At 49.9% G+C, this 72,089-nt stretch overlaps 1 protein-coding gene across 1 annotated transcript; it reads right to left on the bottom strand.

Annotated features, from left to right (window-relative positions):
- Positions 1 to 22,247: 22,247 nt before the first annotated feature.
- On the bottom strand, positions 22,248 to 27,521 carry LOC143219527 (uncharacterized). Its single transcript, XM_076445464.1, has one exon. It carries the CDS (start codon positions 27,519 to 27,521, stop codon positions 22,248 to 22,250), a length of 5,274 nt encoding a protein of 1,757 aa, XP_076301579.1.
- Between the last annotated feature and the right edge of the window lie 44,568 nt (positions 27,522 to 72,089).

Consider the following 72,089-nt stretch of genomic DNA (forward strand, 5'->3'; position numbering starts at 1 on the left):
TTATCTTTTATTCCCCTCTATTTTGCCCCCCTTCTTATGTTTGTTGTGTTTTGTCCATTGTATTTATTTACTTATTATTATTTATTTATTTATTGACTTTTATTTTATCTATTTTATCTATACACGTTTTCATTTATCGATTTTACCTTTTATTATATCGTGTTTTTAAGTTTTATGCGGGTCAACCAGGGGGGCGGGACGGGGGTAGGGGACAGCCGCGAGCCGGAACTCGCCTCTGTCCCCTCCTGGTCGCGTGCGGAAAAAAATACAATGCAGCGTGTACGAGTATTTGCACATGTATAAAAATCGGATGGCGCGGTAACAAAAATTCTAAATTATACAGCACAAGTTGCAGCAATGCATGCGCATAAGTTAAATTACCTGCATACCGCCGTTTCCTCATACTGTGTGTTCATAACTGGCACTGGGAGGATCGCAGTGCACCACTGCGAGGAGGCCCAGGACTCTGCGCGGCAGACGCTGGAAGAATGTCCAGTGTGGTCGGCGCCGCGCAGAGACCTAAGGGGCGTTATTGGGATGGACCTCTCGTTGCCGGTCGTGGTCGACCACATGATCGGCAGCGAGAGGTCAAGAGCAGCGTTTGCCTCCTTCAGCGAGATTGTGATAACGCAGAAGGAGGCAGCGGAGAGGGAGAGGGAAGCCGACCCCCCCTACGCCAGGAGGCTAACATCGGCGGGGCAACCCCGACGAGGCCGAAGGCCCCCTGTAAGGGGCCGCAGACGTAATGGCGGCGGTGGGACTACTTAGTACTCCCACCGCCGCCAAGGGGGGCTGGCCGTTAAGGCGCCCCCGGGGTGGGCAGGTCGCGGGGACGAGGTGGAGCAATAATCCCCTCCCCCCCTCTACAAAGATGCGACCTGCCGGTCGACCCCCCTCCTTTTATTTTATAATATTTCATTTTATTCTATATATATTTTATATTCTATATTATAAATTTTATCTTTATCTTTTATTCCCCTTTATTTTGCCCCCCTTCTTATGTTTGTTGTGTTTTGTCCATTGTATTTATTTACTTATTATTATTTATTTATTTATTGACTTTTATTTTATCTATTTTATCTATACACGTTTTCATTTATTGATTTTACCTTTTATTTTATCGTATTTTTAAGTTTTATGCGGGTCAACCAGGGGGGCGGGACGGGGGTAGGGGACAGACGCGAGCCGGAACTCGCGTCTGTCCCCTCCTGGTCGCGTGCGGAAAAAAATACAATGCAGCGTGTACGAGTATTTGCACATGTATAAAAATCGGATGGCGCGGTAACAAAAATTCTAAATTATACAGCACAAGTTGCAGCAATGCATGCGCATAAGTTAAATTACCTGCATACCGCCGTTTCCTCATACTGTGTGTTCATAACTGGCACTGGGAGGATCGCAGTGCCACCACTGCGAGGAGGCCCAGGACTCTGCGCGGCAGACGCTGGAAGAATGTCCAGTGTGGTCGGCGCCGCGCAGAGACCTAAGGGGCGTTATTGGGATGGACGTCTCGTTGCCGGTCGTGGTCGACCACATGATCGGCAGCGAGAGGTCAAGAGCAGCGTTTGCCTCCTTCAGCGAGATTGTGATAACGCAGAAGGAGGCAGCGGAGAGGGAGAGGGAAGCCGACCCCCCCTACGCCAGGAGGCTAACATCGGCGGGGCAACCCCGACGAGGCCGAAGGCCCCCTGTAAGGGGCCGCAGACGTAATGGCGGCGGTGGGACTACTTAGTACTCCCACCGCCGCCAAGGGGGGCTGGCCGTTAAGGCGCCCCCGGGGTGGGCAGGTCGCGGGGGGCGAGGTGGAGCAATAATCCCCTCCCCCTCTCTACAAAGATGCGACCTGCCGGTCGAACCCCCTCCTTTTATTTTATAATATTTCATTTTATTCTATATGGTATGGACATGATATTTGGTCCCCTCAGGGTTTCAAATTCATTTACCAATCCTCTCCTTTTTCCACTCTCACCATCGCCTTTTCAGCGGGACCTACTGTTTATGGTGGGTTCCGAACCACCTTTTGCCAACAACACGTGAAAAACACCCCGGGTGGGTCACTTTCCGGTTTTTGACCAGACGGTCACCCATCCTAGTGCCGGTCACGTTCCACGTTGTTTAACTTCGGTGATCTAACGAGAACCGGTGCTTTCAACGGGACTACGGTTGTTGGCTTCATTTTATTCTATATATATTTTATATTCTATATTATAAATTTTATCTTTATCTTTTATTCCCCTTTATTTTGCCCCCCTTCTTATGTTTGTTGTGTTTTGTCCATTGTATTTATTTACTTATTATTATTTATTTATTTATTGACTTTTATTTTATCGATTTTATCTATACACGTTTTCATTTATTGATTTTACCTTTTATTTTATCGTATTTTTAAGTTTTATGCGGGTCAACCATGGGGGCGGGATGGGGGGAGGGGACAGACGCGAGCCGGAACTCGCCTCTGTCCCCTCCTTGTCGCGTGCGGAAAAAAATACAATGCAGCGTGTACGAGTATTTGCACATGTATACAAATCGGATGGCGTGGTAACAAAAATTCTAAATTATACAGCACTAGTTGCAGCAATGCATGCGCATAAGTTAAATTACCTGCATACCGCCGTTTCCTCATACTGTGTGTTCATAACTGGCACTGGGAGGATCGCAGTGCCACCACTGCGAGGAGGCCCAGGACTCTGCGCGGCAGACGCTGGAAGAATGTCCAGTGTGGTCGGCGCCGCGCAGAGACCTAAGGGGCGTTATTGGGATGGACGTCTCGTTGCCGGTCGTGGTCGACCACATGATCGGCAGCGAGAGGTCAAGAGCAGCGTTTGCCTCCTTCAGCGAGATTGTGATAACGCAGAAGGAGGCAGCGGAGAGGGAGAGGGAAGCCGACCCCCCCTACGCCAGGAGGCTAACATCGGCGGGGCAACCCCGACGAGGCCGACGACCCCCTGTAAGGGGCCGCAGACGTAATGGCGGCGGTGGGACTACTTAGTACTTCCACCGCCGCCAAGGGGGGCTGGCCGTTAAGGCGCCCCCGGGGTGGGCAGCTCGCGGGGGGCGAGGTGGAGCAATAATCCCCTCCCCCCTCTACAAAGATGCGACCTGCCGGTCGACCCCCCTCCTTTTATTTTATAATATTTCATTTTATTCTATATATATTTTATATTCTATATTATAAATTTTATCTTTATCTTTTATTCCCCTTTATTTTGCCCCCCTTCTTATGTTTGTTGTGTTTTGTCCATTGTATTTATTTACTTATTATTATTTATTTATTTATTGACTTTTATTTTATCTATTTTATCTATACACGTTTTCATTTATTGATTTTACCTTTTATTTTATCGTATTTTTAAGTTTTATGCGGGTCAACCATGGGGGCGGGACGGGGGGAGGGGACAGACGCGAGCCGGAACTCGCCTCTGTCCTCTCCTTGTCGCGTGCGGAAAAAAATACAATGCAGCGTGTACGAGTATTTGCACATGTATAAAAATCGGATGGCGCGGTAACAAAAATTCTAAATCATACAGCACAAGTTGCAGCAATGCATGCGCATAAGTTAAATTACCTGCATACCGCCGTTTCCTCAAACTGTGTGTTCATAACTGGCACTGGGAGGATCGCAGTGCCACCACTGCGAGGAGGCCCAGGTCTCTGCGCGGCATACGCTGGAAGAATGTCCAGCGTGGTCGGCGCCGCGCAGAGACCTAAGGGGCGTTATTGGGATGGACCTCTCGTTGCCGGTCGTGGTCGAACACATGATCGGCAGCGAGAGGTCAAGAGCAGCGTTTGCCTCCTTCTGCGAGATTGTGATTACGCAGAAGGAGGCAGCGGAGAGGGAGAGGAAAGCCGACCCCTTCTCCGCCAGGAGGCTTGCATCGGCGGGGCAACCCCGACGAGTCCGACGGCCCCCTGTAAGGGGCCGCAGACGTAATGGCGGCGGTGGGACTACTTAGTACTCCCACCGCCGCCAAGCGGGGCTGGCCGTTAAGGCGCCCCCGGGGTGGGCAGGTCGCGGGGGGCGAGGTGGAGCAATAATCCCCTCCCCCTCTCTACAAAGATGCGACCTGCCGGTCGACCCCCCTCCTTTTATTTTATAATATTTCATTTTATTCTATATATATTTTATATTCTATATTATAAATTTTATCTTTATCTTTTATTCCCCTTTATTTTGCCCCCCTTCTTATGTTTGTTGTGTTTTGTCCATTGTATTTATTTACTTATTATTATTTATTTATTTATTGACTTTTATTTTATCTATTTTATCTATACACGTTTTCATTTATTGATTTTACCTTTTATTTTATCGTATTTTTAAGTTTTATGCGGGTCAACCATGGGGGCGGGACGGGGGGAGGGGACAGACGCGAGCCGGAACTCGCCTCTGTCCTCTCCTTGTCGCGTGCGGAAAAAAATACAATGCAGCGTGTACGAGTATTTGCACATGTATACAAATCGGATGGCGTGGTAACAAAAATTCTAAATTATACAGCACTAGTTGCAGCAATGCATGCGCATAAGTTAAATTACCTGCATACCGCCGTTTCCTCAAACTGTGTGTTCATAACTGGCACTGGGAGGATCGCAGTGCCACCACTGCGAGGAGGCCCAGGACTCTGCGCGGCATACGCTGGACGAATGTCCAGCGTGGTCGGCACCGCGCAGAGACCTAAGGGACGTTATTGGGATGGACCTCTCGTTGCCGGTCGTGGTCGACCACATGATCGGCAGCGAGAGGTCAAGAGCAGCGTTTGCCTCCTTCAGCGAGATTGTGATAACGCAGAAGGAGGCAGCGGAGAGGGAGAGGGAAGCCGACCCCCCTACGCCAGGAGGCTAACATCGGCGGGGCAACCCCGACGAGGCCGACGGCCCCCTGTAAGGGGCCGCAGATGTAATGGCGGCGGTGGGACTACTTAGTACTTCCACCGCCGCCAAGGGGGGCTGGCCGTTAAGGCGCCCCCGGGGTGGGCAGGTCGCGGGGGGCGAGGTGGAGCAATAATCCCCTCCCCCCTCTACAAAGATGCGACCTTGCCGGTCGACCCCCCTCCTTTTATTTTATAATATTTCATTTTATTCTATATATATTTTATATTCTATATTATAAATTTTATCTTTATCTTTTATTCCCCTTTATTTTGCCCCCCTTCTTATGTTTGTTGTGTTTTGTCCATTGTATTTATTTACTTATTATTATTTATTTATTTATTGACTTTTATTTTATCTACTTTATCTATGCACGTTTTCATTTATTGATTTTACCTTTTATTTTATCGTATTTTTAAGTTTTATGCGGGTCAACCATGGGGGCGGGACGGGGGGAGGGGACAGACGCGAGCCGGAACTCGCCTCTGTCCTCTCCTTGTCGCGTGCGGAAAAAAATACAATGCAGCGTGTACGAGTATTTGCACATGTATAAAAATCGGATGGCGCGGTAACAAAAATTCTAAATCATACAGCACAAGTTGCAGCAATGCATGCGCATAAGTTAAATTACCTGCATACCGCCGTTTCCTCAAACTGTGTGTTCATAACTGGCACTGGGAGGATCGCAGTGCCACCACTGCGAGGAGGCCCAGGTCTCTGCACGGCATACGCTGGAAGAATGTCCAGCGTGGTCGGCGCCGCGCAGAGACCTAAGGGGCGTTATTGGGATGGACCTCTCGTTGCCGGTCGTGGTCGAACACATGATCGGCAGCGAGAGGTCAAGAGCAGCGTTTGCCTCCTTCTGCGAGATTGTGATTACGCAGAAGGAGGCAGCGGAGAGGGTGAGGAAATCCGACCCCCTCTCCGCCAGGAGGCTTGCATCGGCGGGGCAACCCCGACGAGTCCGACGGCCCCCTGTAAGGGGCCGCAGACGTAATGGCGGCGGTGGGACTACTTAGTACATCCACCGCCGCCAAGGGGGGCTGGCCGTTAAGGCGCCCCCGGGGTGGGCAGCTCGCGGGGGGCGAGGTGGAGCAATAATCCCCTCCCCCCTCTACAAAGATGCGACCTGCCGGTCGACCCCCCTCCTTTTATTTTATAATATTTCATTTTATTCTATATATATTTTATATTCTATATTATAAATTTTATCTTTATCTTTTATTCCCCTTTATTTTGCCCCCCTTCTTATGTTTGTTGTGTTTTGTCCATTGTATTTATTTACTTATTATTATTTATTTATTTATTGACTTTTATTTTATCTATTTTATCTATACACGTTTTCATTTATTGATTTTACCTTTTATTTTATCGTATTTTTAAGTTTTATGCGGGTCAACCATGGGGGCGGGATGGGGGGAGGGGACAGACGCGAGCCGGAACTCGCCTCTGTCCCCTCCTTGTCGCGTGCGGAAAAAAAACAATGCAGCGTGTACGAGTATTTGCACATGTATAAAAATCGGATGGCGCGGTAACAAAAATTCTAAATTATACAGCACAAGTTGCAGCAATGCATGCGCATAAGTTAAATTACCTGCATACAGCCGTTTCCTCATACTGTGTGTTCATAACTGGCACTGGGAGGATCGCAGTGCCACCACTGCAAGGAGGCCCAGGACTCTGCGCGGCAGACGCTGGAAGAATGTCCAGTGTGTTCGGCGCCGCGCAGAGTCCTAAGGGGCGTTATTGGGATGGACGTCTCGTTGCCGGTCGTGGTCGACCACATGATCGGCAGCGAGAGGTCAAGAGCAGCGTTTGCCTCCTTCTGCGAGATTGTGATAACGCAGAAGGAGGCAGCGGAGAGGGAGAGGGAAGCCGACCCCCCCTACGCCAGGAGGCTAACATCGGCGGGGCAACCCCGACGAGGCCGACGGCCCCCTGTAAGGGGCCGCAGACGTAATGGCGGCGGTGGGACTACTTAGTACTTCCACCGCCGCCAAGGGGGGCTGGCCGTTAAGGCGCCCCCGGGGTGGGCAGGTCGCGGGGGGCGAGGTGGAGCAATAATCCCCTCCCCCCTCTACAAAGATGCGACCTTGCCGGTCGACCCCCCTCCTTTTATTTTATAATATTTCATTTTATTCTATATATATTTTATATTCTATATTATAAATTTTATCTTTATCTTTTATTCCCCTTTATTTTGCCCCCCTTCTTATGTTTGTTGTGTTTTGTCCATTGTATTTATTTACTTATTATTATTTATTTATTTATTGACTTTTATTTTATCTACTTTATCTATGCACGTTTTCATTTATTGATTTTACCTTTTATTTTATCGTATTTTTAAGTTTTATGCGGGTCAACCATGGGGGCGGGACGGGGGGAGGGGACAGACGCGAGCCGGAACTCGCCTCTGTCCTCTCCTTGTCGCGTGCGGAAAAAAATACAATGCAGCGTGTACGAGTATTTGCACATGTATAAAAATCGGATGGCGCGGTAACAAAAATTCTAAATCATACAGCACAAGTTGCAGCAATGCATGCGCATAAGTTAAATTACCTGCATACCGCCGTTTCCTCAAACTGTGTGTTCATAACTGGCACTGGGAGGATCGCAGTGCCACCACTGCGAGGAGGCCCAGGTCTCTGCACGGCATACGCTGGAAGAATGTCCAGCGTGGTCGGCGCCGCGCAGAGACCTAAGGGGCGTTATTGGGATGGACCTCTCGTTGCCGGTCGTGGTCGAACACATGATCGGCAGCGAGAGGTCAAGAGCAGCGTTTGCCTCCTTCTGCGAGATTGTGATTACGCAGAAGGAGGCAGCGGAGAGGGTGAGGAAATCCGACCCCCTCTCCGCCAGGAGGCTTGCATCGGCGGGGCAACCCCGACGAGTCCGACGGCCCCCTGTAAGGGGCCGCAGACGTAATGGCGGTGGTGGGACTACTTAGTACATCCACCGCCGCCAAGGGGGGCTGGCCGTTAAGGCGCCCCCGGGGTGGGCAGCTCGCGGGGGGCGAGGTGGAGCAATAATCCCCTCCCCCCTCTACAAAGATGCGACCTGCCGGTCGACCCCCCTCCTTTTATTTTATAATATTTCATTTTATTCTATATATATTTTATATTCTATATTATAAATTTTATCTTTATCTTTTATTCCCCTTTATTTTGCCCCCCTTCTTATGTTTGTTGTGTTTTGTCCATTGTATTTATTTACTTATTATTATTTATTTATTTATTGACTTTTATTTTATCTATTTTATCTATACACGTTTTCATTTATTGATTTTACCTTTTATTTTATCGTATTTTTAAGTTTTATGCGGGTCAACCATAGGGGCGGGATGGGGGGAGGGGACAGACGCGAGCCGGAACTCGCCTCTGTCCCCTCCTTGTCGCGTGCGGAAAAAAAAACAATGCAGCGTGTACGAGTATTTGCACATGTATAAAAATCGGATGGCGCGGTAACAAAAATTCTAAATTATACAGCACAAGTTGCAGCAATGCATGCGCATAAGTTAAATTACCTGCATACAGCCGTTTCCTCATACTGTGTGTTCATAACTGGCACTGGGAGGATCGCAGTGCCACCACTGCAAGGAGGCCCAGGACTCTGCGCGGCAGACGCTGGAAGAATGTCCAGTGTGTTCGGCGCCGCGCAAAGTCCTAAGGGGCGTTATTGGGATGGACGTCTCGTTGCCGGTCGTGGTCGACCACATGATCGGCAGCGAGAGGTCAAGAGCAGCGTTTGCCTCCTTCTGCGAGATTGTGATAACGCAGAAGGAGGCAGCGGAGAGGGAGAGGGAAGCCGACCCCCCCTACGCCAGGAGGCTAACATCGGCGGGGCAACCCCGACGAGGCCGACGGCCCCCTGTAAGGGGCCGCAGACGTAATGGCGGCGGTGGGACTACTTAGTACTTCCACCGCCGCCAAGGGGGGCTGGCCGTTAAGGCGCCCCCGGGGTGGGCAGCTCGCGGGGGGCGAGGTGGAGCAATAATCCCCTCCCCCCTCTACAAAGATGCGACCTTGCCGGTCGACCCCCCTCCTTTTATTTTATAATATTTCATTTTATTCTATATATATTTTATATTCTATATTATAAATTTTATCTTTATCTTTTATTCCCCTTTATTTTGCCCCCCTTCTTATGTTTGTTGTGTTTTGTCCATTGTATTTATTTACTTATTATTATTTATTTATTTATTGACTTTTATTTTATCTACTTTATCTATGCACGTTTTCATTTATTGATTTTACCTTTTATTTTATCGTATTTTTAAGTTTTATGCGGGTCAACCATGGGGGCGGGACGGGGGGAGGGGACAGACGCGAGCCGGAACTCGCCTCTGTCCTCTCCTTGTCGCGTGCGGAAAAAAATACAATGCAGCGTGTACGAGTATTTGCACATGTATAAAAATCGGATGGCGCGGTAACAAAAATTCTAAATCATACAGCACAAGTTGCAGCAATGCATGCGCATAAGTTAAATTACCTGCATACCGCCGTTTCCTCAAACTGTGTGTTCATAACTGGCACTGGGAGGATCGCAGTGCCACCACTGCGAGGAGGCCCAGGTCTCTGCACGGCATACGCTGGAAGAATGTCCAGCGTGGTCGGCGCCGCGCAGAGACCTAAGGGGCGTTATTGGGATGGACCTCTCGTTGCCGGTCGTGGTCGAACACATGATCGGCAGCGAGAGGTCAAGAGCAGCGTTTGCCTCCTTCTGCGAGATTGTGATTACGCAGAAGGAGGCAGCGGAGAGGGTGAGGAAATCCGACCCCCTCTCCGCCAGGAGGCTTGCATCGGCGGGGCAACCCCGACGAGTCCGACGGCCCCCTGTAAGGGGCCGCAGACGTAATGGCGGCGGTGGGACTACTTAGTACATCCACCGCCGCCAAGGGGGGCTGGCCGTTAAGGCGCCCCCGGGGTGGGCAGCTCGCGGGGGGCGAGGTGGAGCAATAATCCCCTCCCCCTCTCTACAAAGATGCGACCTACCGGTCGACCCCCCTCCTTTTATTTTATAATATTTCATTTTATTCTATATATATTTTATATTCTATATTATAAATTTTATCTTTATCTTTTATTCCCCTTTATTTTGCCCCCCTTCTTATGTTTGTTGTGTTTTGTCCATTGTATTTATTTACTTATTATTATTTATTTATTTATTGACTTTTATTTTATCTATTTTATCTATACACGTTTTCATTTATTGATTTTACCTTTTATTTTATCGTATTTTTAAGTTTTATGCGGGTCAACCATGGGGGCGGGACGGGGGGAGGGGACAGACGCGAGCCGGAACTCGCCTCTGTCCTCTCCTTGTCGCGTGCGGAAAAAAATACAATGCAGCGTGTACGAGTATTTGCACATGTATACAAATCGGATGGCGTGGTAACAAAAATTCTAAATTATACAGCACCAGTTGCAGCAATGCATGCGCATAAGTTAAATTACCTGCATACCGCCGTTTCCTCAAACTGTGTGTTCATAACTGGCACTGGGAGGATCGCAGTGCCACCACTGCGAGGAGGCCCAGGACTCTGCGCGGCATACGCTGGACGAACGTCCAGCGTGGTCGGCACCGCGCAGAGACCTAAGGGACGTTATTGGGATGGACCTCTCGTTGCCGGTCGTGGTCGACCACATGATCGGCAGCGAGAGGTCAAGAGCAGCGTTTGCCTCCTTCAGCGAGATTGTGATAACGCAGAAGGAGGCAGCGGAGAGGGAGAGGGAAGCCGACCCCCCTACGCCAGGAGGCTAACATCGGCGGGGCAACCCCGACGAGGCCGACGGCCCCCTGTAAGGGGCCGCAGATGTAATGGCGGCGGTGGGACTACTTAGTACTTCCACCGCCGCCAAGGGGGGCTGGCCGTTAAGGCGCCCCCGGGGTGGGCAGGTCGCGGGGGGCGAGGTGGAGCAATAATCCCCTCCCCCCTCTACAAAGATGCGACCTTGCCGGTCGACCCCCCTCCTTTTATTTTATAATATTTCATTTTATTCTATATATATTTTATATTCTATATTATAAATTTTATCTTTATCTTTTATTCCCCTTTATTTTGCCCCCCTTCTTATGTTTGTTGTGTTTTGTCCATTGTATTTATTTACTTATTATTATTTATTTATTTATTGACTTTTATTTTATCTACTTTATCTATGCACGTTTTCATTTATTGATTTTACCTTTTATTTTATCGTATTTTTAAGTTTTATGCGGGTCAACCATGGGGGCGGGACGGGGGGAGGGGACAGACTCGAGCCGGAACTCGCCTCTGTCCTCTCCTTGTCGCGTGCGGAAAAAAATACAATGCAGCGTGTACGAGTATTTGCACATGTATAAAAATCGGATGGCGCGGTAACAAAAATTCTAAATCATACAGCACAAGTTGCAGCAATGCATGCGCATAAGTTAAATTACCTGCATACCGCCGTTTCCTCAAACTGTGTGTTCATAACTGGCACTGGGAGGATCGCAGTGCCACCACTGCGAGGAGGCCCAGGTCTCTGCACGGCATACGCTGGAAGAATGTCCAGCGTGGTCGGCGCCGCGCAGAGACCTAAGGGGCGTTATTGGGATGGACCTCTCGTTGCCGGTCGTGGTCGAACACATGATCGGCAGCGAGAGGTCAAGAGCAGCGTTTGCCTCCTTCTGCGAGATTGTGATTACGCAGAAGGAGGCAGCGGAGAGGGTGAGGAAATCCGACCCCCTCTCCGCCAGGAGGCTTGCATCGGCGGGGCAACCCCGACGAGTCCGACGGCCCCCTGTAAGGGGCCGCAGACGTAATGGCGGCGGTGGGACTACTTAGTACATCCACCGCCGCCAAGGGGGGCTGGCCGTTAAGGCGCCCCCGGGGTGGGCAGCTCGCGGGGGGCGAGGTGGAGCAATAATCCCCTCCCCCCTCTACAAAGATGCGACCTGCCGGTCGACCCCCCTCCTTTTATTTTATAATATTTCATTTTATTCTATATATATTTTATATTCTATATTATAAATTTTATCTTTATCTTTTATTCCCCTTTATTTTGCCCCCCTTCTTATGTTTGTTGTGTTTTGTCCATTGTATTTATTTACTTATTATTATTTATTTATTTATTGACTTTTATTTTATCTATTTTATCTATACACGTTTTCATTTATTGATTTTACCTTTTATTTTATCGTATTTTTAAGTTTTATGCGGGTCAACCATAGGGGCGGGATGGGGGGAGGGGACAGACGCGAGCCGGAACTCGCCTCTGTCCCCTCCTTGTCGCGTGCGGAAAAAAAAACAATGCAGCGTGTACGAGTATTTGCACATGTATAAAAATCGGATGGCGCGGTAACAAAAATTCTAAATTATACAGCACAAGTTGCAGCAATGCATGCGCATAAGTTAAATTACCTGCATACAGCCGTTTCCTCATACTGTGTGTTCATAACTGGCACTGGGAGGATCGCAGTGCCACCACTGCAAGGAGGCCCAGGACTCTGCGCGGCAGACGCTGGAAGAATGTCCAGTGTGTTCGGCGCCGCGCAAAGTCCTAAGGGGCGTTATTGGGATGGACGTCTCGTTGCCGGTCGTGGTCGACCACATGATCGGCAGCGAGAGGTCAAGAGCAGCGTTTGCCTCCTTCTGCGAGATTGTGATAACGCAGAAGGAGGCAGCGGAGAGGGAGAGGGAAGCCGACCCCCCCTACGCCAGGAGGCTAACATCGGCGGGGCAACCCCGACGAGGCCGACGGCCCCCTGTAAGGGGCCGCAGACGTAATGGCGGCGGTGGGACTACTTAGTACTTCCACCGCCGCCAAGGGGGGCTGGCCGTTAAGGCGCCCCCGGGGTGGGCAGCTCGCGGGGGGCGAGGTGGAGCAATAATCCCCTCCCCCCTCTACAAAGATGCGACCTTGCCGGTCGACCCCCCTCCTTTTATTTTATAATATTTCATTTTATTCTATATATATTTTATATTCTATATTATAAATTTTATCTTTATCTTTTATTCCCCTTTATTTTGCCCCCCTTCTTATGTTTGTTGTGTTTTGTCCATTGTATTTATTTACTTATTATTATTTATTTATTTATTGACTTTTATTTTATCTACTTTATCTATGCACGTTTTCATTTATTGATTTTACCTTTTATTTTATCGTATTTTTAAGTTTTATGCGGGTCAACCATGGGGGCGGGACGGGGGGAGGGGACAGACGCGAGCCGGAACTCGCCTCTGTCCTCTCCTTGTCGCGTGCGGAAAAAAATACAATGCAGCGTGTACGAGTATTTGCACATGTATAAAAATCGGATGGCGCGGTAACAAAAATTCTAAATCATACAGCACAAGTTGCAGCAATGCATGCGCATAAGTTAAATTACCTGCATACCGCCGTTTCCTCAAACTGTGTGTTCATAACTGGCACTGGGAGGATCGCAGTGCCACCACTGCGAGGAGGCCCAGGTCTCTGCACGGCATACGCTGGAAGAATGTCCAGCGTGGTCGGCGCCGCGCAGAGACCTAAGGGGCGTTATTGGGATGGACCTCTCGTTGCCGGTCGTGGTCGAACACATGATCGGCAGCGAGAGGTCAAGAGCAGCGTTTGCCTCCTTCTGCGAGATTGTGATTACGCAGAAGGAGGCAGCGGAGAGGGTGAGGAAATCCGACCCCCTCTCCGCCAGGAGGCTTGCATCGGCGGGGCAACCCCGACGAGTCCGACGGCCCCCTGTAAGGGGCCGCAGACGTAATGGCGGCGGTGGGACTACTTAGTACATCCACCGCCGCCAAGGGGGGCTGGCCGTTAAGGCGCCCCCGGGGTGGGCAGCTCGCGGGGGGCGAGGTGGAGCAATAATCCCCTCCCCCTCTCTACAAAGATGCGACCTACCGGTCGACCCCCCTCCTTTTATTTTATAATATTTCATTTTATTCTATATATATTTTATATTCTATATTATAAATTTTATCTTTATCTTTTATTCCCCTTTATTTTGCCCCCCTTCTTATGTTTGTTGTGTTTTGTCCATTGTATTTATTTACTTATTATTATTTATTTATTTATTGACTTTTATTTTATCTATTTTATCTATACACGTTTTCATTTATTGATTTTACCTTTTATTTTATCGTATTTTTAAGTTTTATGCGGGTCAACCATGGGGGCGGGACGGGGGGAGGGGACAGACGCGAGCCGGAACTCGCCTCTGTCCTCTCCTTGTCGCGTGCGGAAAAAAATACAATGCAGCGTGTACGAGTATTTGCACATGTATACAAATCGGATGGCGTGGTAACAAAAATTCTAAATTATACAGCACCAGTTGCAGCAATGCATGCGCATAAGTTAAATTACCTGCATACCGCCGTTTCCTCAAACTGTGTGTTCATAACTGGCACTGGGAGGATCGCAGTGCCACCACTGCGAGGAGGCCCAGGACTCTGCGCGGCATACGCTGGACGAACGTCCAGCGTGGTCGGCACCGCGCAGAGACCTAAGGGACGTTATTGGGATGGACCTCTCGTTGCCGGTCGTGGTCGACCACATGATCGGCAGCGAGAGGTCAAGAGCAGCGTTTGCCTCCTTCAGCGAGATTGTGATAACGCAGAAGGAGGCAGCGGAGAGGGAGAGGGAAGCCGACCCCCCTACGCCAGGAGGCTAACATCGGCGGGGCAACCCCGACGAGGCCGACGGCCCCCTGTAAGGGGCCGCAGATGTAATGGCGGCGGTGGGACTACTTAGTACTTCCACCGCCGCCAAGGGGGGCTGGCCGTTAAGGCGCCCCCGGGGTGGGCAGGTCGCGGGGGGCGAGGTGGAGCAATAATCCCCTCCCCCCTCTACAAAGATGCGACCTTGCCGGTCGACCCCCCTCCTTTTATTTTATAATATTTCATTTTATTCTATATATATTTTATATTCTATATTATAAATTTTATCTTTATCTTTTATTCCCCTTTATTTTGCCCCCCTTCTTATGTTTGTTGTGTTTTGTCCATTGTATTTATTTACTTATTATTATTTATTTATTTATTGACTTTTATTTTATCTACTTTATCTATGCACGTTTTCATTTATTGATTTTACCTTTTATTTTATCGTATTTTTAAGTTTTATGCGGGTCAACCATGGGGGCGGGACGGGGGGAGGGGACAGACTCGAGCCGGAACTCGCCTCTGTCCTCTCCTTGTCGCGTGCGGAAAAAAATACAATGCAGCGTGTACGAGTATTTGCACATGTATAAAAATCGGATGGCGCGGTAACAAAAATTCTAAATCATACAGCACAAGTTGCAGCAATGCATGCGCATAAGTTAAATTACCTGCATACCGCCGTTTCCTCAAACTGTGTGTTCATAACTGGCACTGGGAGGATCGCAGTGCCACCACTGCGAGGAGGCCCAGGTCTCTGCACGGCATACGCTGGAAGAATGTCCAGCGTGGTCGGCGCCGCGCAGAGACCTAAGGGGCGTTATTGGGATGGACCTCTCGTTGCCGGTCGTGGTCGAACACATGATCGGCAGCGAGAGGTCAAGAGCAGCGTTTGCCTCCTTCTGCGAGATTGTGATTACGCAGAAGGAGGCAGCGGAGAGGGTGAGGAAATCCGACCCCCTCTCCGCCAGGAGGCTTGCATCGGCGGGGCAACCCCGACGAGTCCGACGGCCCCCTGTAAGGGGCCGCAGACGTAATGGCGGCGGTGGGACTACTTAGTACATCCACCGCCGCCAAGGGGGGCTGGCCGTTAAGGCGCCCCCGGGGTGGGCAGCTCGCGGGGGGCGAGGTGGAGCAATAATCCCCTCCCCCCTCTACAAAGATGCGACCTGCCGGTCGACCCCCCTCCTTTTATTTTATAATATTTCATTTTATTCTATATATATTTTATATTCTATATTATAAATTTTATCTTTATCTTTTATTCCCCTTTATTTTGCCCCCCTTCTTATGTTTGTTGTGTTTTGTCCATTGTATTTATTTACTTATTATTATTTATTTATTTATTGACTTTTATTTTATCTATACACGTTTTCATTTATTGATTTTACCTTTTATTTTATCGTATTTTTAAGTTTTATGCGGGTCAACCATGGGGGCGGGATGGGGGGAGGGGACAGACGCGAGCCGGAACTCGCCTCTGTCCCCTCCTTGTCGCGTGCGGAAAAAAAACAATGCAGCGTGTACGAGTATTTGCACATGTATAAAAATCGGATGGCGCGGTAACAAAAATTCTAAATTATACAGCACAAGTTGCAGCAATGCATGCGCATAAGTTAAATTACCTGCATACAGCCGTTTCCTCATACTGTGTGTTCATAACTGGCACTGGGAGGATCGCAGTGCCACCACTGCAAGGAGGCCCAGGACTCTGCGCGGCAGACGCTGGAAGAATGTCCAGTGTGTTCGGCGCCGCGCAGAGTCCTAAGGGGCGTTATTGGGATGGACGTCTCGTTGCCGGTCGTGGTCGACCACATGATCGGCAGCGAGAGGTCAAGAGCAGCGTTTGCCTCCTTCTGCGAGATTGTGATAACGCAGAAGGAGGCAGCGGAGAGGGAGAGGGAAGCCGACCCCCCCTACGCCAGGAGGCTAACATCGGCGGGGCAACCCCGACGAGGCCGACGGCCCCCTGTAAGGGGCCGCAGACGTAATGGCGGCGGTGGGACTACTTAGTACTTCCACCGCCGCCAAGGGGGGCTGGCCGTTAAGGCGCCCCCGGGGTGGGCAGCTCGCGGGGGGCGAGGTGGAGCAATAATCCCCTCCCCTTCTCGTCGACCCCCCTCCTTTTATTTTATAATATTTCATTTTATTCTATATATATTTTATATTCTATATTATAAATTTTATCTTTATCTTTTATTCCCCTTTATTTTGCCCCCCTTCTTATGTTTGTTGTGTTTTGTCCATTGTATTTATTTACTTATTATTATTTATTTATTTATTGACTTTTATTTTATCTACTTTATCTATGCACGTTTTCATTTATTGATTTTACCTTTTATTTTATCGTATTTTTAAGTTTTATGCGGGTCAACCATGGGGGCGGGACGGGGGGAGGGGACAGACGCGAGCCGGAACTCGCCTCTGTCCTCTCCTTGTCGCGTGCGGAAAAAAATACAATGCAGCGTGTACGAGTATTTGCACATGTATAAAAATCGGATGGCGCGGTAACAAAAATTCTAAATCATACAGCACAAGTTGCAGCAATGCATGCGCATAAGTTAAATTACCTGCATACCGCCGTTTCCTCAAACTGTGTGTTCATAACTGGCACTGGGAGGATCGCAGTGCCACCACTGCGAGGAGGCCCAGGTCTCTGCACGGCATACGCTGGAAGAATGTCCAGCGTGGTCGGCGCCGCGCAGAGACCTAAGGGGCGTTATTGGGATGGACCTCTCGTTGCCGGTCGTGGTCGAACACATGATCGACAGCGAGAGGTCAAGAGCAGCGTTTGCCTCCTTCTGCGAGATTGTGATTACGCAGAAGGAGGCAGCGGAGAGGGTGAGGAAATCCGACCCCCTCTCCGCCAGGAGGCTTGCATCGGCGGGGCAACCCCGACGAGTCCGACGGCCCCCTGTAAGGGGCCGCAGACGTAATGGCGGCGGTGGGACTACTTAGTACATCCACCGCCGCCAAGGGGGGCTGGCCGTTAAGGCGCCCCCGGGGTGGGCAGCTCGCGGGGGGCGAGGTGGAGCAATAATCCCCTCCCCCTCTCTACAAAGATGCGACCTGCCGGTCGACCCCCCTCCTTTTATTTTATAATATTTCATTTTATTCTATATATATTTTATATTCTATATTATAAATTTTATCTTTATCTTTTATTCCCCTTTATTTTGCCCCCCTTCTTATGTTTGTTGTGTTTTGTCCATTGTATTTATTTACTTATTATTATTTATTTATTTATTGACTTTTATTTTATCTATTTTATCTATACACGTTTTCATTTATTGATTTTACCTTTTATTTTATCGTATTTTTAAGTTTTATGCGGGTCAACCAGGGGGGCGGGACGGGGGTAGGGGACAGACGCGAGCCGGAACTCGCGTCTGTCCCCTCCTGGTCGCGTGCGGAAAAAAATACAATGCAGCGTGTACGAGTATTTGCACATGTATAAAAATCGGATGGCGCGGTAACAAAAATTCTAAATTATACAGCACAAGTTGCAGCAATGCATGCGCATAAGTTAAATGACCTGCATACCGCCGTTTCCTCATACAGTGTGTTCATAACTGGCACTGGGAGGATCGCAGTGCCACCACTGCGAGGAGGCCCAGGACTCTGCGCGGCAGACGCTGGAAGAATGTCCAGTGTGGTCGGCGCCGCGCAGAGACCTAAGGGGCGTTATTGGGATGGACGTCTCGTTGCCGGTCGTGGTCGACCACATGATCGGCAGCGAGAGGTCAAGAGCAGCGTTTGCTTCCTTCAGCGAGATTGTGATAACGCAGAAGGAGGCAGCGGAGAGGGAGAGGGAAGCCGACCCCCCCTACGCCAGGAGGCTAACATCGGCGGGGCAACCCCGACGAGGCCGAAGGCCCCCTGTAAGGGGCCGCAGACGTAATGGCGGCGGTGGGACTACTTAGTACTCCCACCGCCGCCAAGGGGGGCTGGCCGTTAAGGCGCCCCCGGGGTGGGCAGGTCGCGGGGGGCGAGGTGGAGCAATAATCCCCTCCCCCTCTCTACAAAGATGCGACCTGCCGGTCGACCCCCCTCCTTTTATTTTATAATATTTCATTTTATTCTATATATATTTTATATTCTATATTATAAATTTTATCTTTATCTTTTATTCCCCTTTATTTTGCCCCCCTTCTTATGTTTGTTGTGTTTTGTCCATTGTATTTATTTACTTATTATTATTTATTTATTTATTGACTTTTATTTTATCTATTTTATCTATACACGTTTTCATTTATTGATTTTACCTTTTATTTTATCGTATTTTTAAGTTTTATGCGGGTCAACCATGGGGGCGGGACGGGGGGAGGGGACAGACGCGAGCCGGAACTCGCCTCTGTCCTCTCCTTGTCGCGTGCGGAAAAAAATACAATGCAGCGTGTACGAGTATTTGCACATGTATACAAATCGGATGGCGTGGTAACAAAAATTCTAAATTATACAGCACTAGTTGCAGCAATGCATGCGCATAAGTTAAATTACCTGCATACCGCCGTTTCCTCAAACTGTGTGTTCATAACTGGCACTGGGAGGATCGCAGTGCCACCACTGCGAGGAGGCCCAGGACTCTGCGCGGCATACGCTGGACGAATGTCCAGCGTGGTCGGCACCGCGCAGAGACCTAAGGGACGTTATTGGGATGGACCTCTCGTTGCCGGTCGTGGTCGACCACATGATCGGCAGCGAGAGGTCAAGAGCAGCGTTTGCCTCCTTCAGCGAGATTGTGATAACGCAGAAGGAGGCAGCGGAGAGGGAGAGGGAAGCCGACCCCCCTACGCCAGGAGGCTAACATCGGCGGGGCAACCCCGACGAGGCCGACGGCCCCCTGTAAGGGGCCGCAGATGTAATGGCGGCGGTGGGACTACTTAGTACTTCCACCGCCGCCAAGGGGGGCTGGCCGTTAAGGCGCCCCCGGGGTGGGCAGGTCGCGGGGGGCGAGGTGGAGCAATAATCCCCTGCCCCCTCTACAAAGATGCGACCTTGCCGGTCGACCCCCCTCCTTTTATTTTATAATATTTCATTTTATTCTATATATATTTTATATTCTATATTATAAATTTTATCTTTATCTTTTATTCCCCTTTATTTTGCCCCCCTTCTTATGTTTGTTGTGTTTTGTCCATTGTATTTATTTACTTATTATTATTTATTTATTTATTGACTTTTATTTTATCTACTTTATCTATGCACGTTTTCATTTATTGATTTTACCTTTTATTTTATCGTATTTTTAAGTTTTATGCGGGTCAACCATGGGGGCGGGACGGGGGGAGGGGACAGACTCGAGCCGGAACTCGCCTCTGTCCTCTCCTTGTCGCGTGCGGAAAAAAATACAATGCAGCGTGTACGAGTATTTGCACATGTATAAAAATCGGATGGCGCGGTAACAAAAATTCTAAATCATACAGCACAAGTTGCAGCACTGCATGCGCATAAGTTAAATTACCTGCATACCGCCGTTTCCTCAAACTGTGTGTTCATAACTGGCACTGGGAGGATCGCAGTGCCACCACTGCGAGGAGGCCCAGGTCTCTGCACGGCATACGCTGGAAGAATGTCCAGCGTGGTCGGCGCCGCGCAGAGACCTAAGGGGCGTTATTGGGATGGACCTCTCGTTGCCGGTCGTGGTCGAACACATGATCGGCAGCGAGAGGTCAAGAGCAGCGTTTGCCTCCTTCTGCGAGATTGTGATTACGCAGAAGGAGGCAGCGGAGAGGGTGAGGAAATCCGACCCCCTCTCCGCCAGGAGGCTTGCATCGGCGGGGCAACCCCGACGAGTCCGACGGCCCCCTGTAAGGGGCCGCAGACGTAATGGCGGCGGTGGGACTACTTAGTACATCCACCGCCGCCAAGGGGGGCTGGCCGTTAAGGCGCCCCCGGGGTGGGCAGGTCGCGGGGGGCGAGGTGGAGCAATAATCCCCTCCCCCCCTCTACAAAGATGCGACCTGCCGGTCGACCCCCCTCCTTTTATTTTATAATATTTCATTTTATTCTATATATATTTTATATTCTATATTATAAATTTTATCTTTATCTTTTATTCCCCTTTATTTTGCCCCCCTTCTTATGTTTGTTGTGTTTTGTCCATTGTATTTATTTACTTATTATTATTTATTTATTTATTGACTTTTATTTTATCTATTTTATCTATACACGTTTTCATTTATTGATTTTACCTTTTATTTTATCGTATTTTTAAGTTTTATGCGGGTCAACCAGGGGGGCGGGACGGTGGGAGGGGACAGACGCGAGCCGGAACTCGCCTCTGTCCCCTCCTTGTCGCGTGCGGAAAAAAATACAATGCAGCGTGTACGAGTATTTGCACATGTATACAAATCGGATGGCGTGGTAACAAAAATTCTAAATTATACAGCACTAGTTGCAGCAATGCATGCGCATAAGTTAAATTACCTGCATACCGCCGTTTCCTCAAACTGTGTGTTCATAACTGGCACTGGGAGGATCGCAGTGCCACCACTGCGAGGAGGCCCAGGACTCTGCGCGGCATACGCTGGACGAATGTCCAGCGTGGTCGGCACCGCGCAGAGACCTAAGGGACGTTATTGGGATGGACCTCTCGTTGCCGGTCGTGGTCAGACCACATGATCGGCAGCGAGAGGTCAAGAGCAGCGTTTGCCTCCTTCTGCGAGATTGTGATTACGCAGAAGGAGGCAGCGGAGAGGGTGAGGAAATCCGACCCCCTCTCCGCCAGGAGGCTTGCATCGGCGGGGCAACCCCGACGAGTCCGACGGCCCCCTGTAAGGGGCCGCAGACGTAATGGCGGCGGTGGGACTACTTAGTACATCCACCGCCGCCAAGGGGGGTTGGCCGTTAAGGCGCCCCCGGGGTGGGCAGCTCGCGGGGGGCGAGGTGGAGCAATAATCCCCTCCCCCTCTCTACAAAGATGCGACCTGCCGGTCGACCCCCCTCCTTTTATTTTATAATATTTCATTTTATTCTATATATATTTTATATTCTATATTATAAATTTTATCTTTATCTTTTATTCCCCTTTATTTTGCCCCCCTTCTTATGTTTGTTGTGTTTTGTCCATGTTACACGAACCCTTTAGGGAACTGAGGATCCGTGAACGATAAATGCGTTGGACTCGCGTGAAGAAGGACAGGAGAAAATTCGGTCGGAGATTGGATATTCGTGAGAGGTTTCAGTCAATCGTTCCACCCGCGTGTTACGGTTCACAAAACAAGCACTTTATTGTTGCTGAGGCTACGGACGCACTTTAACCCGAAAGAACAGAGCTCGCAGGGGAGATTATTCTACGTGTTTCTCGCAGAGGAGATTATCGGTCGTTTTTGAAACTTGCTCGTAGCTATTATATAACTCGCGTGTGTACTCGCAGAGGAGGTTACAACGGAACGCGCCTTCAAACTGGCTGGGGGTCCTATTTACCGGTAATCGGTGGATTCCCCCACCGTACACACATACGGGAGCTCGCTTCGAGGTGAAGACTCGCCGCGGTGCTGTAGGGACGACGAGGGGGGTGGTCGCGGCGCTGAATCATACGAAACTGTATCGTTCGCGTTTAACAAACCGCCCGCCTTGCGCGGTCGCGCAACAGAAACGGATAATCTATATATCTCGAAGAGCTCCCCATACATACGTACACATACACACACATACTAACTATTTACAATATTTACAATGTTTCGGATGACGACACCTGGGCCGACGGCCGGCCGCGACTATTATGTCACGTAGGTCGTGACGTCGCACGCTCGACAACATTATTCGGGGGGTGCCTTCAGTTGTTTACTGGTAACTGGCAGACACGAGTGATGGGTCGTTTATATGTTGAGGACGCGGTCTTAACCTCCACCACTCGTACGTGGCCGTCTTTACCTGGGAACGTTTTTACGACCCTCCCTAATTCCCATTTGTTAGGAGGTAGTAGGGGGTTGTCCAAGAGGACTACCGCTCCTACAGTCAGATCCTTTTGTTCAGTTTGCCATTTGTACCGCGACTGCAGTTCCTGCAAGTACTCGCGGGACCATACGCGCCACAGCAGTTCGTGGAATTTTTGCACTTGTTGCCATCGTGATAAGTGCGTTGTCGGCTCGTCAATCACGGGAGGAACCGGACGTGAAATCAGCGGACTACCGGTTAAAAAGTGCCCTGGCGTAAGGATTTCAAGACACTCTGGGTCGTCGCGCACCCGAGTAATCGGACGCGAGTTTAACGTGGCTTCCACCTTGCAAAGCAGTGTGGACATCTCTTCGGAGGTTGACGCGAACGACCCCATGATACGACGAAGATGATGCTTGGTTGACCGGACTGCGGCTTCCTGCATTCCTCCGTGATGAGGAGCGCCCGGGGGATAGAACTTCCACTGAATAAGAAGAGTGGAGCATCGATTTTTCAATTCCGGCGAATTTGTGACTTCGACGAAGTGTCGAGCGAGTTCGTTGGACGCGCCTACGAAATTCGTGCCATTGTCGCTAGTGATCGTCTGAGGAACACCACGTCTGGACGTGAAGCGGTCGAAGGCTGCGAGGAAGGCAGCCGTGGAGCAATCATCAACCAACTCTAAATGGACCGCGTGAGTAGCAAAACAGATAAATACTGCAATGTATTTTTTATAAGTTCGCTTTCCGCGCCCGGGTGCGTCTCGTACTTGGTAGGGACCGGCGTAATCGACTCCAATGTGAGAGAATGGAGGGGACGGACGGCAACGTGACGTCACGAGGTCTTGCATTACCTGCGTTGCAGTTTCCGCCCGCCAACGCGCGCATTTGACGCACTTATGAATCACGCGACGGACCGAATTACGCAACCCTAGGATCCAATATTTTTGTCTTGTTGTGTACGTCGTGATTTGATTTCCGCCATGCAAGGAGAGAAGATGCGATTCCCGAATAATGAGGTCGGAAACGTGATGTTTCGGCAATATCGCGGGGTGCTTCGTTTCCCAAGGCAGAAAGGAGTTTCTGAGCCTCCCGCCTACGCGTACGACTCCGCATTGGTCGATGAAAGGGCTGAGCGGCAAAAGCGACGAGCCACTGGTCAACGGTTTGTTCCGCGCGAACGCGGCGATTTCGGTTGCGAACGAGCTGCGTTGGATTATTCGCAGTATTGTTATTTCCGAATCGCGTAGCTCCGAGACGGTGAGGAACGAGGGGGGCGCGGTGCTTGTTTGCTTTCGCACCGTGTTTATAAATCGCCGCACGTGACAGAATACGCGGATTAGGCGTTGCCAGCTAGAGAAGCGAGACAGAGCATCCCAATCTTTGATTGTGACCGTATTATGTACGGCGGTTTTACATTTTTCCTCCTCCGTTTCGTAGGTCTGCTGAACGGGCCAGTCTTCTTCGTCCCTCTTCAACCACGATGGACCCTCGATCCACAGCGTCGATGACAGCAGTGCTTCTGCACTTACACCACGCGAATTCAGGTCTGCAGGATTGTAGTGCGTCGGCACGTGTCTCCAGACGGCATTCGGCAGTGTGGAGTGGATCTTGGACGTCCTGTTGGCCACCATGGTCTTCCATTCTGCTGGGTGTTTCCGCAACCATGCGAGGACAATCGTGGAGTCCGTCCAGCAAACTGTCTTCGTTACCGGTATCCCGATCGAGTGGGTCACGTGAGCGGCCAATTCAGTTAGCATGACGGCTCCGTTTAACTCGAGGATAGGGATAGAGACAGTTTTTATTGGAGCTACTCGCGATTTAGCTGTGAGCAGCGTGGTATGCGTTTCGCCGGTGAGCGACGTTACGCGGGCGTAAATCGCGCATGAAAAGGCGGCACGAGATGCGTCGCTGAATCCATGTAGTTGGATTTCGAGTGAGTCAGGGGCGTACTGGATCCACCGCGGGACCCTCATTGCGGTTAAAGCACGCCAGTCCATACAGAAGAGGTTCCAGGTTTCGCGGGTGTCGTCCGATACGCAGTCATCCCAGCTGATTCGTTCGAGCCATTGTTGCTGCATCAAGATTTTGGCTCGAACAACAATTGGAGACAACCATCCTAGAGGGTCGAACAACGTCGCAATCTCCGAGAGCAATTCGCGCTTGCTCATCTTCTCCTTTCTGACCGCCAGTTTTTGTAAGTCAAAATAGAACGTGTCGTCCGAGGGGATCCACCTGATTCCGAGGACTTTGAGTTCCGAAGCATTGAATATTCGCAGATCCACCGCGTGTGAATGTGTGGCTGCGGGAATATTTCGCAGGGATTCGGCATCGTTGCCCGCCCATTTTCGCAGATTGAATCCGCCTCGAGACAACAGCTGACAGACTTGTATTCTAGTCTGTTCGAGCAGCTGTTTGTCCGGCGCGCCCATGAATACGTCGTCGACATAAACACTGTTGCGAAGAATCGGGGACGCGAGGGGGTATTCCGAACCTTCCAACTTGTTTACTTCTTGTATAACGCGCATCGAGAGGTACGGGGCGCAGGCGGTTCCGTAGGTTACCGTATTCAATTCGAACGTCTCGAGATTACCGGTAGATTCGCTTCTCCACAAGATGCATTGATATTTGCGATCTTGTGGGTGGATGAGAATTTGACGGAACATTTTCTCAATGTCCGCCACTAGAACATATTTGTGGATTCGCCACGCTAATAAGATGTGAGTGATATCTAACTGTAACTTCGGACCAGTAAGTAGGATGTCGTTTAAGGAGTATCCGCTAGACGTTTGGCTCGACGCATTAAAAACGACTCGGAGCTTTGTAGTCAAGCTTTCCTCTCGGAGAACGGCGCGATGTGGAATGTAATTCCTGGAACGGTCGACGCCATCGAGACGGTTCATGTGGCCGAGCGACTCATACTCGCGGATGAACGCATTATATTCGCATTTTACCGCCTCGTTTTCGCGTAGTTTCCGGGTCAGACGTGCCAGTGACGCGGTGGCTCCTCGGAGTGAATCTCCGAGGAAGTCCTCGGGGACCGACTTGAGAAACGGTAACCGCACCACGAATCTGCCGGTAGCGTCGCGCGAGTAGGTTTTTTCGAAGTGCCGCTCGCATTCTATTTCCAAGGGAGTGAGGATACGCGTTTCAGGGACCGCTTCCGTTTCCCAAAAACGAGTTAACGCACGTTCGAGTGGATCCGTGATTGTCCCGTGATGCGTGGTAACCGCGACGCGATGGTTTTCCGGGGTGTTGATGCATCCGGACAAGATCCAACCGAATACCGTATTTTGCGCAATCGGTCCTTGGTTACTGGGGAGTCGAACGCCAGGTCGTAGAATTTGCGCGAAGATATCCGCGCCTAGGAGCAATTCGATACGTTGCTTTGATGCGGGCTCGGGGTCCGCGAGCGCGAGATCGAACAGGGCGCTGTAATTTTCCATCTGGATCGCCGGCGGCGCGTACTGCGTTATACCGCGCACTATGAACGCACGGGTTAACAGTGCTGGTGACTCCTGTTTGGACGAACCTATCTGCAGTTGCACACTATAATCAATGGTGCTTGTTCGTTCGCCGCCGAGACCAGTCACGGAAATCGGTGCTCGGACTTTTTGTAAACGTAGCTGCTGTACAAGATTGGTGGACACGAACGAGGATTGAGACCCCTGGTCTAATAGCGCGCGGGCTAATCGCGACTGACCGTTGGGCGCGAAAACTTTGACCATTGCGGTAGCCAGTAGGACAGTCTGAATGCCATTCGGACTGGCTTCGGCGAAATGTGTCGCAACGTTACTACCGATTTCTTCTGAATTCACGGGCCGCGCAGGGGCTTGAGCCGATAACGGTGTCTGAAGAGTGGTAGACGCGTCTAATCTCGAGGGCTGGACCGAAGATGCATGGTTTCGGTAACCACTCGTTTTGGGTCTGCTGAGGGCCCTGGATTCTCCGCGGTGCAGCAATGTGTGGTGCTTTTCACCACACTGTCTACACACGTTTGTGCTCGGGCAATTCGACACGGTGTGATTCGCGCCGAGGCAATTTATGCACGCGTGTTGACTTTTCAGCGTCTCGAAGCGCGCTAGTGGCGAGAGGCTACGGAACATGCTACAGTCGCGGGGTACGTGCGCTTCTTTGCAAAGAAAGCAAGTAGGAGACGGCCTACTTTCTTCAATCACGTGCGCGTTCGTTTTTTGTCGTAACGGTTTCGCAGGACCCGCGGAGGATTGTAGTTGTTGCGTCGGTTGATTGGACATCTTAACCGCCGCGGTTTGTTCTAAAACAAACTTTTCCATCGCCGCGTATGTTGGGTAGGTTCGTGCATCTCCGAGGGTTTTGTTCCACTCCGTTTCTAATTCGCGGTCGAACTTGCTCGAAACGAAATAAACGAGATGATCCTCTTTCGTGCCTCTACCTAACTTGTACAACGCCTCGAGGGTGTTACGATAATGAATCGTGAACTGATTCAGCGAGTCGAGCTGCGACAATTTGATCGATTTCAAGGAATAAAGTTTTTGCATCAGCGTATGTACAATGACTCGTTCGTTATCGTAAATTTCCTTGAGACGTGTCCAGCCGATCTGGAAGTTCGCGTCCGTTACATCGAGGTGCTGTATCGATTCTAGTGCTTCGCCCGACAATGCGCTAAGCAAGTACTGCAATCGTTCTGAGCCCGTCAAGGTTTCGTTTACAATTACCGCGGAATTGAATCGCGATTCGAACGATTTCCAACGCGTGTAATCGCCGTCAAATTTCGGGAGTTCGATCCGGGGTAATTTAACATGCGCGGGACGAGTTACCATGCTAGCTGGAAACGCCATAGATGAATTCGCCGCAGGGGGTGTGATGGGGGGGCGTAGATGGGCCAGCTGCTCCCGTAGGTAGGACCAGCCATCAAGGTACGCGTCCTCCATCCGATCCATTGTTCCGGCCTTGAAGTAAGGTAGGTCTTCTTTCGTCCGGTCCGCTTTCCGGTACGCTTGGAGGTACCCGTTGAAAGAAGTAATCTGGGTCCAGGTCTCCTGATACATGGTCAGCCTGGTGTCCAGATACTCCACGGTGTAGTTGTCGACCCCTTTTTTCTTCGTATTCGCCAATATTTTCGTGAGTTGAGCAAACGCCTGTGTTTGCCGCTCCAGCACCGCTTCGAAGGTCTCCGTGACACTTGTATTCATGTTCACAGCGTGTTTTTACTTTGAAAGTCACGAGACCCGACACGAACGTTTGAAATGGACGGTTGGTTTCGCCTCTAACGTTTTCCGAACGATCCAGGTTTCTTCACTAATCCGGCTCGAAGGACCAAAAACTGTTACACGAACCCTTTAGGGAACTGAGGATCCGTGAACGATAAATGCGTTGGACTCGCGTGAAGAAGGACAGGAGAAAATTCGGTCGGAGATTGGATATTCGTGAGAGGTTTCAGTCAATCGTTCCACCCGCGTGTTACGGTTCACAAAACAAGCACTTTATTGTTGCTGAGGCTACGGACGCACTTTAACCCGAAAGAACAGAGCTCGCAGGGGAGATTATTCTACGTGTTTCTCGCAGAGGAGATTATCGGTCGTTTTTGAAACTTGCTCGTAGCTATTATATAACTCGCGTGTGTACTCGCAGAGGAGGTTACAACGGAACGCGCCTTCAAACTGGCTGGGGGTCCTATTTACCGGTAATCGGTGGATTCCCCCACCGTACACACATACGGGAGCTCGCTTCGAGGTGAAGACTCGCCGCGGTGCTGTAGGGACGACGAGGGGGGTGGTCGCGGCGCTGAATCATACGAAACTGTATCGTTCGCGTTTAACAGTATTTATTTACTTATTATTATTTATTTATTTATTGACTTTTATTTTATCTATTTTATCTATACACGTTTTCATTTATTGATTTTACCTTTTATTTTATCGTATTTTTAAGTTTTATGCGGGTCAACCATGGGGGCGGGACGGGGGGAGGGGACAGACGCGAGCCGGAACTCGCCTCTGTCCTCTCCTTGTCGCGTGCGGAAAAAAATACAATGCAGCGTGTACGAGTATTTGCACATGTATACAAATCGGATGGCGTGGTAACAAAAATTCTAAATTATACAGCACTAGTTGCAGCAATGCATGCGCATAAGTTAAATTACCTGCATACCGCCGTTTCCTCAAACTGTGTGTTCATAACTGGCACTGGGAGGATCGCAGTGCCACCACTGCGAGGAGGCCCAGGACTCTGCGCGGCATACGCTGGACGAATGTCCAGCGTGGTCGGCACCGCGCAGAGACCTAAGGGACGTTATTGGGATGGACCTCTCGTTGCCGGTCGTGGTCGACCACATGATCGGCAGCGAGAGGTCAAGAGCAGCGTTTGCCTCCTTCAGCGAGATTGTGATAACGCAGAAGGAGGCAGCGGAGAGGGAGAGGGAAGCCGACCCCCCTACGCCAGGAGGCTAACATCGGCGGGGCAACCCCGACGAGGCCGACGGCCCCCTGTAAGGGGCCGCAGATGTAATGGCGGCGGTGGGACTACTTAGTACTTCCACCGCCGCCAAGGGGGGCTGGCCGTTAAGGCGCCCCCGGGGTGGGCAGGTCGCGGGGGGCGAGGTGGAGCAATAATCCCCTCCCCCCCTCTACAAAGATGCGACCTGCCGGTCGACCCCCCTCCTTTTATTTTATAATATTTCATTTTATTCTATATATATTTTATATTCTATATTATAAATTTTATCTTTATCTTTTATTCCCCTTTATTTTGCCCCCCTTCTTATGTTTGTTGTGTTTTGTCCATTGTATTTATTTACTTATTATTATTTATTTATTTATTGACTTTTATTTTATCTATTTTATCTATACACGTTTTCATTTATTGATTTTACCTTTTATTTTATCGTATTTTTAAGTTTTATGCGGGTCAACCAGGGGGGCGGGACGGTGGGAGGGGACAGACGCGAGCCGGAACTCGCCTCTGTCCCCTCCTTGTCGCGTGCGGAAAAAAATACAATGCAGCGTGTACGAGTATTTGCACATGTATACAAATCGGATGGCGTGGTAACAAAAATTCTAAATTATACAGCACTAGTTGCAGCAATGCATGCGCATAAGTTAAATTACCTGCATACCGCCGTTTCCTCAAACTGTGTGTTCATAACTGGCACTGGGAGGATCGCAGTGCCACCACTGCGAGGAGGCCCAGGACTCTGCGCGGCATACGCTGGACGAATGTCCAGCGTGGTCGGCACCGCGCAGAGACCTAAGGGACGTTATTGGGATGGACCTCTCGTTGCCGGTCGTGGTCAGACCACATGATCGGCAGCGAGAGGTCAAGAGCAGCGTTTGCCTCCTTCTGCGAGATTGTGATAACGCAGAAGGAGGCAGCGGAGAGGGAGAGGAAAGCTGACCCCCTCTACGCCAGGAGGCTAACATCGGCGGGGCAACCCCGACGAGTCCGACGGCCCCCTGTAAGGGGCCGCAGACGTAATGGCGGCGGTGGGACTACTTAGTACTTCCACCGCCGCCAAGGGGGGCTGGCCGTTAAGGCGCCCCCGGGGTGGGCAGCTCGCGGGGGGCGAGGTGGAGCAATAATCCCCTCCCCCCTCTACAAAGATGCGACCTGCCGGTCGACCCCCATCCTTTTATTTTATAATATTTCATTTTATTCTATATATATTTTATATTCTATATTATAAATTGTATCTTTATCATTTATTCCCCTTTATTTTGCCCCCCTTCTTATGTTTGTTGTGTTTTGTCCATTGTATTTATTTACTTATTATTATTTATTTATTTATTGACTTTTATTTTATTTGTTTTATCTATACACGTTTTCATTTATTGATTTTATCTTTTATTTTATCGTATTTTAAGTTTTATGCGGGTCGACCAGGGGGGCGGGACGGTGGGAGGGGACAGGCGCGAGCCGGAACTCGCCTCTGTCCTCTCCTCGACGCGTGCGGAAAAAATACAATGCAGCGTGTACGAGTATTTGCACATGTATAAAAATCGGATGGCGCGGTACCAAAAATTCTAAATTATACAGCACAAGTTGCAGCAATGCATGCGCATAAGTTAAATTACCTGCATACCGCCGTTTCCTCATACAGTGTGTTCATAACTGGCACTGGGAGGATCGCAGTGCCACCACTGCGAGGAGGCCCAGGACTCTGCGCGGCAGACGCTGGAAGAATGTCCAGTGTGGTCGGCGCCGCGCAAGGACCTAAGGGGCGTTATTGGGATGGACGTCTCGTTGCCGGTCGTGGTCGACCACATGATCGGCAGCGAGAGGTCAAGAGCAGCGTTTGCCTCCTTCAGCGAGATTGTGATAACGCAGAAGGAGGCAGCGGAGAGGGAGAGGGAAGCCGACCCCCCCTACGCCAGGAGGCTAACATCGGCGGGGCAACCCCGACGAGGCCGAAGGCCCCCTGTAAGGGGCCGCAGACGTAATGGCGGCGGTGGGACTACTTAGTACTCCCACCGCCGCCAAGGGGGGCTGGCCGTTAAGGCGCCCCCGGGGTGGGCAGGTCGCGGGGGGCGAGGTGGAGCAATAATCCCCTCCCCCTCTCTACAAAGATGCGACCTGCCGGTCGACCCCCCTCCTTTTATTTTATAATATTTCATTTTATTCTATATATATTTTATATTCTATATTATAAATTTTATCTTTATCTTTTATTCCCCTTTATTTTGCCCCCCTTCTTATGTTTGTTGTGTTTTGTCCATTGTATTTATTTACTTATTATTATTTATTTATTTATTGACTTTTATTTTATCTATTTTATCTATACACGTTTTCATTTATTGATTTTACCTTTTATTTTATCGTATTTTTAAGTTTTATGCGGGTCAACCAGGGGGGCGGGACGGTGGGAGGGGACAGACGCGAGCCGGAACTCGCCTCTGTCCCCTCCTTGTCGCGTGCGGAAAAAAATACAATGCAGCGTGTACGAGTATTTGCACATGTATACAAATCGGATGGCGTGGTAACAAAAATTCTAAATTATACAGCACTAGTTGCAGCAATGCATGCGCATAAGTTAAATTACCTGCATACCGCCGTTTCCTCAAACTGTGTGTTCATAACTGGCACTGGGAGGATCGCAGTGCCACCACTGCGAGGAGGCCCAGGACTCTGCGCGGCATACGCTGGACGAATGTCCAGCGTGGTCGGCACCGCGCAGAGACCTAAGGGACGTTATTGGGATGGACCTCTCGTTGCCGGTCGTGGTCAGACCACATGATCGGCAGCGAGAGGTCAAGAGCAGCGTTTGCCTCCTTCTGCGAGATTGTGATAACGCAGAAGGAGGCAGCGGAGAGGGAGAGGAAAGCTGACCCCCTCTACGCCAGGAGGCTAACATCGGCGGGGCAACCCCGACGAGTCCGACGGCCCCCTGTAAGGGGCCGCAGACGTAATGGCGGCGGTGGGACTACTTAGTACTTCCACCGCCGCCAAGGGGGGCTGGCCGTTAAGGCGCCCCCGGGGTGGGCAGCTCGCGGGGGGCGAGGTGGAGCAATAATCCCCTCCCCCCTCTACAAAGATGCGACCTGCCGGTCGACCCCCATCCTTTTATTTTATAATATTTCATTTTATTCTATATATATTTTATATTCTATATTATAAATTGTATCTTTATCATTTATTCCCCTTTATTTTGCCCCCCTTCTTATGTTTGTTGTGTTTTGTCCATTGTATTTATTTACTTATTATTATTTATTTATTTATTGACTTTTATTTTATCTATTTTATCTATACACGTTTTCATTTATTGATTTTATCTTTTATTTTATCGTATTTTAAGTTTTATGCGGGTCGACCAGGGGGGCGGGACGGTGGGAGGGGACAGGCGCGAGCCGGAACTCGCCTCTGTCCTGTCCTCGACGCGTGCGGAAAAAATACAATGCAGCGTGTACGAGTATTTGCACATGTATACAAATCGGATGGCGCGGTAACAAAAATTCTAAATATACAGCACTAGTTGCAGCAATGCATGCGCATAAGTTAAATTACCTGCATACCGCCGTTTCCTCAAACTGTGTGTTCATAACTGGCACTGGGAGGATCGCAGTGCCACCACTGCGAGGAGGCCCAGGACTCTGCGCGGCAGACGCTGGAAGAATGTCCAGTGTGGTCGGCGCCGCGCAGAGACCTAAGGGGCGTTATTGGGATGGACGTCTCGTTGCCGGTCGTGGTCGACCACATGATCGGCAGCGAGAGGTCAAGAGCAGCGTTTGCCTCCTTCAGCGAGATTGTGATAACGCAGAAGGAGGCAGCGGAGAGGGAGAGGAAAGCTGACCCCCTCTACGCCAGGAGGCTAACATCGGCGGGGCAACCCCGACGAGTCCGACGGCCCCCTGTAAGGGGCCGCAGACGTAATGGCGGCGGTGGGACTACTTAGTACTTCCACCGCCGCCAAGGGGGGCTGGCCGTTAAGGCGCCCCCGGGGTGGGCAGCTCGCGGGGGGCGAGGTGGAGCAATAATCCCCTCCCCCCTCTACAAAGATGCGACCTGCCGGTCGACCCCCATCCTTTTATTTTATAATATTTCATTTTATTCTATATATATTTTATATTCTATATTATAAAATGTATCTTTATCATTTATTCCCCTTTATTTTGCCCCCCTTCTTATGTTTGTTGTGTTTTGTCCATTGTATTTATTTACTTATTATTATTTATTTATTTATTGACTTTTATTTTATCTATTTTATCTATACACGTTTTCATTTATTGATTTTATCTTTTATTTTATCGTATTTTAAGTTTTATGCGGGTCGACCAGGGGGGCGGGACGGTGGGAGGGGACAGGCGCGAGCCGGAACTCGCCTCTGTCCTCTCCTCGACGCGTGCGGAAAAAATACAATGCAGCGTGTACGAGTATTTGCACATGTATACAAATCGGATGGCGCGGTAACAAAAATTCTAAATTATACAGCACTAGTTGCAGCAATGCATGCGCATAAGTTAAATTACCTGCATACCGCCGTTTCCTCAAACTGTGTGTTCATAACTGGCACTGGGAGGATCGCAGTGCCACCACTGCGAGGAGGCCCGGGACTCTGCGCGGCATACGCTGGAAGAACGTCCAGTGTGGTCGGCGCCGCGCAGAGACCTAAGGGGCGTTATTGGGATGGACGTCTCGTTGCCGGTCGTGGTCGACCACATGATCGGCAGCGAGAGGTCAAGAGCAGCGTTTGCCTCCTTCAGCGAGATTGTGATAACGCAGAAGGAGGCAGCGGAGAGGGAGAAGGAAGCCGACCCCCCCTACGCCAGGAGAATAGCATCGGCGGGGCAACCCCGACGAGGCCGACGGCCCCCTGTAAGGGGCCGCAGACGTACTGGCGGCGGTGGGACTACTTAGTACTTCCACCGCCGCCAAGGGGGGCTGGCCGTTAAGGCGCCCCCGAGGTGGGCAGGTCGCGGTTGGCGAGGTGGAGCAATAATCCCCTCCCCCCTCTACAAAGATGCGACCTGCCGGTCCGCCCCCCTCCTTTTATTTTATAATATTTCATTTTATTCTATATATATTTTATATTCTATATTATAAATTTTATCTTTATCTTTTATTCCCCTTTATTTTGCCCCCCTTCTTATGTTTGTTGTGTTTTGTCCATTGTATTTATTTACTTATTATTATTTATTTATTTATTGACTTTTATTTTATCTATTTTATCTATACACGTTTTCATTTATTGATTTTATCTTTTATTTTATCGTATTTTAAGTTTTATGCGGGTCGACCAGGGGGGCGGGACGGTGGGAGGGGACAGGCGCGAGCCGGAACTCGCCTCTGTCCTCTCCTTGACGCGTGCGGAAAAAATACAATGCAGCGAGTACGAGTATTTGCACATGTATACAAATCGGATGGCGCGGTAACAAAAATTCTAAATTATACAGCACTAGTTGCAGCAATGCATGCGCATAAGTTAAATTACCTGCATACCGCCGTTTCCTCAAACTGTGTGTTCATAACTGGCACTGGGAGGATCGCAGTGCCATCACTGCGAGGAGGCCCGGGACTCTGCGCGGCATACGCTGGAAGAACGTCCAGCGAGGTCGGCGCCGCGCAGAGACCTAAGGGGCGTTATTGGGATGGACCTCTCGTTGCCGGTCGTGGTCGAACACATGATCGGCAGCGAGAGGTCAAGAGCAGCGTTTGCCTCCTTCTGCGAGATTGTGATAACGCAGAAGGAGGCAGCGGAGAGGGAGAGGGAAGCCGACCCCCTCACCCCCAGGAGGCTAGCATCGGCGGGGCAACCCCGACGAGGCCGACGGCCCCCTGTAAGAGGCCGCAGACGTAATGGCGGCGGTGGGACTACTTAGTACTTCCACCGCCGCCAAGGGGGGCTGGCCGTTAAGGCGCCCCCGAGGTGGGCAGGTCGCGGGGGGCGAGGTGGAACAATAATCCCCTCCCCCCTCTACAAAGATGCGACCTGCCGGTCGGCCCCCCTCCTTTTATTTTATAATATTTCATTTTATTCTATATATATTTTATATTCTATATTATAAATTTTATCTTTATCTTTTATTCCCCTTTATTTTGCCCCCCCCATCTTATGTTTGTTGTGTTTTGTCCATTGTATTTATTTACTTATTATTATTTATTTATTTATTGACTTTTATTTTATCTATTTTATCTATACACCTTTTCATTTATTGATTTTATCTTTTATTTTATCATATTTTTAAGTTTTATGCGGGTTGACCAGGGGGGTGGGACGGGGGGAGGGGACAGACGCGAGCCGGAACTCGCCTCTGTCCCCTCCTTGTCGCGTGCGGAAAAAAATGCAATGCAGCGTGTACGAGTATTTGCACATGTATAAAAATCGGATGGCGCGGTAACAAAAATTCTAGATTATACAGCACTAGTTGCAGCAATGCATGCGCATAAGTTAAATTACCTGCATACCGCCGTTTCCTCAAACTGTGTGTTCATAACTGGCACTGGGAGGATCGCAGTGCCATCACTGCGAGGAGGCCCGGGACTCTGCGCGGCATACGCTGGAAGAACGTCCAGCGAGGTCGGCGCCGCGCAGAGACCTAAGGGGCGTTATTGGGATGGACCTCTCGTTGCCGGTCGTGGTCGAACACATGATCGGCAGCGAGAGGTCAAGAGCAGGGTTTGCCTCCTTCTGCGAGATTGTGATAACGCAGAAGGAGGCAGCGGAGAGGGAGAGGGAAGCCGACCCCCTCACCCCCAGGAGGCTAGCATCGGCGGGGCAACCCCGACGAGGCCGACGGCCCCCTGTAAGGGGCCGCAGACGTAATGGCGGCGGTGGGACTACTTAGTACTTCCACCGCCGCCAAGGGGGGCTGGCCGTTAAGGCGCCCCCGAGGTGGGCAGGTCGCGGGGGGCGAGGTGGAGCAATAATCCCCTCCCCCCTCTACAAAGATGCGACCTGCCGGTCCGCCCCCCTCCTTTTATTTTATAATATTTCATTTTATTCTATATATATTTTATATTCTATATTATAAATTTTATCTTTATCTTTTATTCCCCTTTATTTTGCCCCCCTTCTTATGTTTGTTGTGTTTTGTCCATTGTATTTATTTACTTATTATTATTTATTTATTTATTGACTTTTATTTTATCTATTTTATCTATACACGTTTTCATTTATTGATTTTACCTTTTATTTTATCGTATTTTTAAGTTTTATGCGGGTCAACCAGGGGGGCGGGACGGGGTTAGGGGACAGACGCGAGCCGGAACTCGCCTCTGTCCCCTCCTTGTCGCGTGCGGAAAAAAATACAATGCAGCGTGTACGAGTATTTGCACATGTATAAAAATCGGATGGCGCGGTAACAAAAATTCTAAATTATACAGCACAAGTTGCAGCAATGCATGCGCATAAGTTAAATTACCTGCATACCGCCGTTCCCTCAAACGGTGTGTTCATAACTGGCACTGGAAGGATCGCAGTGCCATCACTGCGAGGAGGCCCGGGACTCTGCGCGGCATACGCTGGAAGAACGTCCAGCGAGGTCGGCGCCGCGCAGAGACCTAAGGGGCGTTATTGGGATGGACGTCTCGTTGCCGGTCGTGGTCGACCACATGATCGGCAGCGAGAGGTCAAGAGCAGCGTTTGCCTCCTTCAGCGAGATTGTGATAACGCAGAAGGAGGCAGCGGAGAGGGAGAGGGAAGCCGACCCCCCCTACGCCAGGAGGCTAACATCGGCGGGGCAACCCCGACGAGGCCGACGGCCCCCTGTAAGGGGCCGCAGATGTAATGGCGGCGGTGGGACTACTTAGTACTTCCACCGCCGCCAAGGGGGGCTGGCCGTTAAGGCGCCCCCGGGGTGGGCAGGTCGCGGGGGGCGAGGTGGAGCAATAATCCCCTACCCCCCTCTACAAAGATGCGACCTGCCGGTCGACCCCCCTCCTTTTATTTTATAATATTTCATTTTATTCTATATATATTTTATATTCTATATTATAAATTTTATCTTTATCTTTTATTCCCCTTTATTTTGCCCCCCCCATCTTATGTTTGTTGTGTTTTGTCCATTGTATTTATTTACTTATTATTATTTATTTATTTATTGACTTTTATTTTATCAATTTTATCTATACACGTTTTCATTTATTGATTTTATCTTTTATTTTATCGTATTTTAAGTTTTATGCGATTCGACCAGGGGGTGGGACGGGGGGAGGGGACAGACGCGAGCCGGAACTCGCCTCTGTCCCCTATTTGTCGCGTGCGGAAAAAAAATACAATGCAGCGTGTACGAGTATTTGCACATGTATACAAATCGGATGGCGCGGTAACAAAAATTCTAAATTATACAGCACTAGTTGCAGCAATGCATGCGCATAAGTTAAATTACCTGCATACCGCCGTTTCCTCAAACGGTGTGTTCATAACTGGCACTGGAAGGATCGCAGTGCCATCACTGCGAGGAGGCCCGGGACTCTGCGCGGCATACGCTGGAAGAACGTCCAGCGAGGTCGGCGCCGCGCAGAGACCTAAGGGGCGTTATTGGGATGGACCTCTCGTTGCCGGTCGTGGTCGAACACATGATCGGCAGCGAGAGGTCAAGAGCAGCGTTTGCCTCCTTCTGCGAGATTGTGATAACGCAGAAGGAGGCAGCGGAGAGGGAGAGGGAAGCCGACCCCCTCACCCCCTGGAGGCTAGCATCGGCGGGGCAACCCCGACGAGGCCGACGGCCCCCTGTAAGGGGCCGCAGACGTAATGGCGGCGGTGGGACTACTTAGTACTTCCACCGCCGCCAAGGGGGGCTGGCCGTTAAGGCGCCCCCGGGGTGGGCAGCTCGCGGGGGGCGAGGTGGAGCAATAATCCCCTCCCCCCTCTACAAAGATGCGACCTGCCGGACGACCCCCCTCCTTTTATTTTATAATATTTCATTTTATTCTATATATATTTTATATTCTATATTATAAATTTTATCTTTATCTTTTATTCCCCTTTATTTTGCCCCCCTTCTTATGTTTGTTGTGTTTTGTCCATTGTATTTATTTACTTATTATTATTTATTTATTTATTGACTTTTATTTTATCAATTTTATCTATACACGTTTTCATTTATTGATTTTATCTTTTATTTTATCGTATTTTAAGTTTTATGCGATTCGACCAGGGGGTGGGACGGGGGGAGGGGACAGACGCGAGCCGGAACTCGCCTCTGTCCCCTCCTTGTCGCGTGCGGAAAAAAATACAATGCAGCGTGTACGAGTATTTGCACATGTATACAAATCGGATGGCGCGGTAACAAAAATTCTAAATTATACAGCACTAGTTGCAGCAATGCATGCGCATATGTTAAATTACCTGCATACCGCCGTTTCCTCAAACTGTGTGTTCATAACTGGCACTGGGAGGATCGCAGTGCCACCATTGCGAGGAGGCCCGGGACTCTGCGCGGCATTCGCTGGAAGAATGTCCAGCGTGGTCGGCGCCGCGCAGAGACCTAAGGGGCGTTATTGGGATGGACCTCTCGTTGCCGGTCGTGGTCGAACACATGATCGGCAGCGAGAGGTCAAGAGCAGCGTTTGCCTCCTTCTGCGAGATTGTGATAACGCAGAAGGAGGCAGCGGAGAGGGAGAGGGAAGCCGACCCCCTCACCCCCAGGAGGCTAGCATCGGCGGGGCAACCCCGACGAGGCCGACGGCCCCCTGTAAAGGGCCGCAGACGTAATGGCGGCGGTGGGACTACTTAGTACTTCCACCGCCGCCAAGGGGGGCTGGCCGTTAAGGCGCCCCCGAGGTGGGCAGGTCGCGGGGGGCGAGGTGGAGCAATAATCCCCTCACCCCTCTACAAAGATGCGACCTGCCGGTCGACCCCCATCCTTTTATTTTATAATATTTCATTTTATTCTATATATATTTTATATTCTATATTATAAATTGTATCTTTATCTTTTATTCCCCTTCATTTTGCCCCCCTTCTTATGTTTGTTGTGTTTTGTCCATTGTATTTATTTACTTATTATTATTTATTTATTTATTGACTTTTATTTTATCTATTTTATCTATACACGTTTTCATTTATTGATTTTACCTTTTATTTTATCGTATTTTTAAGTTTTATGCGGGTCAACCAGGGGGGCGGGACGGGGGTAGGGGACAGACGCGAGCCGGAACTCGCCTCTGTCCCCTCCTTGTCGCGTGCGGAAAAAAATACAATGCAGCGTGTACGAGTATTTGCACATGTATAAAAATCGGATGGCGCGGTAACAAAAATTCCAAATTATGCAGCACAAGTTGCAGCAATGCATGCGCATAAGTTAAATTACCTGCATACCGCCGTTTCCTCAAACTGTGTGTTCATAACTGGCACTGGGAGGATCGCAGTGCCACCACTGCGAGGAGGCCCAGGACTCCGCGCGGCATACGCTGGACGAATGTCCAGCGTAGTCGGCACCGCGCAGAGACCTAAGGGACGTTATTGGGATGGACCTCTCGTTGCCGGTCGTGGTCGACCACATGATCGGCAGCGAGAGGTCAAGAGCAGCGTTTGCCTCCTTCTGCGAGATTGTGATAACGCAGAAGGAGGCAGCGGAGAGGGAGAGGAAAGCTGACCCCCTCTACGCCAGGAGGCTAACATCGGCGGGGCAACCCCGACGAGTCCGACGGCCCCCTGTAAGGGGCCGCAGACGTAATGGCGGCGGTGGGACTACTTAGTACTTCCACCGCCGCCAAAGGGGGCTGGCCGTTAAGGCGCCCCCGGCGTGGGCAGCACGCGGGGGGCGAGGTGGAGCAATAATCCCCTCCCCCCTCTACAAAGATGCGACCTGCCGGTCGACCCCCATCCTTTTATTTTATAATATTTCATTTTATTCTATATATATTTTATATTCTATATTATAAATTGTATCTTTATCATTTATTCCCCTTTATTTTGCCCCCCTTCTTATGTTTGTTGTGTTTTGTCCATTGTATTTATTTACTTATTATTATTTATTTATTTATTGACTTTTATTTTATCTATTTTATCTATACACGTTTTCATTTATTGATTTTATCTTTTATTTTATCGTATTTTAAGTTTTATGCGGGTCGACCAGGGGGGCGGGACGGTGGGAGGGGACAGGCGCGAGCCGGAACTCGCCTCTGTCCTCCCTTGACGCGTGCGGAAAAAATACAATGCAGCGTGTACGAGTATTTGCACATGTATACAAATCGGATGGCGCGGTAACAAAAATTCTAAATTATACAGCACTAGTTGCAGCAATGCATGCGCATAAGTTAAATTACCTGCATACCGCCGTTTCCTCAAACTGTGTGTTCATAACTGGCACTGGGAGGATCGCAGTGCCATCACTGCGAGGAGGCCCGGGACTCTGCGCGGCATACGCTGGAAGAACGTCCAGCGAGGTCGGCGCCGCGCAGAGACCTAAGGGGCGTTATTGGGATGGACGTCTCGTTGCCGGTCGTGGTCGACCACATGATCGGCAGCGAGAGGTCAAGAGCAGCGTTTGCCTCCTTCAGCGAGATTGTGATAACGCAGAAGGAGGCAGCGGAGAGGGAGAGGGAAGCCGACCCCCCCTACGCCAGGAGGCTAACATCGGCGGGGCAACCCCGACGAGGCCGACGGCCCCCTGTAAGGGGCCGCAGACGTAATGGCGGCGGTGGGACTACTTAGTACTTCCACCGCCGCCAAGGGGGGCTGGCCGTTAAGGCGCCCCCGGGGTGGGCAGGTCGCGGGGGGCGAGGTGGAGCAATAATCCCCTCCCCCCCTCTACAAAGATGCGACCTGCCGGTCGACCCCCCTCCTTTTATTTTATAATATTTCATTTTATTCTATATATATTTTATATTCTATATTATAAATTTTATCTTTATCTTTTATTCCCCTTTATTTTGCCCCCCCCATCTTATGTTTGTTGTGTTTTGTCCATTGTATTTATTTACTTATTATTATTTATTTATTTATTGACTTTTATTTTATCAATTTTATCTATACACGTTTTCATTTATTGATTTTATCTTTTATTTTATCGTATTTTAAGTTTTATGCGATTCGACCAGGGGGTGGGACGGGGGGAGGGGACAGACGCGAGCCGGAACTCGCCTCTGTCCCCTCCTTGTCGCGTGCGGAAAAAAATACAATGCAGCGTGTACGAGTATTTGCACATGTATACAAATCGGATGGCGCGGTAACAAAAATTCTAAATTATACAGCACTAGTTGCAGCAATGCATGCGCATATGTTAAATTACCTGCATACCGCCGTTTCCTCAAACTGTGTGTTCATAACTGGCACTGGGAGGATCGCAGTGCCACCACTGCGAGGAGGCCCGGGACTCTGCGCGGCATACGCTGGAAGAATGTCCAGCGTGGTCGGCGCCGCGCAGAGACCTAAGGGGCGTTATTGGGATGGACCTCTCGTTGCCGGTCGTGGTCGAACACATGATCGGCAGCGAGAGGTCAAGAGCAGCGTTTGCCTCCTTCTGCGAGATTGTGATAACGCAGAAGGAGGCAGCGGAGAGGGAGAGGGAAGCCGACCCCCTCACCCCCAGGAGGCTAGCATCGGCGGGGCAACCCCGACGAGGCCGACGGCCCCCTGTAAGAGGCCGCAGACGTAATGGCGGCGGTGGGACTACTTAGTACTTCCACCGCCGCCAAGGGGGGCTGGCCGTTAAGGCGCCCCCGAGGTGGGCAGGTCGCGGGGGGCGAGGTGGAGCAATAATCCCCTCCCCCCTCTACAAAGATGCGACCTGCCGGTCGGCCCCCCTCATTTTATTTTATAATATTTCATTTTATTCTATATATATTTTATATTCTATATTATAAATTTTATCTTTATCTTTTATTCCCCTTTATTTTGCCCCCCTTCTTATGTTTTTTGTGTTTTGTCCATTGTATTTATTTACTTATTATTATTTATTTATTTATTGACTTTTATTTTATCTATTTTATCTATACACGCTTTCATTTATTGATTTTACCTTTTATTTTATCGTATTTGTAAGTTTTATGCGGGTCAACCAGGGGGGCGGGACGGGGGTAGGGGACAGACGCGAGCCGGAACTCGCCTCTGTCCCCTCCTTGTCGCGTGCGGAAAAAAATACAATGCAGCGTGTACGAGTATTTGCACATGTATAAAAATCGGATGGCGCGGTAACAAAAATTCCAAATTATGCAGCACAAGTTGCAGCAATGCATGCGCATAAGTTAAATTACCTGCATACCGCCGTTTCCTCAAACTGTGTGTTCATAACTGGCACTGGGAGGATCGCAGTGCCACCACTGCGAGGAGGCCCAGGACTCCGCGCGGCATACGCTGGACGAATGTCCAGCGTGGTCGGCACCGCGCAGAGACCTAAGGGACGTTATTGGGATGGACCTCTCGTTGCCGGTCGTGGTCGACCACATGATCGGCAGCGAGAGGTCAAGAGCAGCGTTTGCCTCCTTCTGCGAGATTGTGATAACGCAGAAGGAGGCAGCGGAGAGGGAGAGGAAAGCTGACCCCCTCTACGCCAGGAGGCTAACATCGGCGGGGCAACCCCGACGAGTCCGACGGCCCCCTGTAAGGGGCCGCAGACGTAATGGCGGCGGTGGGACTACTTAGTACTTCCACCGCCGCCAAAGGGGGCTGGCCGTTAAGGCGCCCCCGGCGTGGGCAGCACGCGGGGGGCGAGGTGGAGCAATAATCCCCTCCCCCCTCTACAAAGATGCGACCTGCCGGTCGACCCCCATCCTTTTATTTTATAATATTTCATTTTATTCTATATATATTTTATATTCTATATTATAAATTGTATCTTTATCATTTATTCCCCTTTATTTTGCCCCCCTTCTTATGTTTGTTGTGTTTTGTCCATTGTATTTATTTACTTATTATTATTTATTTATTTATTGACTTTTATTTTATCTATTTTATCTATACACGTTTTCATTTATTGATTTTATCTTTTATTTTATCGTATTTTAAGTTTTATGCGGGTCGACCAGGGGGGCGGGACGGTGGGAGGGGACAGGCGCGAGCCGGAACTCGCCTCTGTCCTCCCTTGACGCGTGCGGAAAAAATACAATGCAGCGTGTACGAGTATTTGCACATGTATACAAATCGGATGGCGCGGTAACAAAAATTCTAAATTATACAGCACTAGTTGCAGCAATGCATGCGCATAAGTTAAATTACCTGCATACCGCCGTTTCCTCAAACTGTGTGTTCATAACTGGCACTGGGAGGATCGCAGTGCCATCACTGCGAGGAGGCCCGGGACTCTGCGCGGCATACGCTGGAAGAACGTCCAGCGAGGTCGGCGCCGCGCAGAGACCTAAGGGGCGTTATTGGGATGGACGTCTCGTTGCCGGTCGTGGTCGACCACATGATCGGCAGCGAGAGGTCAAGAGCAGCGTTTGCCTCCTTCAGCGAGATTGTGATAACGCAGAAGGAGGCAGCGGAGAGGGAGAGGGAAGCCGACCCCCCCTACGCCAGGAGGCTAACATCGGCGGGGCAACCCCGACGAGGCCGACGGCCCCCTGTAAGGGGCCGCAGACGTAATGGCGGCGGTGGGACTACTTAGTACTTCCACCGCCGCCAAGGGGGGCTGGCCGTTAAGGCGCCCCCGGGGTGGGCAGGTCGCGGGGGGCGAGGTGGAGCAATAATCCCCTCCCCCCCTCTACAAAGATGCGACCTGCCGGTCGACCCCCCTCCTTTTATTTTATAATATTTCATTTTATTCTATATATATTTTATATTCTATATTATAAATTTTATCTTTATCTTTTATTCCCCTTTATTTTGCCCCCCCCATCTTATGTTTGTTGTGTTTTGTCCATTGTATTTATTTACTTATTATTATTTATTTATTTATTGACTTTTATTTTATCAATTTTATCTATACACGTTTTCATTTATTGATTTTATCTTTTATTTTATCGTATTTTAAGTTTTATGCGATTCGACCAGGGGGTGGGACGGGGGGAGGGGACAGACGCGAGCCGGAACTCGCCTCTGTCCCCTCCTTGTCGCGTGCGGAAAAAAATACAATGCAGCGTGTACGAGTATTTGCACATGTATAAAAATCGGATGGCGCGGTAACAAAAATTCTAAATTATACATCACAAGTTGCAGCAATGCATGCGCATAAGTTAAATTACCTGCATACCGCCGTTTCCTAAAACTGTGTGTTCATAACTGGCACTGGGAGGATCGCAGTGCCACCACTGCGAGGAGGCCCAGGACTCTGCGCGGCAGACGCTGGAAGAATGTCCAGCGTGGTCGGCGCCGCGCAGAGACCTAAGGGGCGTTATTGGGATGGACGTCTCGTTGCCGGTCGTGGTCGACCACATGATCGGCAGCGAGAGGTCAAGAGCAGCGGTTGCCTCCTTCAGCGAGATTGTGATAACGCAGAAGGAGGCAGCGGAGAGGGAGAGGGAAGCCGACCCCCCCTACGCCAGGAGGCTAACATCGGCGGGGCAACCCCGACGAGGCCGACGGCCCCCTGTAAGGGGCCGCAGACGTAATGGCGGCGGTGGGACTACTTAGTACTTCCACCGCCGCCAAGGGGGGCTGGCCGTTAAGGCGCCCCCGGGGTGGGCAGCTCGCGGGGGGCGAGGTGGAGCAATAATCCCCTCCCCCCTCTACAAAGATGCGACCTGCCGGTCGGCCCCCCTCCTTTTATTTTATAATATTTCATTTTATTCTATATATATTTTATATTCTATATTATAAATTTTATCTTTATCTTTTATTCCCCTTTATTTTGCCCCCCTTCTTATGTTTGTTGTGTTTTGTCCATTGTATTTATTTACTTATTATTATTTATTTATTTATTGACTTTTATTTTATCTATTTTATCTATACACGTTTTCATTTATTGATTTTATCTTTTATTTTATCGTATTTTAAGTTTTATGCGGGTCAACCAGGGGGGCGGGACGGGGGTAGGGGACAGACGCGAGCCGGAACTCGCCTCTGTCCCCTCCTTGTCGCGTGCGGAAAAAAATACAATGCAGCGTGTACGAGTATTTGCACATGTATAAAAATCGGATGGCGCGGTAACAAAAATTCTAAATTATACAGCACAAGTTGCAGCAATGCATGCGCATATGTTAAATTACCTGCATACCGCCGTTTCCTCAAACTGTGTGTTCATAACTGGCACTGGGAGGATCGTAGTGCCACCACTGCGAGGAGGCCCAGGACTCTGCGCGGCAGACGCTGAAAGAATGTCCAGTGTTGTCGGCGCCGCGCAGAGACCTAAGGGGCGTTATTGGGATGGACGTCTCGTTGCCGGTCGTGGTCGACCACATGATCGGCAGCGAGAGGTCAAGAGCAGCGTTTGCCTCCTTCAGCGAGATTGTGATAACGCAGAAGGAGGCAGCGGAGAGGGAGAGGGAAGCCGACCCCCCCTACGCCAGGAGGCTAACATCGGCGGGGCAACCCCGACGAGGCCGACGGCCCCCTGTAAGGGGCCGCAGATGTAATGGCGGCGGTGGGACTACTTAGTACTTCCACCGCCGCCAAGGGGGGCTGGCCGTTAAGGCGCCCCCGGGGTGGGCAGGTCGCGGGGGGCGAGGTGGAGCAATAATCCCCTCCCCCCCTCTACAAAGATGCGACCTGCCGGTCGACCCCCCTCCTTTTATTTTATAATATTTCATTTTATTCTATATATATTTTATATTCTATATTATAAATTTTATCTTTATCTTTTATTCCCCTTTATTTTGCCCCCCCCATCTTATGTTTGTTGTGTTTTGTCCATTGTATTTATTTACTTATTATTATTTATTTATTTATTGACTTTTATTTTATCAATTTTATCTATACACGTTTTCATTTATTGATTTTATCTTTTATTTTATCGTATTTTAAGTTTTATGCGATTCGACCAGGGGGTGGGACGGGGGGAGGGGACAGACGCGAGCCGGAACTCGCCTCTGTCCCCTATTTGTCGCGTGCGGAAAAAAAATACAATGCAGCGTGTACGAGTATTTGCACATGTATACAAATCGGATGGCGCGGTAACAAAAATTCTAAATTATACAGCACTAGTTGCAGCAATGCATGCGCATAAGTTAAATTACCTGCATACCGCCGTTTCCTCAAACGGTGTGTTCATAACTGGCACTGGAAGGATCGCAGTGCCATCACTGCGAGGAGGCCCGGGACTCTGCGCGGCATACGCTGGAAGAACGTCCAGCGAGGTCGGCGCCGCGCAGAGACCTAAGGGGCGTTATTGGGATGGACCTCTCGTTGCCGGTCGTGGTCGAACACATGGTCGGCAGCGAGAGGTCAAGAGCAGCGTTTGCCTCCTTCTGCGAGATTGTGATAACGCAGAAGGAGGCAGCGGAGAGGGAGAGGGAAGCCGACCCCCTCACCCCCAGGAGGCTAGCATCGGCGGGGCAACCCCGACGAGGCCGACGGCCCCCTGTAAGGGGCCGCAGACGTAATGGCGGCGGTGGGACTACTTAGTACTTCCACCGCCGCCAAGGGGGGCTGGCCGTTAAGGCGCCCCCGGGGTGGGCAGCTCGCGGGGGGCGAGGTGGAGCAATAATCCCCTCCCCCCTCTACAAAGATGCGACCTGCCGGACGACCCCCCTCCTTTTATTTTATAATATTTCATTTTATTCTATATATATTTTATATTCTATATTATAAATTTTATCTTTATCTTTTATTCCCCTTTATTTTGCCCCCCTTCTTATGTTTGTTGTGTTTTGTCCATTGTATTTATTTACTTATTATTATTTATTTATTTATTGACTTTTATTTTATCAATTTTATCTATACACGTTTTCATTTATTGATTTTATCTTTTATTTTATCGTATTTTAAGTTTTATGCGATTCGACCAGGGGGTGGGACGGGGGGAGGGGACAGACGCGAGCCGGAACTCGCCTCTGTCCCCTCCTTGTCGCGTGCGGAAAAAAATACAATGCAGCGTGTACGAGTATTTGCACATGTATAAAAATCGGATGGCGCGGTAACAAAAATTCTAAATTATACAGCACAAGTTGCAGCAATGCATGCGCATAAGTTAAATTACCTGCATACCGCCGTTTCCTCATACTGTGTGTTCATAACTGGCACTGGGAGGATCGCAGTGCCACCACTGCGAGGAGGCCCAGGACTCTGCGCGGCAGACGCTGGAAGAATGTCCAGCGTGGTCGGCGCCGCGCAGAGACCTAAGGGGCGTTATTGGGATGGACGTCTCGTTGCCGGTCGTGGTCGACCACATGATCGGCAGCGAGAGGTCAAGAGCAGCGTTTGCCTCCTTCAGCGAGATTGTGATAACGCAGAAGGAGGCAGCGGAGAGGGAGAGGGAAGCCGACCCCCCCTACGCCAGGAGGCTAACATCGGCGGGGCAACCCCGACGAGGCCGACGGCCCCCTGTAAGGGGCCGCAGACGTAATGGCGGCGGTGGGACTACTTAGTACTTCCACCGCCGCCAAGGGGGGCTGGCCGTTAAGGCGCCCCCGGGGTGGGCAGGTCGCGGGGGGCGAGGTGGAGCAATAATCCCCTCCCCCCCTCTACAAAGATGCGACCTGCCGGTCGACCCCCCTCCTTTTATTTTATAATATTTCATTTTATTCTATATATATTTTATATTCTATATTATAAATTTTATCTTTATCTTTTATTCCCCTTTATTTTGCCCCCCCCCATCTTATGTTTGTTGTGTTTTGTCCATTGTATTTATTTACTTATTATTATTTATTTATTTATTGACTTTTATTTTATCAATTTTATCTATACACGTTTTCATTTATTGATTTTATCTTTTATTTTATCGTATTTTAAGTTTTATGCGATTCGACCAGGGGGTGGGACGGGGGGAGGGGACAGACGCGAGCCGGAACTCGCCTCTGTCCCCTCCTTGTCGCGTGCGGAAAAAAATACAATGCAGCGTGTACGAGTATTTGCACATGTATACAAATCGGATGGCGCGGTAACAAAAATTCTAAATTATACAGCACTAGTTGCAGCAATGCATGCGCATATGTTAAATTACCTGCATACCGCCGTTTCCTCAAACTGTGTGTTCATAACTGGCACTGGGAGGATCGCAGTGCCACCACTGCGAGGAGGCCCGGGACTCTGCGCGGCATACGCTGGAAGAATGTCCAGCGTGGTCGGCGCCGCGCAGAGACCTAAGGGGCGTTATTGGGATGGACCTCTCGTTGCCGGTCGTGGTCGAACACATGATCGGCAGCGAGAGGTCAAGAGCAGCGTTTGCCTCCTTCTGCGAGATTGTGATAACGCAGAAGGAGGCAGCGGAGAGGGAGAGGGAAGCCGACCCCCTCACCCCCAGGAGGCTAGCATCGGCGGGGCAACCCCGACGAGGCCGACGGCCCCCTGTAAGAGGCCGCAGACGTAATGGCGGCGGTGGGACTACTTAGTACTTCCACCGCCGCCAAGGGGGGCTGGCCGTTAAGGCGCCCCCGAGGTGGGCAGGTCGCGGGGGGCGAGGTGGAGCAATAATCCCCTCCCCCCTCTACAAAGATGCGACCTGCCGGTCGGCCCCCCTCCTTTTATTTTATAATATTTCATTTTATTCTATATATATTTTATATTCTATATTATAAATTTTATCTTTATCTTTTATTCCCCTTTATTTTGCCCCCCTTCTTATGTTTTTTGTGTTTTGTCCATTGTATTTATTTACTTATTATTATTTATTTATTTATTGACTTTTATTTTATCTATTTTATCTATACACGCTTTCATTTATTGATTTTACCTTTTATTTTATCGTATTTGTAAGTTTTATGCGGGTCAACCAGGGGGGCGGGACGGGGGTAGGGGACAGACGCGAGCCGGAACTCGCCTCTGTCCCCTCCTTGTCGCGTGCGGAAAAAAATACAATGCAGCGTGTACGAGTATTTGCACATGTATAAAAATCGGATGGCGCGGTAACAAAAATTCTAAATTATACATCACAAGTTGCAGCAATGCATGCGCATAAGTTAAATTACCTGCATACCGCCGTTTCCTAAAACTGTGTGTTCATAACTGGCACTGGGAGGATCGCAGTGCCACCACTGCGAGGAGGCCCAGGACTCTGCGCGGCAGACGCTGGAAGAATGTCCAGCGTGGTCGGCGCCGCGCAGAGACCTAAGGGGCGTTATTGGGATGGACGTCTCGTTGCCGGTCGTGGTCGACCACATGATCGGCAGCGAGAGGTCAAGAGCAGCGTTTGCCTCCTTCAGCGAGATTGTGATAACGCAGAAGGAGGCAGCGGAGAGGGAGAGGGAAGCCGACCCCCCCTACGCCAGGAGGCTAACATCGGCGGGGCAACCCCGACGAGGCCGACGGCCCCCTGTAAGGGGCCGCAGACGTAATGGCGGCGGTGGGACTACTTAGTACTTCCACCGCCGCCAAGGGGGGCTGGCCGTTAAGGCGCCCCCGGGGTGGGCAGCTCGCGGGGGGCGAGGTGGAGCAATAATCCCCTCCCCCCTCTACAAAGATGCGACCTGCCGGACGACCCCCCTCCTTTTATTTTATAATATTTCATTTTATTCTATATATATTTTATATTCTATATTATAAATTTTATCTTTATCTTTTATTCCCCTTTATTTTGCCCCCCTTCTTATGTTTGTTGTGTTTTGTCCATTGTATTTATTTACTTATTATTATTTATTTATTTATTGACTTTTATTTTATCAATTTTATCTATACACGTTTTCATTTATTGATTTTATCTTTTATTTTATCGTATTTTAAGTTTTATGCGATTCGACCAGGGGGTGGGACGGGGGGAGGGGACAGACGCGAGCCGGAACTCGCCTCTGTCCCCTCCTTGTCGCGTGCGGAAAAAAATACAATGCAGCGTGTACGAGTATTTGCACATGTATACAAATCGGATGGCGCGGTAACAAAAATTCTAAATTATACAGCACTAGTTGCAGCAATGCATGCGCATATGTTAAATTACCTGCATACCGCCGTTTCCTCAAACTGTGTGTTCATAACTGGCACTGGGAGGATCGCAGTGCCACCATTGCGAGGAGGCCCGGGACTCTGCGCGGCATTCGCTGGAAGAATGTCCAGCGTGGTCGGCGCCGCGCAGAGACCTAAGGGGCGTTATTGGGATGGACCTCTCGTTGCCGGTCGTGGTCGAACACATGATCGGCAGCGAGAGGTCAAGAGCAGCGTTTGCCTCCTTCTGCGAGATTGTGATAACGCAGAAGGAGGCAGCGGAGAGGGAGAGGGAAGCCGACCCCCTCACCCCCAGGAGGCTAGCATCGGCGGGGCAACCCCGACGAGGCCGACGGCCCCCTGTAAGGGGCCGCAGACGTAATGGCGGCGGTGGGACTACTTAGTACTTCCACCGCCGCCAAGGGGGGCTGGCCGTTAAGGCGCCCCCGAGGTGGGCAGGTCGCGGGGGGCGAGGTGGAGCAATAATCCCCTCACCCCTCTACAAAGATGCGACCTGCCGGTCGACCCCCATCCTTTTAGTTTATAATATTTCATTTTATTCTATATATATTTTATATTCTATATTATAAATTGTATCTTTATCTTTTATTCCCCTTTATTTTGCCCCCCTTCTTATGTTTGTTGTGTTTTGTCCATTGTATTTATTTACTTATTATTATTTATTTATTTATTGACTTTTATTTTATCTATTTTATCTATACACGTTTTCATTTATTGATTTTACCTTTTATTTTATCGTATTTTTAAGTTTTATGCGGGTCAACCAGGGGGGCGGGACGGGGGTAGGGGACAGACGCGAGCCGGAACTCGCCTCTGTCCCCTCCTTGTCGCGTGCGGAAAAAAATACAATGCAGCGTGTACGAGTATTTGCACATGTATAAAAATCGGATGGCGCGGTAACAAAAATTCCAAATTATGCAGCACAAGTTGCAGCAATGCATGCGCATAAGTTAAATTACCTGCATACCGCCGTTTCCTCAAACTGTGTGTTCATAACTGGCACTGGGAGGATCGCAGTGCCACCACTGCGAGGAGGCCCAGGACTCCGCGCGGCATACGCTGGACGAATGTCCAGCGTGGTCGGCACCGCGCAGAGACCTAAGGGACGTTATTGGGATGGACCTCTCGTTGCCGGTCGTGGTCGACCACATGATCGGCAGCGAGAGGTCAAGAGCAGCGTTTGCCTCCTTCTGCGAGATTGTGATAACGCAGAAGGAGGCAGCGGAGAGGGAGAGGAAAGCTGACCCCCTCTACGCCAGGAGGCTAACATCGGCGGGGCAACCCCGACGAGTCCGACGGCCCCCTGTAAGGGGCCGCAGACGTAATGGCGGCGGTGGGACTACTTAGTACTTCCACCGCCGCCAAAGGGGGCTGGCCGTTAAGGCGCCCCCGGCGTGGGCAGCTCGCGGGGGGCGAGGTGGAGCAATAATCCCCTCCCCCCTCTACAAAGATGCGACCTGCCGGTCGACCCCCATCCTTTTATTTTATAATATTTCATTTTATTCTATATATATTTTATATTCTATATTATAAATTGTATCTTTATCATTTATTCCCCTTTATTTTGCCCCCCTTCTTATGTTTGTTGTGTTTTGTCCATTGTATTTATTTACTTATTATTATTTATTTATTTATTGACTTTTATTTTATCTATTTTATCTATACACGTTTTCATTTATTGATTTTATCTTTTATTTTATCGTATTTTAAGTTTTATGCGGGTCGACCAGGGGGGCGGGACGGTGGGAGGGGACAGGCGCGAGCCGGAACTCGCCTCTGTCCTCCCTTGACGCGTGCGGAAAAAATACAATGCAGCGTGTACGAGTATTTGCACATGTATACAAATCGGATGGCGCGGTAACAAAAATTCTAAATTATACAGCACTAGTTGCAGCAATGCATGCGCATATGTTAAATTACCTGCATACCGCCGTTTCCTCAAACTGTGTGTTCATAACTGGCACTGGGAGGATCGCAGTGCCACCACTGCGAGGAGGCCCGGGACTCTGCGCGGCATACGCTGGAAGAATGTCCAGCGTGGTCGGCGCCGCGCAGAGACCTAAGGGGCGTTATTGGGATGGACCTCTCGTTGCCGGTCGTGGTCGAACACATGATCGGCAGCGAGAGGTCAAGAGCAGCGTTTGCCTCCTTCTGCGAGATTGTGATAACGCAGAAGGAGGCAGCGGAGAGGGAGAGGGAAGCCGACCCCCTCACCCCCAGGAGGCTAGCATCGGCGGGGCAACCCCGACGAGGCCGACGGCCCCCTGTAAGAGGCCGCAGACGTAATGGCGGCGGTGGGACTACTTAGTACTTCCACCGCCGCCAAGGGGGGCTGGCCGTTAAGGCGCCCCCGAGGTGGGCAGCTCGCGGGGGGCGAGGTGGAGCAATAATCCCCTCCCCCCTCTACAAAGATGCGACCTGCCGGACGACCCCCCTCCTTTTATTTTATAATATTTCATTTTATTCTATATATATTTTATATTCTATATTATAAATTTTATCTTTATCTTTTATTCCCCTTTATTTTGCCCCCCTTCTTATGTTTGTTGTGTTTTGTCCATTGTATTTATTTACTTATTATTATTTATTTATTTATTGACTTTTATTTTATCAATTTTATCTATACACGTTTTCATTTATTGATTTTATCTTTTATTTTATCGTATTTTAAGTTTTATGCGATTCGACCAGGGGGTGGGACGGGGGGAGGGGACAGACGCGAGCCGGAACTCGCCTCTGTCCCCTCCTTGTCGCGTGCGGAAAAAAATACAATGCAGCGTGTACGAGTATTTGCACATGTATACAAATCGGATGGCGCGGTAACAAAAATTCTAAATTATACAGCACTAGTTGCAGCAATGCATGCGCATATGTTAAATTACCTGCATACCGCCGTTTCCTCAAACTGTGTGTTCATAACTGGCACTGGGAGGATCGCAGTGCCACCATTGCGAGGAGGCCCGGGACTCTGCGCGGCATTCGCTGGAAGAATGTCCAGCGTGGTCGGCGCCGCGCAGAGACCTAAGGGGCGTTATTGGGATGGACCTCTCGTTGCCGGTCGTGGTCGAACACATGATCGGCAGCGAGAGGTCAAGAGCAGCGTTTGCCTCCTTCTGCGAGATTGTGATAACGCAGAAGGAGGCAGCGGAGAGGGAGAGGGAAGCCGACCCCCTCACCCCCAGGAGGCTAGCATCGGCGGGGCAACCCCGACGAGGCCGACGGCCCCCTGTAAGGGGCCGCAGACGTAATGGCGGCGGTGGGACTACTTAGTACTTCCACCGCCGCCAAGGGGGGCTGGCCGTTAAGGCGCCCCCGAGGTGGGCAGGTCGCGGGGGGCGAGGTGGAGCAATAATCCCCTCACCCCTCTACAAAGATGCGACCTGCCGGTCGACCCCCATCCTTTTATTTTATAATATTTCATTTTATTCTATATATATTTTATATTCTATATTATAAATTGTATCTTTATCTTTTATTCCCCTTTATTTTGCCCCCCTTCTTATGTTTGTTGTGTTTTGTCCATTGTATTTATTTACTTATTATTATTTATTTATTTATTGACTTTTATTTTATCTATTTTATCTATACACGTTTTCATTTATTGATTTTACCTTTTATTTTATCGTATTTTTAAGTTTTATGCGGGTCAACCAGGGGGGCGGGACGGGGGTAGGGGACAGACGCGAGCCGGAACACGCCTCTGTCCCCTCCTTGTCGCGTGCGGAAAAAAATACAATGCAGCGTGTACGAGTATTTGCACATGTATAAAAATCGGATGGCGCGGTAACAAAAATTCCAAATTATGCAGCACAAGTTGCAGCAATGCATGCGCATAAGTTAAATTACCTGCATACCGCCGTTTCCTCAAACTGTGTGTTCATAACTGGCACTGGGAGGATCGCAGTGCCACCACTGCGAGGAGGCCCAGGACTCCGCGCGGCATACGCTGGACGAATGTCCAGCGTGGTCGGCACCGCGCAGAGACCTAAGGGACGTTATTGGGATGGACCTCTCGTTGCCGGTCGTGGTCGACCACATGATCGGCAGCGAGAGGTCAAGAGCAGCGTTTGCCTCCTTCTGCGAGATTGTGATAACGCAGAAGGAGGCAGCGGAGAGGGAGAGGAAAGCTGACCCCCTCTACGCCAGGAGGCTAACATCGGCGGCGCAACCCCGACGAGTCCGACGGCCCCCTGTAAGGGGCCGCAGACGTAATGGCGGCGGTGGGACTACTTAGTACTTCCACCGCCGCCAAAGGGGGCTGGCCGTTAAGGCGCCCCCGGCGTGGGCAGCTCGCGGGGGGCGAGGTGGAGCAATAATCCCCTGCCCCCTCTACAAAGATGCGACCTGCCGGTCGACCCCCATCCTTTTATTTTATAATATTTCATTTTATTCTATATATATTTTATATTCTATATTATAAATTGTATCTTTATCATTTATTCCCCTTTATTTTGCCCCCCTTCTTATGTTTGTTGTGTTTTGTCCATTGTATTTATTTACTTATTATTATTTATTTATTTATTGACTTTTATTTTATCAATTTTATCTATACACGTTTTCATTTATTGATTTTATCTTTTATTTTATCGTATTTTAAGTTTTATGCGATTCGACCAGGGGGTGGGACGGGGGGAGGGGACAGACGCGAGCCGGAACTCGCCTCTGTCCCCTCCTTGTCGCGTGCGGAAAAAAATACAATGCAGCGTGTACGAGTATTTGCACATGTATACAAATCGGATGGCGCGGTAACAAAAATTCTAAATTATACAGCACTAGTTGCAGCAATGCATGCGCATATGTTAAATTACCTGCATACCGCCGTTTCCTCAAACTGTGTGTTCATAACTGGCACTGGGAGGATCGCAGTGCCACCACTGCGAGGAGGCCCGGGACTCTGCGCGGCATACGCTGGAAGAATGTCCAGCGTGGTCGGCGCCGCGCAGAGACCTAAGGGGCGTTATTGGGATGGACCTCTCGTTGCCGGTCGTGGTCGAACACATGATCGGCAGCGAGAGGTCAAGAGCAGCGTTTGCCTCCTTCTGCGAGATTGTGATAACGCAGAAGGAGGCAGCGGAGAGGGAGAGGGAAGCCGACCCCCTCACCCCCAGGAGGCTAGCATCGGCGGGGCAACCCCGACGAGGCCGACGGCCCCCTGTAAGAGGCCGCAGACGTAATGGCGGCGGTGGGACTACTTAGTACTTCCACCGCCGCCAAGGGGGGCTGGCCGTTAAGGCGCCCCCGAGGTGGGCAGGTTGCGGGGGGCGAGGTGGAGCAATAATCCCCTCCCCCCTCTACAAAGATGCGACCTGCCGGTCGGCCCCCCTCCTTTTATTTTATAATATTTCATTTTATTCTATATATATTTTATATTCTATATTATAAATTTTATCTTTATCTTTTATTCCCCTTTATTTTGCCCCCCTTCTTATGTTTTTTGTGTTTTGTCCATTGTATTTATTTACTTATTATTATTTATTTATTTATTGACTTTTATTTTATCTATTTTATCTATACACGCTTTCATTTATTGATTTTACCTTTTATTTTATCGTATTTGTAAGTTTTATGCGGGTCGACCAGGGGGGCGGGACGGTGGGAGGGGACAGGCGCGAGCCGGAACTCGCCTCTGTCCTCTCCTTGACGCGTGCGGAAAAAATACAATGCAGCGTGTACGAGTATTTGCACATGTATACAAATCGGATGGCGCGGTAACAAAAATTCTAAATTATACAGCACTAGTTGCAGCAATGCATGCGCATAAGTTAAATTACCTGCATACCGCAGTTTCCTCAAACTGTGTGTTCATAACTGGCACTGGGAGGATCGCAGTGCCATCACTGCGAGGAGGCCCGGGACTCTGCGCGGCATACGCTGGAAGAACGTCCAGCGAGGTCGGCGCCGCGCAGAGACCTAAGGGGCGTTATTGGGATGGACCTCTCGTTGCCGGTCGTGGTCGAACACATGATCGGCAGCGAGAGGTCAAGAGCAGCGTTTGCCTCCTTCTGCGAGATTGTGATAACGCAGAAGGAGGCAGCGGAGAGGGAGAGGGAAGCCGACCCCCTCACCCCCAGGAGGCTAGCATCGGCGGGGCAACCCCGACGAGGCCGACGGCCCCCTGTAAGAGGCCGCAGACGTAATGGCGGCGGTGGGACTACTTAGTACTTCCACCGCCGCCAAGGGGGGCTGGCCGTTAAGGCGCCTCCGAGGTGGGCAGGTCGCGGGGGGCGAGGTGGAGCAATAATCCCCTCCCCCCTCTACAAAGATGCGACCTGCCGGTCGGCCCCCCTCCTTTTATTTTATAATATTTCATTTTATTCTATATATATTTTATATTCTATATTTTAAATTTTATCTTTATCTTTTATTCCCCTTTATTTTGCCCCCCTTGTTATGTTTGTTGTGTTTTGTCCATTGTATTTATTTACTTATTATTATTTATTTATTTATTGACTTTTATTTTATCTATTTTATCTATACACGCTTTCATTTATTGATTTTACCTTTTATTTTATCGTATTTTTAAGTTTTATGCGGGTCAACCAGGGGGGCGGGACGGGGGTAGGGGACAGACGCGAGCCGGAACTCGCCTCTGTCCCCTCCTTGTCGCGTGCGGAAAAAAATACAATGCAGCGTGTACGAGTATTTGCACATGTATAAAAATCGGATGGCGCGGTAACAAAAATTCTAAATTATACAGCACAAGTTGCAGCAATGCATGCGCATAAGTTAAATTACCTGCATACCGCCGTTTCCTCAAACTGTGTGTTCATAACTGGCACTGGGAGGATCGCAGTGCCACCACTGCGAGGAGGCCCAGGACTCTGCGCGGCATACGCTGGACGGATGTCCAGCGTGGTCGGCACCGCGCAGAGACCTAAGGGACGTTATTGGGATGGACCTCTCGTTGCCGGTCGTGGTCGACCACATGATCGCCAGCGAGAGGTCAAGAGCAGCGTTTGCCTCCTTCTGCGAGATTGTGATAACGCAGAAGGAGGCAGCGGAGAGGGAGAGGAAAGCTGACCCCCTCTACGCCAGGAGGCTAACATCGGCGGGGCAACCCCGACGAGTCCGACGGCCCCCTGTAAGGGGCCGCAGACGTAATGGCGGCGGTGGGACTACTTAGTACTTCCACCGCCGCCAAGGGGGGCTGGCCGTTAAGGCGCCCCCGCGGTGGGCAGCTCGCGGGGGGCGAGGTGGAGCAATAATCCCCTCCCCCCTCTACAAAGATGCGACCTGCCGGTCGACCCCCATCCTTTTATTTTATAATATTTCATTTTATTCTATATATATTTTATATTCTATATTATAAATTGTATCTTTATCATTTATTCCCCTTTATTTTGCCCCCCTTCTTATGTTTGTTGTGTTTTGTCCATTGTATTTATTTACTTATTATTATTTATTTATTTATTGACTTTTATTTTATCTATTTTATCTATACACGTTTTCATTTATTGATTTTATCTTTTATTTTAACGTATTTTAAGTTTTATGCGGGTCGACCAGGGGGGCGGGACGGTGGGAGGGGACAGGCGCGAGCCGGAACTCGCCTCTGTCCTCTCCTTGACGCGTGCGGAAAAAATACAATGCAGTATGTACGAGTATTTGCACATGTATACAAATCGGATGGCGCGGTAACAAAAATTCTAAATTATACAGCACAAGTTGCAGCAATGCATGCGCATAAGTTAAATTACCTGCATACCGCCGTTTCCTCATAATGTGTGTTCATAACTGGCACTGGGAGGATCGCAGTGCCACCACTGCGAGGAGGCCCAGGTCTCTGCGCGGCATACGCTGGAAGAATGTCCAGCGTGGTCGGCGCCGCGCAGAGACCTAAGGGGCGTTATTGGGATGGACCTCTCGTTGCCGGTCGTGGTCGAACACATGATCGGCAGCGAGAGGTCAAGAGCAGCGTTTGCCTCCTTCTGCGAGATTGTGATAACGCAGAAGGAGGCAGCGGAGAGGGAGAGGAAAGCCGACCCCCTCTCCGCCAGGAGGCTTGCATCGGCGGGGCAACCCCGACGAGTCCGACGGCCCCCTGTAAGGGGCCGCAGACGTAATGGCGGCGGTGGGACTACTTAGTACTTCCACCACCGCCAAGGGGGGCTGGCCGTTAAGGCGCCCCCGGGGTGGGCAGCTCGCGGGGGGCGAGGTGGAGCAATAATCCCCTCCCCCCTCTACAAAGATGCGACCTGCCGGTCGACCCCCCTCCTTTTATTTTATAATATTTCATTTTATTCTATATATATTTTATATTCTATATTATAAATTTTATCTTTATCTTTTATTCCCCTTTATTTTGCCCCCCTTCTTATGTTTGTTGTGTTTTGTCCATTGTATTTATTTACTTATTATTATTTATTTATTTATTGACTTTTATTTTATCTATTTTATCTATACACGTTTTCATTTATTGATTTTATCTTTTATTTTATCGTATTTTAAGTTTTATGCGATTCGACCAGGGGGGTGGGACGGGGGGAGGGGACAGACGCGAGCCGGAACTCGCCTCTGTCCCCTCCTTGTCGCGTGCGGAAAAAAATACAATGCAGCGTGTACGAGTATTTGCACATGTATACAAATCGGATGGCGCGGTAACAAAAATTCTAAATTATACAGCACTAGTTGCAGCAATGCATGCGCATAAGTTAAATTGCCTGCATACCGCCGTTTACTCAAACTGTGTGTTCATCACTGGCACTGGGAGGATCGCAGTGCCACCACTGCGAGGAGGCCCAGGACTCTGCGCGGCAGACGCTGGAAGAATGTCCAGTGTGGTCGGCGCCGCGCAGAGACCTAAGGGGCGTTATTGGGATGGACGTCTCGTTGCCGGTCGTGGTCGACCACATGATCGGCAGCGAGAGGTCAAGAGCAGCGTTTGCCTCCTTCAGCGAGATTGTGATAACGCAGAAGGATGCAGCGGAGAGGGCGAGGGAAGCCGACCCCCCCTACGCCAGCAGGCTAACATCGGCGGGGCAACCCCGACGAGGCCGACGGCCCCCTGTAAGGGGCCGCAGACGTAATGGCGGCGGTGGGACTACTTAGTACTTCCACCGCCGCCAAGGGGGGCTGGCCGTTAAGGCGCCCCCGGGGTGGGCAGCTCGCGGGGGGCGAGGTGGAGCAATAATCCCCTCCCCCCTCTACAAAGATGCGACCTGCCGGTCGACCCCCCTCCATTTATTTTATAATATTTCATTTTATTCTATATATATTTTATATTCTATATTATAAATTTTATTTTTATCTTTTATTCCCCTTTATTTTGCCCCCCTTCTTATGTTTGTTGTGTTTTGTCCATTGTATTTATTTACTTATTATTATTTATTTATTTATTGACTTTTATTTTATCTATTTTATCTATACACGTTTTCATTTATTGATTTTACCTTTTATTTTATCGTATTTTTAAGTTTTATGCGATTCGACCAGGGGGGTGGGACGGGGGGAGGGGACAGACGCGAGCCGGAACTCGCCTCTGTCCCCTCCTTGTCGCGTGCGGAAAAAAATACAATGCAGCGTGTACGAGTATTTGCACATGTATAAAAATCGGATGGCGCGGTAACAAAAATTCTAAATTATACAGCACAAGTTGCAGCAATGCATGCGCATAAGTTAAATTACCTGCATACCGCCGTTTCCTCAAACTGTGTGTTCATAACTGGCACTGGGAGGATCGCAGTGCCACCACTGCGAGGAGGCCCAGGACTCTGCGCGGCATACGCTGGACGAATGTCCAGCGTGGTCGGCACCGCGCAGAGACCTAAGGGACGTTATTGGGATGGACCTCTCGTTGCCGGTCGTGGTCGACCACATGATCGCCAGCGAGAGGTCAAGAGCAGCGTTTGCCTCCTTCTGCGAGATTGTGATAACGCAGAAGGAGGCAGCGGAGAGGGAGAGGAAAGCTGACCCCCTCTACGCCAGGAGGCTAACATCGGCGGGGCAACCCCGACGAGTCCGACGGCCCCCTGTAAGGGGCCGCAGACGTAATGGCGGCGGTGGGACTACTTAGTACTTCCACCGCCGCCAAGGGGGGCTGGCCGTTAAGGCGCCCCCGCGGTGGGCAGCTCGCGGGGGGCGAGGTGGAGCAATAATCCCCTCCCCCCTCTACAAAGATGCGACCTGCCGGTCGACCCCCATCCTTTTATTTTATAATATTTCATTTTATTCTATATATATTTTATATTCTATATTATAAATTGTATCTTTATCATTTATTCCCCTTTATTTTGCCCCCCTTCTTATGTTTGTTGTGTTTTGTCCATTGTATTTATTTACTTATTATTATTTATTTATTTATTGACTTTTATTTTATCTATTTTATCTATACACGTTTTCATTTATTGATTTTATCTTTTATTTTAACGTATTTTAAGTTTTATGCGGGTCGACCAGGGGGGCGGGACGGTGGGAGGGGACAGGCGCGAGCCGGAACTCGCCTCTGTCCTCTCCTTGACGCGTGCGGAAAAAATACAATGCAGTATGTACGAGTATTTGCACATGTATACAAATCGGATGGCGCGGTAACAAAAATTCTAAATTATACAGCACAAGTTGCAGCAATGCATGCGCATAAGTTAAATTACCTAAATAACGCCGTTTCCTCATAATGTGTGTTCATAACTGGCACTGGGAGGATCGCAGTGCCACCACTGCGAGGAGGCCCAGGTCTCTGCGCGGCATACGCTGGAAGAATGTCCAGCGTGGTCGGCGCCGCGCAGAGACCTAAGGGGCGTTATTGGGATGGACCTCTCGTTGCCGGTCGTGGTCGAACACATGATCGGCAGCGAGAGGTCAAGAGCAGCGTTTGCCTCCTTCTGCGAGATTGTGATAACGCAGAAGGAGGCAGCGGAGAGGGAGAGGAAAGCCGACCCCCTCTCCGCCAGGAGGCTTGCATCGGCGGGGCAACCCCGACGAGTCCGACGGCCCCCTGTAAGGGGCCGCAGACGTAATGGCGGCGGTGGGACTACTTAGTACTTCCACCACCGCCAAGGGGGGCTGGCCGTTAAGGCGCCCCCGGGGTGGGCAGCTCGCGGGGGGCGAGGTGGAGCAATAATCCCCTCCCCCCTCTACAAAGATGCGACCTGCCGGTCGACCCCCATCCTTTTATTTTATAATATTTCATTTTATTCTATATATATTTTATATTCTATATTATAAATTTTATCTTTATCTTTTATTCCCCTTTATTTTGCCCCCCTTCTTATGTTTGTTGTGTTTTGTCCATTGTATTTATTTACTTATTATTATTTATTTATTTATTGACTTTTATTTTATCTATTTTATCTATACACGTTTTCATTTATTGATTTTATCTTTTATTTTATCGTATTTTAAGTTTTATGCGATTCGACCAGGGGGGTGGGACGGGGGGAGGGGACAGACGCGAGCCGGAACTCGCCTCTGTCCCCTCCTTGTCGCGTGCGGAAAAAAATACAATGCAGCGTGTACGAGTATTTGCACATGTATACAAATCGGATGGCGCGGTAACAAAAATTCTAAATTATACAGCACTAGTTGCAGCAATGCATGCGCATAAGTTAAATTGCCTGCATACCGCCGTTTACTCAAACTGTGTGTTCATCACTGGCACTGGGAGGATCGCAGTGCCACCACTGCGAGGAGGCCCAGGACTCTGCGCGGCAGACGCTGGAAGAATGTCCAGTGTGGTCGGCGCCGCGCAGAGACCTAAGGGGCGTTATTGGGATGGACGTCTCGTTGCCGGTCGTGGTCGACCACATGATCGGCAGCGAGAGGTCAAGAGCAGCGTTTGCCTCCTTCAGCGAGATTGTGATAACGCAGAAGGATGCAGCGGAGAGGGCGAGGGAAGCCGACCCCCCCTACGCCAGCAGGCTAACATCGGCGGGGCAACCCCGACGAGGCCGACGGCCCCCTGTAAGGGGCCGCAGACGTAATGGCGGCGGTGGGACTACTTAGTACTTCCACCGCCGCCAAGGGGGGCTGGCCGTTAAGGCGCCCCCGGGGTGGGCAGCTCGCGGGGGGCGAGGTGGAGCAATAATCCCCTCCCCCCTCTACAAAGATGCGACCTGCCGGTCGACCCCCCTCCATTTATTTTATAATATTTCATTTTATTCTATATATATTTTATATTCTATATTATAAATTTTATTTTTATCTTTTATTCCCCTTTATTTTGCCCCCCTTCTTATGTTTGTTGTGTTTTGTCCATTGTATTTATTTACTTATTATTATTTATTTATTTATTGACTTTTATTTTATCTATTTTATCTATACACGTTTTCATTTATTGATTTTACCTTTTATTTTATCGTATTTTTAAGTTTTATGCGATTCGACCAGGGGGGTGGGACGGGGGGAGGGGACAGACGCGAGCCGGAACTCGCCTCTGTCCCCTCCTTGTCGCGTGCGGAAAAAAATACAATGCAGCGTGTACGAGTATTTGCACATGTATACAAATCGGATGGCGCGGTAACAAAAATTCTAAATTATACAGCACTAGTTGCAGCAATGCATGCGCATAAGTTAAATTACCTACATACCGCCGTTTCCTCAAACTGTGTGTTCATAACTGGCACTGGGAGGATCGCAGTGCCACCACTGCGAGGAGGCCCAGGACTCTGCGCGGCAGACGGTGGAAGAATGTCCAGCGTGGTCGGCGCCGCGCAGAGACCTAAGGGGCGTTATTGGGATGGACGTCTCGTTGCCGGTCGTGGTCGACCACATGATCGGCAGCGAGAGGTCAAGAGCAGCGTTTGCCTCCTTCAGCGAGATTGTGATAACGCAGAAGGAGGCAGCGGAGAGGGAGAGGGAAGCCGACCCCCCCTACGCCAGGAGGCTAACATCGGCGGGGCAACCCCGACGAGGCCGACGGCCCCCTGTAAGGGGCCGCAGACGTAATGGCGGCGGTGGGACTACTTAGTACTTCCACCGCCGCCAAGGGGGGCTGGCCGTTAAGGCGCCCCCGGGGTGGGCAGGTCGCGGGGGGCGAGGTGGAGCAATAATCCCGCGAGCCGGAACTCGCCTCTGTCCCCTCCTTGTCGCGTGCGGAAAAAAATACAATGCAGCGTGTACGAGTATTTGCACATGTATACAAATCGGATGGCGCGGTAACAAAAATTCTAAATTATACAGCACTAGTTGCAGCAATGCATGCGCATATGTTAAATTACCTGCATACCGCCGTTTCCTCAAACTGTGTGTTCATAACTGGCACTGGGAGGATCGCAGTGCCACCACTGCGAGGAGGCCCGGGACTCTGCGCGGCATACGCTGGAAGAATGTCCAGCGTGGTCGGCGCCGCGCAGAGACCTAAGGGGCGTTATTGGGATGGACCTCTCGTTGCCGGTCGTGGTCGAACACATGATCGGCAGCGAGAGGTCAAGAGCAGCGTTTGCCTCCTTCTGCGAGATTGTGATAACGCAGAAGGAGGCAGCGGAGAGGGAGAGGGAAGCCGACCCCCTCACCCCCAGGAGGCTAGCATCGGCGGGGCAACCCCGACGAGGCCGACGGCCCCCTGTAAGAGGCCGCAGACGTAATGGCGGCGGTGGGACTACTTAGTACTTCCACCGCCGCCAAGGGGGGCTGGCCGTTAAGGCGCCCCCGAGGTGGGCAGGTCGTGGGGGGCGAGGTGGAGCAATAATCCCCTCCCCCCTCTACAAAGATGCGACCTGCCGGTCGGCCCCCCTCCTTTTATTTTATAATATTTCATTTTATTCTATATATATTTTATATTCTATATTATAAATTTTATCTTTATCTTTTATTCCCCTTTATTTTGCCCCCCTTCTTATGTTTTTTGTGTTTTGTCCATTGTATTTATTTACTTATTATTATTTATTTATTTATTGACTTTTATTTTATCTATTTTATCTATACACGCTTTCATTTATTGATTTTACCTTTTATTTTATCGTATTTGTAAGTTTTATGCGGGTCAACCAGGGGGGCGGGACGGGGGTAGGGGACAGACGCGAGCCGGAACTCGCCTCTGTCCCCTCCTTGTCGCGTGCGGAAAAAAATACAATGCAGCGTGTACGAGTATTTGCACATGTATAAAAATCGGATGGCGCGGTAACAAAAATTCTAAATTATACATCACAAGTTGCAGCAATGCATGCGCATAAGTTAAATTACCTGCATACCGCCGTTTCCTAAAACTGTGTGTTCATAACTGGCACTGGGAGGATCGCAGTGCCACCACTGCGAGGAGGCCCAGGACTCTGCGCGGCAGACGCTGGAAGAATGTCCAGCGTGGTCGGCGCCGCGCAGAGACCTAAGGGGCGTTATTGGGATGGACGTCTCGTTGCCGGTCGTGGTCGACCACATGATCGGCAGCGAGAGGTCAAGAGCAGCGTTTGCCTCCTTCAGCGAGATTGTGATAACGCAGAAGGAGGCAGCGGAGAGGGAGAGGGAAGCCGACCCCCCCTACGCCAGGAGGCTAACATCGGCGGGGCAACCCCGACGAGGCCGACGGCCCCCTGTAAGGGGCCGCAGACGTAATGGCGGCGGTGGGACTACTTAGTACTTCCACCGCCGCCAAGGGGGGCTGGCCGTTAAGGCGCCCCCGGGGTGGGCAGCTCGCGGGGGGCGAGGTGGAGCAATAATCCCCTCCCCCCTCTACAAAGATGCGACCTGCCGGACGATCCCCCTCCTTTTATTTTATAATATTTCATTTTATTCTATATATATTTTATATTCTATATTATAAATTTTATCTTTATCTTTTATTCCCCTTTATTTTGCCCCCCTTCTTATGTTTGTTGTGTTTTGTCCATTGTATTTATTTACTTATTATTATTTATTTATTTATTGACTTTTATTTTATCAATTTTATCTATACACGTTTTCATTTATTGATTTTATCTTTTATTTTATCGTATTTTAAGTTTTATGCGATTCGACCAGGGGGTGGGACGGGGGGAGGGGACAGACGCGAGCCGGAACTCGCCTCTGTCCCCTCCTTGTCGCGTGCGGAAAAAAATACAATGCAGCGTGTACGAGTATTTGCACATGTATACAAATCGGATGGCGCGGTAACAAAAATTCTAAATTATACAGCACTAGTTGCAGCAATGCATGCGCATATGTTAAATTACCTGCATACCGCCGTTTCCTCAAACTGTGTGTTCATAACTGGCACTGGGAGGATCGCAGTGCCACCACTGCGAGGAGGCCCGGGACTCTGCGCGGCATTCGCTGGAAGAATGTCCAGCGTGGTCGGCGCCGCGCAGAGACCTAAGGGGCGTTATTGGGATGGACCTCTCGTTGCCGGTCGTGGTCGAACACATGATCGGCAGCGAGAGGTCAAGAGCAGCGTTTGCCTCCTTCTGCGAGATTGTGATAACGCAGAAGGAGGCAGCGGAGAGGGAGAGGGAAGCCGACCCCCTCACCCCCAGGAGGCTAGCATCGGCGGGGCAACCCCGACGAGGCCGACGGCCCCCTGTAAGGGGCCGCAGACGTAATGGCGGCGGTGGGACTACTTAGTACTTCCACCGCCGCCAAGGGGGGCTGGCCGTTAAGGCGCCCCCGAGGTGGGCAGGTCGCGGGGGGCGAGGTGGAGCAATAATCCCCTCACCCCTCTACAAAGATGCGACCTGCCGGTCGACCCCCATCCTTTTATTTTATAATATTTCATTTTATTCTATATATATTTTATATTCTATATTATAAATTGTATCTTTATCTTTTATTCCCCTTTATTTTGCCCCCCTTCTTATGTTTGTTGTGTTTTGTCCATTGTATTTATTTACTTATTATTATTTATTTATTTATTGACTTTTATTTTATCTATTTTATCTATACACGTTTTCATTTATTGATTTTACCTTTTATTTTATCGTATTTTTAAGTTTTATGCGGGTCAACCAGGGGGGCGGGACGGGGGTAGGGGACAGACGCGAGCCGGAACTCGCCTCTGTCCCCTCCTTGTCGCGTGCGGAAAAAAATACAATGCAGCGTGTACGAGTATTTGCACATGTATAAAAATCGGATGGCGCGGTAACAAAAATTCCAAATTATGCAGCACAAGTTGCAGCAATGCATGCGCATAAGTTAAATTACCTGCATACCGCCGTTTCCTCAAACTGTGTGTTCATAACTGGCACTGGGAGGATCGCAGTGCCACCACTGCGAGGAGGCCCAGGACTCCGCGCGGCATACGCTGGACGAATGTCCAGCGTGGTCGGCACCGCGCAGAGACCTAAGGGACGTTATTGGGATGGACCTCTCGTTGCCGGTCGTGGTCGACCACATGATCGGCAGCGAGAGGTCAAGAGCAGCGTTTGCCTCCTTCTGCGAGATTGTGATAACGCAGAAGGAGGCAGCGGAGAGGGAGAGGAAAGCTGACCCCCTCTACGCCAGGAGGCTAACATCGGCGGCGCAACCCCGACGAGTCCGACGGCCCCCTGTAAGGGGCCGCAGACGTAATGGCGGCGGTGGGACTACTTAGTACTTCCACCGCCGCCAAAGGGGGCTGGCCGTTAAGGCGCCCCCGGCGTGGGCAGCTCGCGGGGGGCGAGGTGGAGCAATAATCCCCTCCCCCCTCTACAAAGATGCGACCTGCCGGTCGACCCCCATCCTTTTATTTTATAATATTTCATTTTATTCTATATATATTTTATATTCTATATTATAAATTGTATCTTTATCATTTATTCCCCTTTATTTTGCCCCCCTTCTTATGTTTGTTGTGTTTTGTCCATTGTATTTATTTACTTATTATTATTTATTTATTTATTGACTTTTATTTTATCTATTTTATCTATACACGTTTTCATTTATTGATTTTATCTTTTATTTTATCGTATTTTAAGTTTTATGCGGGTCGACCAGGTGGGCGGGACGGTGGGAGGGGACAGGCGCGAGCCGGAACTCGCCTCTGTCCTCCCTTGACGCGTGCGGAAAAAATACAATGCAGCGTGTACGAGTATTTGCACATGTATACAAATCGGATGGCGCGGTAACAAAAATTCTAAATTATACAGCACTAGTTGCAGCAATGCATGCGCATAAGTTAAATTACCTGCATACCGCCGTTTCCTCAAACTGTGTGTTCATAACTGGCACTGGGAGGATCGCAGTGCCATCACTGCGAGGAGGCCCGGGACTCTGCGCGGCATACGCTGGAAGAACGTCCAGCGAGGTCGGCGCCGCGCAGAGACCTAAGGGGCGTTATTGGGATGGACGTCTCGTTGCCGGTCGTGGTCGACCACATGATCGGCAGCGAGAGGTCAAGAGCAGCGTTTGCCTCCTTCAGCGAGATTGTGATAACGCAGAAGGAGGCAGCGGAGAGGGAGAGGGAAGCCGACCCCCCCTACGCCAGGAGGCTAACATCGGCGGGGCAACCCCGACGAGGCCGACGGCCCCCTGTAAGGGGCCGCAGACGTAATGGCGGCGGTGGGACTACTTAGTACTTCCACCGCCGCCAAGGGGGGCTGGCCGTTAAGGCGCCCCCGGGGTGGGCAGGTCGCGGGGGGCGAGGTGGAGCAATAATCCCCTCCCCCCCTCTACAAAGATGCGACCTGCCGGTCGACCCCCCTCCTTTTATTTTATAATATTTCATTTTATTCTATATATATTTTATATTCTATATTATAAATTTTATCTTTATCTTTTATTCCCCTTTATTTTGCCCCCCCCATCTTATGTTTGTTGTGTTTTGTCCATTGTATTTATTTACTTATTATTATTTATTTATTTATTGACTTTTATTTTATCAATTTTATCTATACACGTTTTCATTTATTGATTTTATCTTTTATTTTATCGTATTTTAAGTTTTATGCGATTCGACCAGGGGGTGGGACGGGGGGAGGGGACAGACGCGAGCCGGAACTCGCCTCTGTCCCCTCCTTGTCGCGTGCGGAAAAAAATACAATGCAGCGTGTACGAGTATTTGCACATGTATACAAATCGGATGGCGCGGTAACAAAAATTCTAAATTATACAGCACTAGTTGCAGCAATGCATGCGCATATGTTAAATTACCTGCATACCGCCGTTTCCTCAAACTGTGTGTTCATAACTGGCACTGGGAGGATCGCAGTGCCACCACTGCGAGGAGGCCCGGGACTCTGCGCGGCATACGCTGGAAGAATGTCCAGCGTGGTCGGCGCCGCGCAGAGACCTAAGGGGCGTTATTGGGATGGACCTCTCGTTGCGGGTCGTGGTCGAACACATGATCGGCAGCGAGAGGTCAAGAGCAGCGTTTGCCTCCTTCTGCGAGATTGTGATAACGCAGAAGGAGGCAGCGGAGAGGGAGAGGGAAGCCGACCCCCTCACCCCCAGGAGGCTAGCATCGGCGGGGCAACCCCGACGAGGCCGACGGCCCCCTGTAAGAGGCCGCAGACGTAATGGCGGCGGTGGGACTACTTAGTACTTCCACCGCCGCCAAGGGGGGCTGGCCGTTAAGGCGCCCCCGAGGTGGGCAGGTCGCGGGGGGCGAGGTGGAGCAATAATCCCCTCCCCCCTCTACAAAGATGCGACCTGCCGGTCGACCCCCATCCTTTTATTTTATAATATTTCATTTTATTCTATATATATTTTATATTCTATATTATAAATTTTATCTTTATCTTTTATTCCCCTTTATTTTGCCCCCCTTCTTATGTTTTTTGTGTTTTGTCCATTGTATTTATTTACTTATTATTATTTATTTATTTATTGACTTTTATTTTATCTATTTTATCTATACACGCTTTCATTTATTGATTTTACCTTTTATTTTATCGTATTTGTAAGTTTTATGCGGGTCAACCAGGGGGGCGGGACGGGGGTAGGGGACAGACGCGAGCCGGAACTCGCCTCTGTCCCCTCCTTGTCGCGTGCGGAAAAAAATACAATGCAGCGTGTACGAGTATTTGCACATGTATAAAAATCGGATGGCGCGGTAACAAAAATTCTAAATTATACATCACAAGTTGCAGTAATGCATGCGCATAAGTTAAATTACCTGCATACCGCCGTTTCCTAAAACTGTGTGTTCATAACTGGCACTGGGAGGATCGCAGTGCCACCACTGCGAGGAGGCCCAGGACTCTGCGCGGCAGACGCTGGAAGAATGTCCAGCGTGGTCGGCGCCGCGCAGAGACCTAAGGGGCGTTATTGGGATGGACGTCTCGTTGCCGGTCGTGGTCGACCACATGATCGGCAGCGAGAGGTCAAGAGCAGCGTTTGCCTCCTTCAGCGAGATTGTGATAACGCAGAAGGAGGCAGCGGAGAGGGAGAGGGAAGCCGACCCCCCCTACGCCAGGAGGCTAACATCGGCGGGGCAACCCCGACGAGGCCGACGGCCCCCTGTAAGGGGCCGCAGACGTAATGGCGGCGGTGGGACTACTTAGTACTTCCACCGCCGCCAAGGGGGGCTGGCCGTTAAGGCGCCCCCGGGGTGGGCAGCTCGCGGGGGGCGAGGTGGAGCAATAATCCCCTCCCCCCTCTACAAAGATGCGACCTGCCGGTCGACCCCCCTCCTTTTATTTTATAATATTTCATTTTATTCTATATATATTTTATATTCTATATTATAAATTTTATCTTTATCTTTTATTCCCCTTTATTTTGCCACCCTTCTTATGTTTGTTGTGTTTTGTCCATTGTATTTATTTACTTATTATTATTTATTTATTTATTGACTTTTATTTTATCTATTTTATCTATACACGTTTTCATTTATTGATTTTATCTTTTATTTTATCGTATTTTAAGTTTTATGCGGGTCGACCAGGGGGGCGGGACGGTGGGAGGGGACAGGCGCGAGCCGGAACTCGCCTCTGTCCTCTCCTTGACGCGTGCGGAAAAAATACAATGCAGCGTGTACGAGTATTTGCACATGTATACAAATCGGATGGCGCGGTAACAAAAATTCTAAATTATACAGCACTAGTTGCAGCAATGCATGCGCATAAGTTAAATTACCTGCATACCGCAGTTTCCTCAAACTGTGTGTTCATAACTGGCACTGGGAGGATCGCAGTGCCATCACTGCGAGGAGGCCCGGGACTCTGCGCGGCATACGCTGGAAGAACGTCCAGCGAGGTCGGCGCCGCGCAGAGACCTAAGGGGCGTTATTGGGATGGACCTCTCGTTGCCGGTCGTGGTCGAACACATGATCGGCAGCGAGAGGTCAAGAGCAGCGTTTGCCTCCTTCTGCGAGATTGTGATAACGCAGAAGGAGGCAGCGGAGAGGGAGAGGGAAGCCGACCCCCTCACCCCCAGGAGGCTAGCATCGGCGGGGCAACCCCGACGAGGCCGACGGCCCCCTGTAAGAGGCCGCAGACGTAATGGCGGCGGTGGGACTACTTAGTACTTCCACCGCCGCCAAGGGGGGCTGGCCGTTAAGGCGCCTCCGAGGTGGGCAGGTCGCGGGGGGCGAGGTGGAGCAATAATCCCCTCCCCCCTCTACAAAGATGCGACCTGCCGGTCGGCCCCCCTCCTTTTATTTTATAATATTTCATTTTATTCTATATATATTTTATATTCTATATTTTAAATTTTATCTTTATCTTTTATTCCCCTTTATTTTGCCCCCCTTGTTATGTTTGTTGTGTTTTGTCCATTGTATTTATTTACTTATTATTATTTATTTATTTATTGACTTTTATTTTATCTATTTTATCTATACACGCTTTCATTTATTGATTTTACCTTTTATTTTATCGTATTTTTAAGTTTTATGCGGGTCAACCAGGGGGGCGGGACGGGGGTAGGGGACAGACGCGAGCCGGAACTCGCCTCTGTCCCCTCCTTGTCGCGTGCGGAAAAAAATACAATGCAGCGTGTACGAGTATTTGCACATGTATAAAAATCGGATGGCGCGGTAACAAAAATTCTAAATTATACAGCACAAGTTGCAGCAATGCATGCGCATAAGTTAAATTACCTGCATACCGCCGTTTCCTCAAACTGTGTGTTCATAACTGGCACTGGGAGGATCGCAGTGCCACCACTGCGAGGAGGCCCAGGACTCTGCGCGGCATACGCTGGACGAATGTCCAGCGTGGTCGGCACCGCGCAGAGACCTAAGGGACGTTATTGGGATGGACCTCTCGTTGCCGGTCGTGGTCGACCACATGATCGCCAGCGAGAGGTCAAGAGCAGCGTTTGCCTCCTTCTGCGAGATTGTGATAACGCAGAAGGAGGCAGCGGAGAGGGAGAGGAAAGCTGACCCCCTCTACGCCAGGAGGCTAACATCGGCGGGGCAACCCCGACGAGTCCGACGGCCCCCTGTAAGGGGCCGCAGACGTAATGGCGGCGGTGGGACTACTTAGTACTTCCACCGCCGCCAAGGGGGGCTGGCCGTTAAGGCGCCCCCGCGGTGGGCAGCTCGCGGGGGGCGAGGTGGAGCAATAATCCCCTCCCCCCTCTACAAAGATGCGACCTGCCGGTCGACCCCCATCCTTTTATTTTATAATATTTCATTTTATTCTATATATATTTTATATTCTATATTATAAATTGTATCTTTATCATTTATTCCCCTTTATTTTGCCCCCCTTCTTATGTTTGTTGTGTTTTGTCCATTGTATTTATTTACTTATTATTATTTATTTATTTATTGACTTTTATTTTATCTATTTTATCTATACACGTTTTCATTTATTGATTTTATCTTTTATTTTAACGTATTTTAAGTTTTATGCGGGTCGACCAGGGGGGCGGGACGGTGGGAGGGGACAGGCGCGAGCCGGAACTCGCCTCTGTCCTCTCCTTGACGCGTGCGGAAAAAATACAATGCAGTATGTACGAGTATTTGCACATGTATACAAATCGGATGGCGCGGTAACAAAAATTCTAAATTATACAGCACAAGTTGCAGCAATGCATGCGCATAAGTTAAATTACCTGCATACCGCCGTTTCCTCATAATGTGTGTTCATAACTGGCACTGGGAGGATCGCAGTGCCACCACTGCGAGGAGGCCCAGGTCTCTGCGCGGCATACGCTGGAAGAATGTCCAGCGTGGTCGGCGCCGCGCAGAGACCTAAGGGGCGTTATTGGGATGGACCTCTCGTTGCCGGTCGTGGTCGAACACATGATCGGCAGCGAGAGGTCAAGAGCAGCGTTTGCCTCCTTCTGCGAGATTGTGATAACGCAGAAGGAGGCAGCGGAGAGGGAGAGGAAAGCCGACCCCCTCTCCGCCAGGAGGCTTGCATCGGCGGGGCAACCCCGACGAGTCCGACGGCCCCCTGTAAGGGGCCGCAGACGTAATGGCGGCGGTGGGACTACTTAGTACTTCCACCACCGCCAAGGGGGGCTGGCCGTTAAGGCGCCCCCGGGGTGGGCAGCTCGCGGGGGGCGAGGTGGAGCAATAATCCCCTCCCCCCTCTACAAAGATGCGACCTGCCGGTCGACCCCCCTCCTTTTATTTTATAATATTTCATTTTATTCTATATATATTTTATATTCTATATTATAAATTTTATCTTTATCTTTTATT

Source organism: Lasioglossum baleicum, unplaced genomic scaffold, assembly GCF_051020765.1.
Source record: "Lasioglossum baleicum unplaced genomic scaffold, iyLasBale1 scaffold0039, whole genome shotgun sequence".
NCBI classification, from domain to species: Eukaryota; Metazoa; Arthropoda; class Insecta; order Hymenoptera; family Halictidae; genus Lasioglossum; species Lasioglossum baleicum.

Coding starts and splice junctions, on each gene's coding strand:
- LOC143219527 (XM_076445464.1), bottom strand. CDS start 27,521: ATGAATACAAGTGTCACGGAGACCTTCGAAGCGGTGCTGGAGCGGCAA.